We start from the raw sequence: 72,089 nt of genomic DNA, 5'->3' as shown, positions 1-72,089 counted from the left end.
GCTCTACAACAAGGTGGTACAGCTGTAAGATACTGGAGCGCTGACTGACACAGAACAACACTTCCCCTCTTTGCCTCTATATTAATGAGAAAACGGGAGATGGGATGCAGGAAGTGAAGAACAGTGTTGTGAAGACAAAGACATAGTGATGCATGCAATGCCTCCACCTCAGTCCTGCTGAGCCAACAATGTTTTACAATCATGGTGGTACATCAGAGGGAGACATCAAAGGTACAGTAGAACACCTCCAGACATGGAGAAGACACATCATTGACATGTTAGGCGCTACTGGTTTCATTTAGAATCACTTTCAAATTCAGACAGTGACAGACAGGCAGCTTCTGTACGCAGGCGGACAACAACAAAGCCTCCAGCCAGACGCACACAGAGAGCTCTGCCAGGCAGAGAGGAGATGAGGGGCATTACTCAGGTTTGCTTTTTGGGGAACCTGTGCGCTCCACTGCCTCTGTGCTCAGATGTCAACAGGCTACCTTCACATCAGACAGCAGTCACCTTCACATCAGACAGCAGTCACCTTCACATCAGACAGCAGTCACCTTCCAACATTTGATTTGATTTGATTTAACCTTCATTTAACTAAGCAAGTCAGTGAAGAACAAATTCTTATTTTACAATGACGGCGTTTGCAGAGTCATAATGACAATTAATAGAGGGAAGACTGAGGGGACAGAGTTCTTTCCTTTCACCATCAGCACAAACAGGAGTTGGACTTTGGCTCCCCTGTTTCAGTCTCCACTAACCCTTTACTCAATGGCTAAAGGACAACAGGGCTGTGTGAAGGTGTGGTTGTAAGCATCTTATTCTATAGCACAGTATAACATGTGTTAAGTAAAGTCCACCAGGTCCCACTCCTTCAGACAGTATAAATACATTTGATTGAGTAGACCTACTACTAGCTAGTTAGCCTACATTTTGTTCTGATGAGAGAGGTACGCTACTTGTTTCCTCCAGTGAAGTCAAAACAAAATATTTAGACTAAGTAATTGTAGGTTGATGTGACACGTTTATAGTGTAACTATAAACGGTTCAAATACATTAGCTGTCTCTGCTCTTTACAAACACCTGCTGTCATGAACCCCATCATCGGAGTGGTTTAAAAAGCCTAAACTGGTTTTCGGAGCCAATTACACTCCCTCTCTACAGCAGACACTCATGTTTCTGGATGGATCTCATTCGCAGGATCTCAGAGGAATAGACCTACTTTCTGTTATGAACCAATTCATTAACCACAGTAAAACTGGGTTGGGTGAACAACAGTTGTTACATGTGACCCACCCTCCTTCTCCATTGACTCCTCCTGTTCAGGAGGCTGCCCAGAGGAAACTTGACTCCCATTCGGAAGCACCCGAGCCACAGGTGTTTTAGTATAACACAGGTGGCAACTGTGCACTGTGGAGAGACGATGCTTGTCTTCTACAAGTGAATGTTGTTTTTACTCCCAGGGAAAACATTCAGTGGGAGGGAAATTTGAAATGCAATAATTTGGGGTGTGTGTTATATGTAGATAACAAAATAACATGGGTGGCAGTAAATAACTGATGACAGAGACTAGTTAGCTAGCTATATTTGTGCTAACCTTAGCAAGCTAGCTAGCTGGACAAATCATTATTTCATATGATAGCCCAGCGCTATAAAAAGGTATAAACTGAATACATTAACATTTCTTCCTATTAGACTTTGAGTTCCATCTCGTTAACATCAACAATTACTTGACAAGTCTACCTAGATCTATACAAAATCTGGTTAGCTCGCTGAGCTAGCAACTTCCAGCTAGCTCAGTCAGTGACAGCTAGGTCGTACCAGAGCCACTCGCATTATGTCAGCCTGTCTGTGTAACGTTACAGTAACTACAATGATTTGAACATTCTAGCTAATGTAGATAGTTAGCGATATATATGTATAGTTTTTAAAGAGTGATAGCTATCATTCCTTTGTTAGCTAAGTTTTTAAAGGGCTTGAAGTCATGTTATATATTAGTTATCTGTGAGAATAGTGCCCACTGAAGTTAACGCATGATGGGGCTTGTCTGAAGTCAAGAAGTTGTCATAAGTACCTCCGTACCATACTGGCTAGATACCTAGTTAGCTGTCATCGTAATGATTGTTTGTTTGACACTTGCAATAAAATACAATCAAAGTGTATATAGTACTAGTAGCTAGCTAGCTAGCCTGCAATTGCGGCTTATAAAAATGTATTTTAATATTATAACCCATGCTGATGCTGACATGGTTAACGTTTAATTTGACAGACAATGACACTAATTAGCTAGCTACACAGCAGCTAGTGTCAGCATGTTTACCTGTAATACGACAGAAGGCCATTGCTGAGGACGAACCATCGGCGTTGATACCCTTTCAAATAGTTAGTCCATTTAAAAAGCCAGCCTTTGTAAGTATCCGATCCCGGGCTGGGGCACCGGCAAGAGTGGAAACCGAGCTCTTCCCCTGGTCGCTCATCCTCCGCTCCGCCGCGGGTTGGGGTGTGCAGCCGGACAAACAATGTACCGCGGAAAGGAATGACACTATCCTCCCCGAGCGACCACAGAGAGCGATCGCTCTCCCCATACACACCGCCGATGAGTGAGCTAAACCGGGGAGGGTCCGGACCAGAGAAAGCAAGATTAACACTCCACGCCCTTTCACATGACCCTGGAAACCCGAGGAAGGATGAAAACTGATGCGAACTTTGCGAAGGAGGTACTGGCATGTGACGCTGGTGTCAGAAATTCCTGAAACATCAGGAGGCATGTGATTCACTACTTCTGCGATAGTTCATTTCGTATAGAAAATAAAACAATCAAAAAGCAAAGACTATCTCCTTGGATAAATAACAACTGGATTTTTTTGCTAAATAGCTGAGATATTGGAAACATTACAGACACTAAATATACCTGTGTGTACATGTTCAGTATCAGTAGTAATTGTGTTGTGTGAATTTTCTTAGAATTTCACTCCAGGGACCACTGTGGCTTATTTTTTACACTCAACATGCACAATTAGTCTCCACTGATGCTGACATTTAGCAGATGAAGAACAATGTGTTTAAATATTTTTGGTTTCTAAGTCAAGTTTAATCAATCGTTTTTGACCGTGGGAAATATTTGCATGATAAATCCTGTCCCCTGGCCTATGCATTTACCAAAATAGACGCACATTTCACAAAATATATTATAACACCTTTATTCCACACGGTGGCGACATTGCCACATTTATGTGACGTGTGGAATCACCTCCGGGAATGAGGAGTGGTATCACTAGTGGCAGTGTTCTGGGCAACAACTGAGTCATTGAGATGAGGGATAATCATAATGAACTATTATTAGTGTATGAATAATGAAGTGAATGAAAAAATACTGACTAAGAGACAAGAAGGCCGGTTATTGTGGGCAACACGTTTAATTTGACCATTGTCAAAAACAAAAACCGCTAACACCTACTATTGAAAAAAAAGTGATGTTTCTGTTAGAAAATTTAGCCCTTGATGTTGGAACATGACACACTCACACAAACAGTCTAATTTAAATGGATGGCCATTCATGTTACTCGATAAATTACCATTAATCTCAGATGCTACATAATCTTTCTCTTTAAGAAATCTGTCTAACTATCATTTCAGTAAAATGGAGCCTGTGCGCGCGCACACACACACACACCTCTCACCTGCTTTTGATAGTCTCCAATATTAACCATATACAGTACACACAGGTAAATAAATTACAGCTACACAATCACACCAGTGCAATTAACCCCTGACCTGCTGGCTTGGCAGCAACAACATGCAAATCAATGATGCACATACATACGTACAATACAGGTACTCATTTTCAGTGCAAACATTGTCACAGGGTGTCTGCAATCACATGTTTACCACATTCTCAAACAATATAAATATCTTGCACAATTCAGACACTGCTTTGATATTTCCAGAAAGTCTTCTGTTTGTTTGGTAGGATGCTAATATATTGGAATGCTCTGGGGGTGTATGCTCTCGTGTGTGTGGTGGTCTGGGTATATCCTAGAGCAGGGAGGTTTAATACATTCTATGTGAGGCATTCTAGACTTGTAGAGGGTGTCTGTGGTTGGATACAACTTGTCGTGCTGGTCAAGGTGCTCTGCAGCTTTATTGCCCATAATATAGTCTCTACTTCTTTCTATTCTCCTTCCATTGGCCTTCTGTTTCACTAACCCTGCCCATCAACCTGGGCTTAACCTTACAAGCATTTTAAAACCACACCCCCTGCATACTATCCCTGCATCACATTCAATATCTGTGCCAGACATCCCCTCTAGCTTCCTGCAGGCACCAGAGCACCATTGATATAATGTATTCATCAGAAGCACACAGACTGAGGAAGACGGGAGGATTAAAGTCTTCATCATGATAGCGACAGCAGTGTTTTTCTGATGCAAGATAACCTCACATCCCCCTCTAAACAATAGACTTTAACTGAGAAGAGAGGGAGTGACAGCACTATAATTTTGTACCAGCACCTCCAATCAGTGAATGTTTGTTTACCTGGAGTACAAGGACAATTCCTGAACAAGAAATGGATTGGTTTACTGTTTAGGGGGCATTTTGGAGAGCTGTGGTTTCTGGTGCTGCTACCCCTTAAAGAGGAAGTGGATGTACTAAACCAAGAGTAAGCCATCCATCTTGTTGACTCACCCACATTTACCACACAACCCCTGTAACATAGCCTTTCCTATGGTGCATCGATCTTAGAATAATGCAATTTCAAGTATGACAGCCAGGGCATTTATCTACCTCACATGACACTGCCTCAAGTTTTTTTTAAAGGAAAACTTTTAAAGAAGTTGCATTCTTTCCACTCACATGTATGAGACTAAGCTAATATGGAGAGAATACCTAGTCGTGTCAGTAATGATACTTATTCCCACTAGATGCACACAGTCCACAAGCTCTCAACCCAGCAGACAACCATCAGCATATGTATGAGCTGTTGCCTTGCAATCTGGGGAGCTCAGAGCCACAGCTGGTGGTGTGGTGCTAATTGATTGGGTGACCTGTGACCAGAGCTGTGGAAGTAGATGTTCTACTCCTCAAAATCCATTGACAAAACCTCTTCTTCATCCTCCTCCTCTTCCTCCTTCCTCTCAATGGGAACATTGTGATAGAACTGGCGTGTTGTGATAGGTGATAAAGATGCACGTCTAGTACAGGGACCAATGTCAGTCCTAGTAGCTACAGGATCCGAGTCAGATAAACCTCATATGAAAATGAGCTCAGTAAAGCAGGAGGCCTCGGGGTGTTTTCCAGCCATTTAGATCGAAGTCTTCTCTGTATAACCATTCCCCCTGAGGTGTGACTGAGGTTCCTACGGCTCTGACATAGGAGGGAAGGAAGTGCTCCGGGGTGAAGTTTCCCCTAGTTATAGATCTAGGATCAGCTTCCCCTCCCTCAATCCTAACTTTATCATTAGTGGGAAAACTGCAAAACTGGGGCAACTTCACCCTACACCGGAGGGAGTCCACTGGGTCACATGACAGTACAGCGGGTTCCTCTGCAGCGCCCCTTGTAGGCGGATCCCAGGGGGTGTGGTTCTGTTTCATGCCACGCCCTACAGCGATGCCCAGCAGCTCTTTGAAGAGCAGGACCACATGCCAGTTGAACTTGGCAGAGCACTCCACATAGCCACACTTCCAGGTCTTCTTGACCAGCACAGAGACGGCCCTGCGAGGCGTGAAGCGCTGGCGCTGCAGGTCTCTTTTACTGCCCACCACAAGGATGGGAACCTCACTGCTTGCTACCCTCCCTACAGGGACAGGGAGAGGGAGAGGGATGGAGGGAAGACAGAAGAGGGGGGAAGGAACAGAGAGAGAGAGAGAGCACAGGGAATAAAGGTGAAAAATAATTGCAATGTGATTAGCTAACAAACATGTGATCCAACAGCTACAAAGAAATCCCAGTCACATAATCCCTATTCTCCACACATCCTGTGTATAAATACAGATTTTAAAGGTGACTGCAATGATGAAGAGTCTCCTGGTCTGTGAGTAAGTGATCCTTTCTCCCCCTCCCCCTCCCCCCTCCCCCTCCCCCTCCCCCTCTTCTTCCAGAGAGGTCAATGGGTGTTTGTGTGTGAGGCTTCTACAGTATGAGTGTTTCTGTACATGTCGGGGCTTGTGTAGTGTCTACCCACAGCCACAGCGTGTGTGTGTGTGTGGTGTGTGTGTGGTGTGTGTAAATGCCACTATAAAACAATGTGATGTGTGTGTTCTGATTCCTCTGACTGTGTTGGAGGTGTGTGGGGGTGGATCAGAGCTTTGGGGCCCTAGGGGCCTCCCTCCACACCCTGTATTGACAGAGACTAAATGTGGAGGGAAATGTTTCTTACAGCACATTGGATTGTGAAGCTGTATGGCAGGCTGCGAGCTGGGCTAAAGCAGTGATGACTCAAGTGAGGCCGACTGTAACGCTATTGTATACAATAAGATCAGATTCGCTGCTAGCAGGTTGAGTTGCAAATGCAATGATTCAAGAAAGAACACAGACATACACACATACATATAAATACCCCCCTCCCCTAAACACAAACAGATTCATAAAAATACCATGTTTAAAACCAAATCAGAATACAAAGGGAAATGGACACTAGTGAAACACCTTGACCTACAAAAAATGCTCAATTTCACTTCAGGATGTATATATCCAAGATTAACCTGCATCTAATTGAGATGTGATTATATCTTCTGCTGGACATAACTTAACACTTCCATATAAACACAGTCCGAACTAGCTACTTGTACTGCTACTTGTACAAATTCAAATTTGTAATGAGGCTGTGGGGGTGACATAAAACCAACCCCATTAATCCCAACACCAAACAGGCATCTGCTACCCTCTGAAATACCCATCCAGGCCTGAAGGTCTCTGGAGCAGCGGTTTAGAAGAGTATGTGTGTGTGTTTGTATGAGCTGTCAGAGTCTTCATTACATCAAAGGAAGGCAGCTATGGGCTTTGGGCAGAAAGAAAAACACAGCCAAAAACTGACAGCGCAGGGATTCTGGGTGAGGGAGAATGTTTGCGGGTGTGAGAGAGTGTGCAGTATGTGCGTGTTTGTTTTGGAGTGGGTTGAGTAAGCAGCAGAAGAAAGACAGGGGCAATTCCTCCCAGGCATCTCCCATCCTTCTAGCCCACACAAATCCCAATAACCTGCACCTGGATGTCCCCTACTCCATTATTCCGATTTATTCACCAGGAAACTCATCCATCCATCTTCCCCATCTCTCTCACCATGTCCCTGTGTCAATCAACCAGACAGTCAGTCAGCCAGTCAGTCATCCAGTCACCCAGTCAACCAGCCAATCAGCAATACAAGCCAGTCAGCTAGCTAGCCAGTCAGACTATCCAGGACAGATCAGGACAGCCTGGCAGGTCATCCAGTCAGCCAGACAGACAGTCAGACAGCTTGCTAGCCAGTCAGACTATCCAGGACAGATCAGGACAGCCTGGCAGGTCATCCAGTCAGCCAGACAGACAGTCAGACTATCCAGGACAGATCAGGACAGCCAGTCAGACTATCCAGGACAGATCAGGACAGCCAGTCAGACTATCCAGGACAGATCAGGACAGCCAGTCAGACTATCCAGGACAGATCAGGACAGCCAGTCAGACTATCCAGGACAGATCAGGACAGCCAGTCAGACTATCCAGGACAGATCAGGACAGCCAGTCAGACTATCCAGGACAGATCAGGACAGCCAGTCAGACTATCCAGGACAGATCAGGACAGCCAGTCAGACTATCCAGGACATCAGGAGCCAGTCAGACTATCCAGGACAGGAATCAGGACAGCCAGTCAGACTATCCAGGACAGATCAGGACAGCCTGGCAGGTCATCTAGCTTTTCACACCTGCAGCTCAGGAGGGGAAAGACTAGTACATGTGAAAGTGATGGTGCACTGCGGTTTTAAGGCAGGTCACGTCACAGAGCTGCAAAGATGTGAACCTCTTTAGAGCTCAACAAATGAGGGCCATTCATTACCCTATCAATATGCAAATGAATGCAGGTGCAGAGACCTGCAGTCAGAATGACAGATGACTTTTGTCCTTTTTCTCTCTTACATACAGTACATGACTGCTGGTCTTCTGTGGCCATTTATGGGTCTCTCCACAGGTGTTTTACCTAATTGGTCCATATTTGTCACTGTGTTGTGGTTTTCCCTTACCTGTGCTCCATGATCTGCTGGCGGATCATCTTGACGTACTCAAAGCTCTCCACACAGCAGATGTCATAGACCAGGATGTACGCGTTGGCATTACGCACCCCTCTGCAGCGTAGGTCCAGCCACTCCTGACAGAGAGAGAGGACAGACATCACTCACCCACTACAGACGCACAAAGATCCAAAAATAAGAAGGATATCGAAGACATATTGTTTCACTTGTCCACTGACTTGACAAGTGAAACAGAATTTTTAAATTATTTATATTTCAAGACCCAATATATCTTCAAATGGCATGTATTCTGCTCCTATATCTCCCATAAAACAGTGAGGCTTGTGAGGACAGGAGTTCTTTTAGCAGGTTTCTGAAACAGAGGTAGCCACAGATCACATCCAATTATTCAAAAGCTGTCAGGAAGTTTTGTCCTCTTCATTTCGGTTGAAATTGAAATAGCGTAGAGTCAAATAGATTTTAAGACAACTTTGAGTCAGTCAGATTGATAGCCCAGGTGTAATTTGAATTTGAATTGAACCTTTATTTAACTAGGAAAGTCAGTTAAGAAGGAATTCGTTGTCTGACTCTACCTGGCGTGTGGATAATGCAGGTCCAGTACAGTTCTCTGGGCTACACATGGCTGAGGTCAGAAAACAGAGAAGAAACAGAGCACTGGCAGAGGGCCAGTCTCCTGTCAAGCGTAACACTTGGAACACATCAGTCCCACAGCGCTACACTGTTCAGCCCTGCTGTACGCAATGACGGGAGGGCAAACAGCTGACAGATGAATGGTAATGACTTGCTAACAATAATTAAAACACACAACACAATGGGAGTGATTTGCTACAGCCATTAGGGTAATTGCTTCAGCCATGACACAGTGACCCAATCTCCTCCCTCCCGCTCTCTGATTTTCTCTCACACACACTTTCCCTCGCTCACTCTCTCTCTCACTCTCTATGTCGTCAGCTCTACCTACGTGAGCTGAATCTATAAGGAGTTCTGTTAGCTGGGGGAGGGAGAGAAAAAGGGAAGAGGGTTATTGGGGAGGGAGGGAGGGAGGGAGGGAGGGAGGGAGAAAGCAGAGAGAGAAAAGCAGAGAGATTAAAGAGCAGCAGGTGGATGGACAGGAAGGAAGTGGGAGGGAAGGGTAGAGCGATGGAAGGACCAACAGGGTGTGAACATAAGCCCTGGCCTGAGCCCCACCAGGCTGACAGGCAGTGGGTGGAGGAGTGGGCGAGGTGGCAGAGGGCACAAACATTCTCCTTCACTCACCTCCAACACCAGCATTCTGAACAGAGTGAGAAATCAATACGGCAAGAAGAGCTGAATGTCATTGCAGTAATGAGAATCAACAGGACAACACTGGAGGAGTAATCTAAATGTATTTATTCTGTAGATAAGTCTAAACAGGGAACTTGTCAATAAGTCATTTTGGTGTGGAATCAGATGTAAACTGAAGAGACGACAGCGAGAGAGTGTGTGTGTGTGTTTTTAATTATTGTTAGCAAATCATTACCATTCATCTGTCAGCTGTTTGCCCTCCCGTCATTGCGTACAGCAGGGCTGAACAGTGTAGCGCTGTGGGACTGATGTGTTCCAAGTCTTACGCTTGACAGGAGACTGGCCCTCTGCCAGTGCTCTGTTTCTCTGTTTCTGACCTCAGCCTTGTGTTGCCCAGAGAACTGTACTGGACCTGCATTATGCACTAAACGTGAGTCAGACAACATGTTTTATGGCTTCAGTCTGACTGACTCAAAGTTGTCTTAAAGGCCAACACTACAGTTCAAAAGTTTGGGATCACTTAGAAATGTCCTTGTTTTCCATGAAAACATACATGAAATGAGTTGCAAAATGAATAGGAAATATAGTTAAGACGTTGAAAAGGTTGTAATAATGATGTTTGATTCAAAGAATAATTGTGTCCTTCAAACTTTGCTTTCTTCAAAGAATCCTCCATTTGTAGCAATTACAGTCTTGCAGACCTTTGTCATTCTAGCTGTCAATTTGTTGAGATAATCTGAAGAGATTTCACCCCATGCTTCCTGAAGCACCTCCCACAAGTTGGATTGGCTTGATGGGCACTTCTTACATACCATACGGTCAAGCTGCTCCCACAACAGCTCAATAAGGTTGAGATCCATTGAGAGTGCTGGCCACTTCTCTGTCCAGTGTCTGTGTTATTTTTCCCATCTTAATCTTTCATTTTTATTGGCCAGTCTGAGATATGGCTTTTCTTTGCAACTCTGCCTAGAAGGCCAGCATCCCGGAGTCGCCTCTTCACTGTTGAGGTTGAGACTGATGTTTTGTGAATACTATTTAATGAAGCTGCCAGTTGAGGACATGTGAGGCGTCTGTTTCTCAAACAACGCTGTGCACAACTCCCTTCACAGAACAGAGCAAACTGGCTCTAACCAGAATAGAAGAGGAGTGGAAGGTGTCAAAGCTGTCAAAGGACACCAGAAACAAAATTGTAGACATGCACCAGGCTGGGAAGACTGAATCTGCAATAGGTAAGCCGCTTGGTTTGAAGAAATCAACTGTGGGAGCAATTATTAGGAAATGGAAGACATACAAGACCACTGATAATCTCCCTCGATCTGGGGCTCCACGCAAGATCTCACCCCGTGGGGTCAAAATGATCACAAGAACGGTGAGCAAAAATCCCAGAACCACACGGGGGGACCTAGTGAATGACCTGCAGAGATCTGGGACCAAAGTAACAAAGCCTACCATCAGTAACACACTACGCCGCCAGGGATTCAAATCCTGCAGTGCCAGATGTGTCCCCCTGCTTAAGCCAGTACATGTCCAGGCCCGTCTGAAGTTTGCTAGAGGGCATTTGGATGATCCAGAAGAAGATTGGGAGAATGTCATATGGTCAGATGAAACCAAAAAGAGAACTTTTTGGTAAAAACTCAACTCGTCGTGTTTGGAGGACAAAGAATGCTGAATTACATCCAAAGAACACCATACCTACTGTGAAGCATGGGGGTGGAAACCTAATGCTTTGGGGCTGTTTTTCTGCAAAGGGACCAGGACGACTGATCCGTGTAAAGTAAAGAATGAATGGGGTCATGTATCGTGAGATTTTGATGAAAACCTCCTTCCATCAGCAAGGGCATTGAAGATGAAACGTGGCTGGGTCTTTCAGCATGACAATGATCCCAAACACACCACCAGGGCAACGAAGGAGTGGCTTCGTAAGAAGCATTTCAAGGTCCTGGAGTGGCCTAGCCAGTCTCCAGATCTCAACCCCATAGAAAATCTTTGGAGGGAGTTGAAAGTCCATGTTGCCCAGCAACAGCCCCAAAACATCACTGCTCTAGAGGAGATCTGAATGGAGGAATGGGCCAAAAATACTAGCAACAGTGTGTGAAAACCTTGTGAAGACTTACAGAAAACGTTTGACCTCTGTCATTGCCAACAAAGGGTATATAACAAAGTATTGAGATAAACTTTTGTTATTGACCAAATACTTATTTTCCACCATAATTTGCTAATAAATTCATTAAAAATCCTACAATGTGATTTTCTGGATTTTCTTTTTCATTTTCTCTGTCATAGTTGAAGTGTACCTATGATGAAAATTACAGGCCTCTCTCATCTTTTTAAGTGGGAGAACTTGCACAATTGGTGGCTGACTAAATACTTTTTTGCCCCACTGTACTTGTCCTCTTTCTCAGTTGTGCACCGGGGCCTCCCACTCCTCTTCTATTCGGGTTAGGGCCAGTTTGCTCTGTTCTGTGAAGGGAGTTGTACACAGCGTTGTATGAGATCTTCAGTTTCTTAGCAATTTCTCGCATGGAATAGCCTTGATTTGTCAGAACAAGAATAGAATGATGAGTGTCAGAAGAAAGTTCTTTGTTTCTGGCCATTTTGAGTCTGTAATCGAACCCACAAATGCTGATGCCCCAGATACTAAACCAGTGTAAAGGCCAGTTTAATTGCTTCTTTAACCCAATTGCAAAAGGGTTTTCTAATGATCAATTAGCCTTTTAAAATTATAAACTTAGCTAACACAACGTGCCATTTGAACACAGGAGTGATGGTTGCTGATAATGGGCCTCTGTTCGCCTATGTAGATATTCCATAAAAAATCATCTGTTTCCAGCAACAAAAGTAATTTACAACATTAACAATGTCTACATTATATTTCTGATCAATTTGATGTTATTTTAATGGACAAAAAAATTTGCTTTTCTTTCAAAAACAAGGACATTTCTAAGTGACCCCAAACTTTTGAACGGTAGTGTATTTCACTCTACGCAATTTCACTCTCTCTCTCTATGTCACCAGCTCTACCTGCTTGAGTTTAATCTAAAAGTGGTTCTGTTAGCTGGGGGAGGGAGAAGGAGAGATGGAGAAAGAGGGGGAGGGAGAGAGAAAGTCAAGAGAGTGATTGGGGAGGGATGGATGGAAGGAGAAAACCGAGAGAGAGAGAGAGAGAGAAGCGGAGAGATTAAAGAGCAGCAGGTGGATGGACAGGAAGGAAGTGGGAGGGAAGGGTAGAGCGATGGAAGGACCAACAGGGTGTGAACATAAGCCCTGGCCTGAGCCCCACCAGGCTGACAGGCAGTGGGTGGAAGAGTGGGCGAGGTGGCAGAGGGCACAAGCATTCTCCTTCACTCACCTCCAACACCAGCATTCTGAACAGAGTGAGAAATCAATACGGCAAGAAGAGCTGAATGTCATTGCAGTAATGAGAATCAACAGGACAACACTGGAGGAGTAATCTAAATGTATTTATTCTGTAGATAAGTCTAAACAGGGAGTTTGTTAATAAGTCATTTTGGTGGGGAGTCGGATGCTGTAATGGGGCAGAATCTGAGAGTAGATAGGGATCAACATGAGCTGTAATGATGACAATGGTAACATACCCATGTCGACAAGGAATAATAGCCTTTATTTAATTTGAGGGATTTTTGGCATCACTGCGTTTGTGTGTGTGAGAGAGAGAGAGAGGGAGGGAGGGAGAGTCTCACACATACAGTAGGTCTGAAACATAATGAGGGCGATCAGCCACGGAGGCAAGCAATGTGGCACCGAGATCATTACACACAAAGGTGGGAGAGAGTGAGAGAATGAGGAGGAAGAAGGGTTGACAGTGAAAAGAATGTACGTAGGGAGATTCAGTTCTATACATTGTTGCTGTTATTGCCTTTTCTCCCTGTGGGTTTATTCAATAGTTTTCCAGGGGAAGTTAGGGGGGGGGGGGGGTAGTGACCATAGAAGACAGATCATCAGCATTCCTCTACCATCTGTCCTCTTTCTGCCTCAGTTTTTTTCTGCCCCCCCCCCCCCCCCCATTTTCTATCCATCAATTCCTATTTCCAGATTATTAACTCTCTTTACTGTTTAAGCAGTACACATGATCACATCCCTCACTATCTACAGTAGGTGTGTTAAATGCACCCCCATCTCTCTGTGGGCTAAAAATAGAGGTTGCATCCTCGGCTCATATCTCTTTGTCATCCAAGTACTATTTTTTATGTGGAGGTGGAGCTCTGTACACAGAAACGATGGCAACACTGCGGCTTGTAAACTCACTATTCCACCTTCTCACACCTGTAGGACAGAGAAGAGAACAACAGAGAAAGAGAGAAAAGAGGACGTGGAAAGGAGCTATATAAAGTAACCACACATGGAAATTGTGCGTGCGAGTGTGCGTGTATGTGTGTGCGTGCACAGGTGTGTGTGTTTATGTGTTCTCCAGTTGGCTCTTTGAAAACTATTAAAACTCGCAGCTTAGCCTGCTCCCTTCAAGTGCCAAACAGAGCAGGTTTCCCTGACAACCCAGGTCCTTGGTCACTCTTGTACCAGGATGTGAGGGAGCTGGCATCCCATTGCACCCAAAGACAGTAATGGTGTCCAATCACAGTTCATCCAGAGAGAAGAGAGCATGGTCATGAAGGGTTATACCTGAAGACATACCTCAGACACTATTCTGTCCCTTTGGGATTGAGCTTCTCAGGACTCATTGAGGTACTGTTCACAAGGGAGACAGACCCACATTACATCTGTGAGTGTTTGCGGGGTTTATTAGGGTTTAAGATGGCATTGATCTGTTGTGTCCTCCAGCTGCCGTACTCTGATGATAGTGCAGGCCTTTTAATACACACACATCACCTGCTCTGCTAGTCTGTGTGACAGAGCCTATCTGCAGAGGCTGACAAAGGGCCAAGAGAGCATATCCAGAAGAAAGACAACATTTCTGATTCATCTGATGTAATGAACAGTAAAATAGATACATTGTACTCTATATACACTCAGTTGCCAGTTTATTAGGTACACGCATCTAGTACCGGGTCGGATAAGGCAATGTATTTCCACTCCTCAGTTTGTCCAGTATTGGTGATCGAGTTCCCACTGGAGCCGCTTCTTCTTGTTTTTAGCTGATAGGAGTTGAACCCGGGGGGTCATCTGCTGCAATAGCCCATCCGTGACCAGGATGGGTTGTGCATTTTGTAGAGGCCGTTCTGCACACCAGTTGTGCTCTGCTGTTATTTGCCATTCCGGGTTGCCATTTGATTAGCTGTTCAGGAGTCTTATGGCTTGGAGGTAGAAGCTGTTAAGATGCCTTTTGGACAAGGACTTGGTGCTCCGATACCCGCGCAGTAGCAGAGAGAACAGTCTATGGCTAGGGTGGCTGGAGTTTTTTGTTTGTCACACCTTTCTCTGTAAACCCTAGACACTGTCGTGCGTGAAAATCCCAGGAGGCTGGACGTTTCTGAGATACTGGAACCGACGCGCCTAGCAAAGACGATCATACCACACTCAAAGTTGCAAACAGTAATTTAATGCCTCGATGCCTGTCTGCCTGCTTTATATAGCAAACTCACTGTCTGTAGGAGCGAACGGGATGGTGTATCTAATAAAATTAGTATACATTATCATAGTAGGAGAGAGAGAAGCAAATAGAAACAGAGAGAGAGACACGAGAGCGAGACGAGAGAGAGAGTGATAGAGCATTATGTGTGGAAGTCATGGTGATATGATACAATATCAGAAGATGAATAAATCTGAATGGGATCCACTGTAAGGCTTAATTAAGTCCATCTGTCATCACATCCTATCGATAAACTGTGACAGATGCTCTGGGAATGCAAACAGCAACAAATTAAAACAGACAGCAGCCCCGCCAGAACATCAATGATTGTTACCATCCCCAAAGTTAAATAATGAAGTGTCGTCTGCCCTGCCTGCCTAAAGAGACCTAAACAGGTAAACATCCTGAGTCTAAATGATGGACCAGAGCCAAAGTACAAGTACTACGTCCTTTATTGCATGCACTTACCTAACAGAAACCTGGGCCCCTTCCATAAACATGGAGACATACTGACGCACATCACTTTATTCACCATCTTCCTCCCCAGGTACCATGTGGGGGAAGAGGAACCGCATTTAGTGAATCTGGATTTCTATGGTGGCCATTAGACTCTTTCTAACCTATCTAATAGGCTGCAGCAGCTCCACTCTCCTCTCTATTAGTCGCTCTATTCCCTCAAGGCCTTCAGCAGGGCACTGTGCTTTAATCCAATCAACTCCAAATAAAATGAGAGTAAATCTCAAATCGGGTCCCTGGGTCTGTTCTTGTTCCAGAGCGCTCTGTCCTGTGATGTTGGTCCAGACAGCCTCCCCTCTGCAGACCACCATGGGCCTCCTGGCTCATTAAATATGGAAGTAAAAGAGGAGAGCGCTCGCTCGGAGTGGAGAGCGGGAATGCCTCACCACCCCTGTCACAGCCAGTAAAGGAAGACCAGATAGCGTGGTTCAGAGGCTGGGCTACAGAACAGAACACAGAGGACAAGAGTAAGAGATACTAAGGCTTCTGCTCTCAGAGCCATTCCTGAGGAAATGAACCATGACAAATCTGCCTGATAGCAGTGCTCTTGTTGCACTCAACTAATGATTCCCTGGTCCTGTTTGGCTCAGTGGTAGAGCATGGTGCTTGCAACGCAAGGGTTGTGGGTTCGATTCCCACGGGTGGACCAGTATGAAAAATATGAAAATGTATGCACTCACTACTGTAAGTTGCTCTGGAACAGAGCATCTGCTAAATTACATAAATGTACCTAAGTAGAGGTGTTGGTTAGATACTGTATGCCGATATCTTAAACTGCTGTCTGAAGAGGTTGAGGCTGTTATGTACATATTCCTACCATTCAACCAAGGCCAGAAATTCTCCATTTAAATATTCAACTGTTGAAAGATATAACTAATCTATATGCAGACATAATGAATCATGGTGCTGTAATGTGTGAAAGGAAAGCACAATGCTCATGCAGCATTATATATGTAGGAATCAGAGAACAGATGTGCAATTTACACTTTATGTGACGAGGTGTCTGGGGATGTACTGTACTGTACACAGACACAAACACACCTTGCAGACTCTATAATGTGATCCATCCTGTCTTCTTCCTGCTGTTTGCACTTGCCAGACTGCTCTAATGATGGCTAAGAGGCATTTAGCTGAAGAAAAAGCAAAGAAAATCAGATTGATTGTGTTGAGGTGCTCCGCTCCACAGATTGGAGACAATGAAGCACACTGCAGACCTTTTAACACATACTAAGAGACAGTTGTCATATTCTCCTCTTTTCTTTCTCTCTCCTGTAAATGGCTAGAATCCTGAATTCTCCACTACATTCCTGCTGGCTCTGTCTGGCGGTGCATGGCTGGGTTGAGGCTGTCTACTCTTCAGTTGGATCTTCTGTTTACAGGAAGCACAGTGCATGCCCACTTTGAATTCAGAGGGCTTTCTGTTTGGCTGCATGGCCTGATCTCTCCTCCATGGCCTGATCTCAATTTCTCAGTGGCACCACACCTGTCCAAAAAACAGTTGCAATGGAGCCGAAAGGCCGCAACGCGTTCCCTCGGCCAATGACAAAAGCCTGGCAACTATCAGTAATATCTGTGTTTCAAGCCAGTCCCAGCCAGCTCTCCCAGCCAGCTCCATAGTAACCTTGGAGAACCCCATCTGGAGCCCCAGCAGCCAGGTCCAGGGAGGGAACAACAGACATGCTTCCTGTGGACCGGTGAGGAGGTCAAGATTGGTATGTGAGGGTGTCATTGGACATTCAGAAACACCCTTAAGCATGAATACAAGCATGTATGCACACACACACTAATATGTGCATGTGTGTCTGTCACTCACTTAAGGTGAGGACAAGGAGATACAGAGAGAGCAGGAGACTGGTGCAAGTGCTGTCTGAAAGTAGAACAGCTTTGAGAAAATAGATTGAATTGATCAAACCACTGGCTGTCAGTGGAAAAAGCTGCAACTACTGGATGGTGTTTCATCTGACATTAGCTGCTCTTGCCAGGGCATGTCTATGGAGATACAGCTTAATGTAGGTCACTAAGAGAATCTCCATTTTGGTTTTTACTCATTTAATGCATTGGTCATTATGTTGGAGCCTGCTGTGTTTTTAGCAGCAGTAAGTTCAACCATGACTTACTTATGGAGTCATAGAGGCAGAACATATGGATCAATTCAACATGACATAAACATCCCTCCTTTTGCCTGAGGGTGGCAATATAATGCAGTGAGGAGCCCAGAGAGAGAGAGAGATAGATAGTGTGTGTGTGCTTGCGTGCGTGTGTTTTAAAACACCAAATACATAAAGTAGCCTATATTCTAGGCTTACCACTGAAGTAATACATCAGGTCTCCATAGAAACTACTGCTCTAAGGGGCATCTGATTAAGAAAAAAATGCAACGGATGTCTTTTGAAGAAGCGCGCGATGGTAATTTTCCAGGGCTCTAACTATTAGCGAGAGGCCAAATAGGTTCTGATAACCTAAAGGTAAGTTAAAGACAATGAGGCAAACACTTACCACATCTCGAAATTATACCATTAAAGCCTAGGATATATTTTGAGCCCAATAAGAGAATGCTAGTATCTTTCTTATAAGTGAAAAACCCAAATAGAAAGTCACTTTCTATCTTACCTGGTTCGAGCTTGAGGGGAATGACGAAATTGGCGGGACATCCAAAATCTTCAGGTCGTACATGTTACCGTTCAAAATGACAGAGGGTCTGTACACATACCTGGTTCGGGTTGGAGTGTAAACCTCTGAGAAGTCATTATAAATAAATTGACGGATTATGGAAGTTTTCCCGACTCCGGGAGCTCCGATAACAGCGATACTTAGCGTCTCCACCATTCCTGGAACATCAGCACCATGGACAGCGACCAAACCAATTTGCAACTCAACAAAGATTATCCTAGCAGCGGTCTTGTTTCCAGGAAATATTGCTGCTGCTGCTGTTCCGACACAGATCAAAGCCAACAGTTATTTTTACGTTGAACACTTTTTGCTTGCTGCGGCCCAAAAATGTAGATTTTGCTAAACCTTATAATTAGGTAAAGAAAAGGTCGAAACAGTCATCTGTCGTCAATGTTTTTAAATTCATTGATGGTTATGTTTGCTGTTATCCAATCTCTCTCACATCGAAACACAAATAACGTCACTTGAGATTATTTCGTTTAATAGTCCTAAGAAAAATCAATCACTCCAAGATTCAATACCGGGGAGGGGGTTTTCGCAACGTCTCCGCATTCCATAGGGAGAAACGTATGCTAATCTTCTGGGGAACAACCCCCCGCGCCCTCGTCCCCTAGGAGGGAGCGCAAAGTCCGTCCTCGGAATTTCCACAGGGACATAATCTCACTCACTGTTTGAATTATGTCAACATTAACGAGCCCATTATTGCTTTTCTTACGGATCTTCAGGCTGTACAGTTATTCTATCCGCACCTCTTACTCGTCTCCAGCCGATGCACCAATACGACTGACTCCTTGCGCTCACCAAAGCCTTGGAGAGGCACGCTAACTCAGCAGCCCCGTATCTACAGATAGATTTCCACGTGCTCCAGAATGAGCATATTCTGCTCTTCACGACTTAAGAAGGCACAGCTGATAATTTAGATGAAACGATCCAAAAACAGAGACAAGCGACCAACTGCTGCATTGGCATCAAATGAATGTATCTCCCCTGTTCACTGGCGTGTCTGTCGATATGGTGCGCGTTCCTTGTGTGTGTGTGTGCGTGCGTGCGTACGTGCGTGATTGGATGTGTATGCTTTTGTCATCTTTTATCGTTAATGTGCGTGTTAATCATGACAGTCGTGCCCAGGTTTTGTGTAATGAGCTACTATTTAGAGGTCAAATACCTGAAATGGAACCACGAATGATGTAACCTATCACACAAAATGCACATTGACGTGTCGACCAAATTAATATTTCAATTTTTCCTCCTGGACACAGAATCCTCAAAGGAGGCTCCCATGGAGACAGAATGCTGCATTTACACTTCCTTAAAGCGCAAGGCTGACGCACAACTGATTGTGTTCCTAAAGCTAAGGGATTGATGAAGGATGGCTCCCTATCAATAGCAATACCTTGAGTGGCAATTAAGGTTTCACATATGATTAATTATACTACACCATCAATATGATGCAAAGCCTGTGTACTTACTTGCTCCTAAAACAATGGTCATACAATGAATGCTTCTCTTGCTCTTTCCTATTCAATTGCGACATCTAGACTACCTGTCTCAAGAGCTCTGTGTACTCATTAGCTCTGTGTACTCATTAGCTATAGTCAAGCAATATTGACATATTTAGCCTACATAACACCCTGCGTCATCACCATTTGTTTGTCTGTATGATTTCATCAAAACGAGCGGGGAGAGTGACGACAACCTGCTGCCATTCCAGTGATGGACGCAGTCAGAGTGAGACTGACTAAATGGGTGATATGAGCGCAGTGTGCTCTTGTCGCATTGACCAATTTTAACTCACCCTCACCTCACTGTTATAAGCAAACCGTTGAAAAATATATTTTGAGAGGTCGGTTGCAATCCAAACAATATAGAGAGGTTAATGTAAAGCCCCAATTATGTCAAGGTCATGCAATCAAAATCAGTCAAGGTATGTCGATCAACCTACACGCATTGGCATGCCAAAACAGTTCCTCACAATTACCACAAGACTATGAATGTGTCCAACAATCTGTGCAATCAATAGAAATTCATGCTGCAACACGTCTTTTAAAGTTCATGTGCATCAATGTTTTTATTATTCTGGAACTTTATTGTATTCGCAGAAGTCCTACCTGGTGACAGGTGTAACAGAATATTAACTTACCTCCTTATAAATAACGCAGTTCTCGATATGGTGAGTTGTTAGCACCCCCTGTTGGTTAAGGTTCATCCACCCTTCTGGCCATCAGTGTTCCTCAAGGGTGAGCTGGGTTTTATTTTGGATCCTTAGCAGAAACAATTATATTTTTGAGTCACAAGAACACCATCAAAGCATTAGTTAGGTCAAAGTAAAAAAAATTATAGGGACCACTGTTTCACATGTCCTCATTTATTGACACTGAGTGGTGTGTGGATGACAGTCATAGAGAAGATTGCTTGTTACTGCCAAAATCATCTAGAGCCTCTATTCAATACTTTGAGCTAAAGCCCAATTGAAATTTATAGACAATGTTCCCACGTTAGAGACTGCATTCACTTAAACCCTGCATATGTCCGCTAGATCGCATAATACCTTTACATTTCTATTACGCAATCTGTAACACTTCAGCGATACAGACTGAATGGAGCCATAGGTCTGGCACCACTCCAGAGGGCATACCTCATACTGATGATAAAATAACCACAATATTAGACAACCTGATAACATTGCAGTTTAGGAAACACACAAAGCAGCTATGATGTTAAGGGAGGTTTTATTCCATTATAAAAAAAAGCATTGAGTGATTTTTTTAGGCACTGAACTGCAACAATGTGTGTTTTATAAACCTTAAACGCACACACAGTGAGGATGAAGTCATTATCAGTGATCTAGTCCTCAGTAAGCTACACACGGTGTGGAGAGATAATGAAACAGTGATCAGCGCTGACTCCAGATCAGCTCATAATTGCCACTCCAGCTGCGCTGCGCCGATAACCAGTGGTGTAGTGCTGTTTTTGTAGGTGAGGGAGCGCAATTTATTTTTAAATTAACATCCTCAATCAAAAAGTTGTACCAACAGATGTAGCCTATTATTGAATAGCCTGTCATTATAGAATATGCATAAAATGCATCCTCCAGTTGAATACCCTCAAACACCAAGCTAAGCATACCTAATTTCAAAATAGGCCATCATCACTGTCAATTGTGAAGGAGGTAGTTTGGAACTCGGTAGTGAGTGTTGCAACCGAGGACAGATGATTTTTACGTGCTTCACGCTTCACACTTGGCGCTTACGTTCTGTGAGCTTGTGTGGCCTACCACTTCGAGGCTGAGCCAACGTTGCTCCTAGACAAACTAACTTGTTGAAAAGGTGGCACCCTATGACTGTGCAACATTGAAAGTCACTGAGCTCTTCAGTAAAGCCATTCTACTGCCAATGTTTGTCTATGGAGATTGCATTTTAGCATGTAAATCCCGGTGTGGCAAAATAAAATAAAATAAAAATGTAGATACATGCCAGCAAAGCCACTACACAAGAACACAATAATTGGACTATAACGGTGACCACAAACTGTTAGGGCCTACATAAAGCTGTCCCAACAGCAGAGTCCCAACACCTTACCACTGCTACACCTGGCTATCAGCAGAGCCGTGTCTGGCAGCGAAACAGTTAATTCAGCCTCATTTACTGCCTTTTTAACAAACATGGCTGACTTGCTTAAACAAATGTGACGATTGAGATGTACACACTATGGCATAAGGGGATGACGAGCAGATAAGAGGCAATCTGTAATTTTGAACTAGGCTGGACGTAGTCAATATAACTATTTGTTCAGCACTTTTAACATTTACAGCGACAGAACATGGCAATTCTTACTGGATTCTCCCTGTACACCAAGTCAGAACTGTGAGAAATAAAGGGGGCATATAAAACAAACAATGAAAGCTCTTACAATATTCAATGATGACATTTCTCTAAATCAGGCTATAGGCTACAAGTGCACCACCAAGTCAGAACAGTTCACTAAATTATGAGGGGAAAAGGGAACAAATTATTAGGGTGAGACACATGGGCTAGTAACTTACTACACAACATACACTTAATATTACATCATTTATGTAGCACAATACATTTTTGGACACACCTTATGGATTGCCTCTTATCCACTCGTCATCCCCTTATGCCATAGTTTGTACATCTCAATTGTCAGTAGAAACCGCATTTGTTTAAGCAAAACAGCCATGTTTGTTTAAAAGGCAGCAAATGAGGTAGAATTAAATGTTTTGCTGCCAGACAAGGCTCCGCTAATAGTCAGGTGTAACAGTGGTAAGGTGTTGGGACTCTGCTGTTGGGACAGCTTTATGTAGGCCCTAGCAGTTTGTGGGCACTGTTATAGTCCAATTAATGTATGGCTTAGTGTTTAGTGGCTTTGTCGGCATGCATCTAAAAAAAAATTGGGGGAGTTTGCCCCACCAAGATTTACATGCTCAAATTGCCACTGGAAAGGAGAACAGCACCCGGTTTGTTTGTGTAGCATCTGAATGCAAGAGCAAATTGTTTTTTTGCATCCTAGAGGACCGAAATTGTTTTAGGTTGTGGCACTCAAGTGAGAGTGTGACTCATTGCGGGAAAAAGGCACCAGGAAAGAAACTTCGATGTCGCTCAGGTGTTAAATTTTACCTCTGTTGCATGTTTCCATTTCCTGCAGGTACCCATTCTCCTGCATGCCAGCCTCCCTTTAATTATAAGGACTGTAAAATAATGTTGTGCTTTTGGAATTGTTCCCATTCTGACTCTGTTATAGACAATATGCTAGTTGAATGTAGAAATTGTAGTTGTAAAAGCTAACAATTGTTATATGCCTTGTTTCACATTTTGTAATTCCAGTTGGATTTTGATGAAAGTAGCCTTGAAATGAATATTGTATAATGTTATGGTTATGATAGAGATTTAAACGTGTCTTCATTTTCAGGTTTGAATGAGGAAATGTATTCCCCTATGATTATTCTTTCAATAAAGTTAGTTTTATTATTATATCACTTTTTGTCTTTCCTTATATGTAATAGTGAATGCTGTGTGCCTTTTGTTTTGGTGCAGATGTGTGTGTGATGACCCGAACATCCCATAGAATGAGAAAATTCCATCGGTCACTAAGAGGTCTGTAACCAATTCACAGTAAAAAGGTACTTATATTCTGATTTTAGATGATCAATCCTTACAAAACAAGGAAAAGTCAATATCCTCCAAGCTTTTGTCTATCATTCTTTAGAAAGTTTGGTTTGGGAGTAAAGCATTGATTTTCATATAAGACACATTTTCACGTTTTTCTTGACTGATTACAATTTGATTGATGTGTTGCTATTGTATGTCATATCAATTGAAAGAGCTGTTTTTCAGCTTTTAAAATATGTATCATGTTTTCATGATACATGTTTTCAGGGTTCAACACCAGCAAATTATTCAAATTTATGCACAGAGGTCATGATTCAGTAAAAAAATTTTTACAATTCCCACCAGGCAGGAAAGGGTTATTAATGACAGTTATGACAGGGTTATTTGTCATTATGAAGCATTTAACTTAACCCCTGCACGAATCATGGATCTTGGAGGTCTGGGAAAATGCGCTGCAAGTGTAACTATGCCTACATAACATTTTGCCTTGAAAACAGTTATCATGGGGAGACAAATCCACAATAATGTAGGCCTATGGCATTGCAAAATCGAATGCTTTTAACCGAACGTTAAAACCTCTTCTTACCGAAAGACTCACCTTATAGTAGTCCTACTGTCATTCATGTAGAGCCAGCCTACTTGTTGGATAGATTGTATGCGTATGGGTGTCTTGCTGTAGGGTAGTTGTCTACTGATATTGTTGACTATCATCATCTGATCCATGAAAGCAAACAAAAATTACAAGGCTAAATAAATGGTCTACTTTTTCTGGCCTAGGATGGCACGGAGAACACCAGTACCTGTGCGCACCTGAAAAACAACACAATGAGCGCTCTGAACAAATGATTAACTAAAGCAAACAATGATAAAATCAACAAATAAAATAAAATAAATTTGGAATGAAGGCTTAAAAAAAAAAAAATCAAGGACAAATTGCAAACAAATGGCAAAAATGAGCACGTACAAGTCTATACGTACAGGAGCTCAGCTGAGGCCGAAATTCAGCACTGCTGAGTGGACAGCACCGCCACATAGAAATAAATGGTTTAAACCACAATGTCAAACTCATTCCAAGGAGGGCTGAGTGTCTGCAGGTTGTCATTCCTACCTTGTACTTGATTGATGAATTAAGGTCACTAACTAGTAAGGAAATCTCCTCACATGGTTGTCTAGGTCTTAATTGAAAGGACAAACCAAAAACCAGCAGACAGTAGGCCGTCCATGGAATGAGTTTGACACCCCTATTTTAAACCATGACAGAGAGGTGGGGGCGTTTATTTAATTTGGATGCTTTAATTTTCATATTTACCACTACATTTCAAACAAATAGAGAACGGTTCAATTAGCATTATTTAGAAACCCTCCTAAAGTTAGCTCTCCTAAATGCAACAAAAAGCTAACGTCTCATTCAGGGGAGCCAAGCCCCCCCCCCCCCCCGTAATTCACACCTTGATCCACAGGCTGTTCCATGTACTGTAGTAGCATATACTGTGTATGGTGTTGAGGAATATTAATTCAACCCACTGCTGGTAACAAGATTTGGGTTCCAGTCAACAAACCAACCACAAAATTGAGCAGTTTAGCTCATCCACCCACCCCAGTCACTCTTGGCAGCTGCTAGATTGAGTGGGTACAGCTCAGAGAATGTAAACTTCGATCTACTATCACTTCAAAACCTCACCATCTTCTTGCTCCCAGTCTGTCATAGGGATAAATAAAGCCCTGAGCTCCAGATAAACCTTGGGTTTCACTCTGGACTCATGGAGAAAGAAGGGGTGAGGACAGAGAGAGAGGAGCAGGGATGAAAGGAGAGGAGAGCAGATGTGTGAAGGGATTAGGGTAGAGGAGAACAGGGATGAGGGGAGAGGGGGAAGGGAACATCAAATTAGTATGCAAAGCTGTTTTTTTTAAGGCTGCCCAACAATACTGAAAAAAAAAAAAAGACAGCTCACTCAACCGAGTGGACAGCCCTTCCGAAGGTCATTGTAAAGAGAACTGTAGATATGCCTATAATATACAACATGAACCCATTTGTTAATATGGAATCTGTATGTACATATTACACAAAAGGACAAAAAATGATTTAAAACAACTTCTGATCATCTTCCCTACTTCAGAGACTTATAAAGCAGACATGTTCTCCCTGTCCATCAAGCAGTGTCTGCATATGTGGAAGAAGAGTTACTCAATAGATTGTAAATTCTACTAGTACAATACTAACCAGTGTTGCGATTGGCTTAGTCCTTTATATTACTTTGTGTGTGTATATATATATATATATATATATATATATATATATATATATATATATATATATATATATATATATATATATATATATATATATATATATATATATATATATATATATATATTATAATGTAAGATCTCAGTGTACAAAACATTAGCAACACCTTCCTAATATTGAGTTGCACCCTCCTTTGCCCTCAGAACAGCCTCAATGCGTTGGGGCATGGACTCTACAAGGTGTGGAAAGCGTTCCACAGGGATTCTGGCCCACGTTGACTCTAACGCTTCCCACAAGTTGGCTGGATGTCCTTTGGGTGGTGGACCATTCTTGATAAACATGGGAAACTGTTGAGCGTGAAAAACCCAACAGCGTTGCAGTTCTTGACAAACTCAAACCAGTGCACCTGGCACCTACTACTATACTCCGTTCAAAGGCATTTAAACCTTTTGTCTTGCCCATTCACCCTCTTAGTTGCACACACACAATCCCATGTCTCAAGTATTAAAAATCCTTCTTTAACCCCTCAATCTATACTGATTGAAGTGGATTTAACAGGTGACATCAATAATGAATCATAGCTTTCACCTGGATTCCCTTGATCAGTCTCATGGCAAGAGCAGGTGTTCCTAATGTTTTGTACACTCAGTGTATATCTTATGGAATCCTTATTGGATGGATCTAAACGTGGTATACCATTCCTAATTGATGATTCAAGTCAATTCATAAAATGCACTTGTGGCATTTGTGAATATATCGGATTTTTAATAGTTCTGTTTCAAATGATGTACACACAAACGGTCAATCAAAAAAACATTAGATTTCTCCTTCACCAGCTATTTTACAGCTTCTCATCACATACACACTAGTCAGTTTTCACCACACGCAGACCAAGTAAATCCACTCATCTCCAAGTAGTGAAAGTGCTCACTGTGGAGCTGTTCCAGAGGGTTCTGATTCAATGACTCAAAAGTTTAAATAACCAATTCATTTTCCAAAGAGACTAGGTAAAACAGAATGGTGAAGTTGAGTTGGTCAGATTTTCTTCATACAAAAGACTTCATGATGTGTGCTACCTCTACAGTTAGTTTCCTATACAGATAAAGTATAGATCATACAGGTGGTTTGAAGCCTCTATGACAGGTGGCAGAGGTACTTGACCAACTAAGAGGGGAGGAGAATGCAACAACCTGGCAGGGAGCCCAAGCAGCCCTGATTAACAGAGCGCACACAGCAGAAACAACATCCAAACATCTGTGGCCCTCGCCCGCCTGCATGCCCAGAGTTAAAACTTAAATTACACTGCAAACACAAACCTGGGAATACAATGGAATTACTTTAAAGAAGAAAAGGGGCAAGAATTAGGGAAAGAAAAAGTATTGTATGTAGTAGTGAGGAGTATATTGCTGAGTTTACACAGGCAGCCCAATTCTGATCTATTTGGCAATAATTGGTCTTTTGACGAATCAGATCAGATCTTTCGCCAATAATTGGGCAAAATATCAGAATTGGGCTGCCTGTGTAAATGTAGCCTTAGATGTTGCTCCAACCATCTCTAATAACAAATAGCACACAGGCACCCCAACACACAAATACATGCACACACACACACAGGAGAGAGAGACCTGCTCCAAGAGACAGCAGAGATTGAGTACAACAACAATAAACAAGCCCAATGGGCACATCAAGAGCAAACAACAAACTAAACACATATGTGACATGGTGTGTTCCAAAACATTTAGTGTCTCTTACTAGCTGGGACATCACATCCCTTTAAAATAAAAAGGAGGAGAGTGTTTGTGAGAGAGAAGAAGTGAAGACATTGAGAGGGGCGGCAGGGGAGGGGCTGAGGGGTGAGTGAAGTGAGAACAGGAACACAGCAGGTGCTTCACAGCCCCAAGATATGGGGAAACAATGTGTCTGTACTGCCACATTTTAATGTGAAGCACCAAAAGGTATGCTGACAGTAGAGATTTAACTGCTGATTACACACACTAAATATAGGTACTAATTTGCAGAGACGCGAGGTGAGATAATCGTGAAAAGAGAAGACATCAGGGGGGGGTATGGAGAAACAGTCACAAGGAACAAGAGTCCATCGCATCAGTCTCCTCCAGCAGCACTAGCTGAAAATCCCTACCAGGTGTGTCCCAGATTAGAGGCTCATGGGAGGAGGGTGAACTGAATCAGATCAGCACGGGCTGGACTGGAGTTAGGCCATCATGCAAGGGAGATCTGACAGGGTAGTGAGCTCTCATTGAAGACCGACTAGACTTGGTGGGTTATGGGAAACACAACCCCAACCATGTTCAAGGTGAAGAAGACAGAGGTAATTCCAACTATTGACGTGAGTGACAGGATTGGTCTATAGAAAGCATTGGGACCATGAGGGCTAGAGACTTCAGACTTAAATCAGATAAGGACTTGTAGAGTGGAGGGTTAGTGCTTGACAGAAAGAACAGATAGAAACCAGCGTCCCCAGGGAGGCACAGACAGACAGACAGCAAAGTTGGAGATTTTACAAGGAAAGGGTCTTTCAAAAGCCTGTATGTCAGGAGAAGGGGGAGGAGAGGGTCAGGAGGGTTGGGGGTCCAGGAGGTCCCTCCAGTCAGGGCCAGTCTCCAGTCTCCATGTCTCAGGATTCCCCCCTACTTCAGCCCTGTCAGGGGTTCAGTTCTTCAGCACTGCCTCGTAGCACTGGAACACACACTGGGACACCTCTGGTGCTCTGCACTTCAGAGAGATCTGAGGAGAGAGAAGAGAGAGTTAGTTACTACATGGTCTGGCTGGGCAAGGAGATAGTAGTCCTTCTGTTAGCAGGTGTTAGGTGTTGAGAGCACCTGGTCAATAAGCACACTAGTTCAGATGTTCAGCAAAAGCAAAACAGTTTCAAAAGTCAGCGTGACATGGAGAACAAACGTCAGGTAGAAGCTATTGTTTTAGGAAGACATGGACAAGCTAGCGAAGCAGTCAACAATATACAGTACATTTCTATTTAATAACTAAAATCAACAAAACAGCTCAGTGTCATTTCTTCATAAACAACAAATATAATCTCTCATGTGGAGCACCTGCTGCCCTCGTCTTTATCTCAGGAGTCAAGTGCTATGAGAGATGAACTATAGTTCAGTGATCTAAAACAGAATCACACCTTTCCTGGTCATCATTTGACCGAACATCCTTAAGAGAGAGAGAGCCTTTTCAGGGATGAGGAAGCTGTATGGACGGGATGAAGGCTAATTCGCCGGGCCACTTTTTCATACCTTCAAGAAAAGCTCCTTTCGATATGCTAGTCTAGTCAGTTAGTGCAATGCAACTGTAATGGCAGGACTTTAAGCACCGTCTGTTTATTAAGCATGGTAATTATTTCAGCAGCTTCACTGACTCATGACTGAAGAGTGAATAGCTCCCAACCTCCTCTATTCCCACCATTTCAGCAGAGGCATTTTGTTTCATTTTATTTGCGGGGGAGAATTTATTAGCATTATAAATGCTGCCTTTTATTCAATCTTATCAGCTTGGAGCAGAAAAAAAAATGTCTCATTCCTTCTCTCCTTGTGAAGTTGAGAATGTTGCTGCAGGAACTAATAGAGCTCTTAGAGGCGGTTTCCTTTTCATTAGAGCTCATGCAGGAAAAACTCAAAATTGTGTGTAGCCGTGCGTTTGCAGCAGTACTACTGTAGCCGTGCGTTTGCAGCAGTACTACTGTAGCCGTGCGTTTGCAGCAGTACTACTGTAGCCGTGCGTTTGCAGCAGTACTACTGTAGCCGTGCGTTTGCAGCAGTACTACTGTAGCCGTGCGTTTGCAGCAGTACAACTGTAGCCATGTGTTTGAGGTGCCAGGGTGATTGTGTGGTGTTTGACAGTTCTGACTGGCTCGTGCTTAGCAGTTCTAACAGCAATTGTCATTAACTGTCCAGAAGCATTTGAAGTCCCATTAGACAGAGGTTCACACCAGGTCCCTCTCTGACCCATGGGACAGGAGATCACACTGCTGTACCATGGTGACAGAGTGTCCCCCAGCACTGCATTGGTACATTCCACAATGCTGCGCTAGACGAGTGGGAACACTACACAACTCCTCCCTCCAGGGCTGCCGCTGCTCTGTGTACTGCTGGCTCTTTACTAATGCATAATGGTGCTGGCATGATTAGTCAGAAACACACAACCTAGGCCAAGTTGGAGAAAACTAGGCCTAGCTGGCTGTCATAAGGATCAGCTTATTAAACCAGGTTGTAGAAAAGCTCTGATCAACTAGGTTTACATGGTGTGTGGGCATTTTGCTTAAGGCTTTGTAAAATGCTGCTGAATAATCTGCCTGTGAGTCAATATGAGGGTGGCGTGTGAAGGAGAGAGTGAGAGAATAAAGGACAGAGAAGAAAAATAACTAGCTGTAGAGAACAGTGACTGGTAGAAACAGTGCAGGTGGGTGGTGGTAGTGTTTTAGGAGAATGGAAGAAGATGTAGGAAGATGTAAAGATGCTGTGATTTCTGCACCATATAAGGATATCCAAGATTGAACGATGAGTGGGGGAAAAAGGAGAGCTGAAAGTTGAGTAAATAGAAGTTGTGTATGGTGGCACGGTCATGGCGCTGGCTGTACCAGAGCACCATTCTCCCACAAACCCCTGCAATTAGCCACTCTTGGGGAGGGGGGAGTGAACCAGCCCTTGCCATTGGTCATGCTGTTGCCATGGGGACGAGAGGTGAGGGCCCGGTGCTCCACTTTAAAAGACAGAGCTAAGAAGCTGAGCATCATGGGATAACTGGGACCAAATAGGTGGGGTGATGGAGGAGCATTGGGGTTAGCAACGTTACGTTAGAGTAGACCCAGTTAGTATAGAAGGTTTGGTTGTTTAGCAACCAAACCGACATGTGCTCAACTATGAGGCAAAACAGACAAGATTGGCTTAGATTGTTGACATGTAAACTACATTAGTTAGTCTCCAACGTTTATTGAAAACAAATACATTTGCACAATGAGCACTTCTCTCAAATACATTATTACAGTTGTTGGTTACCTAGCAAATTTTTGCCATATTAGCAGACATGACATCAGTCAAGACACCTCAAAATGGTATCAAGAACAAGACACAACTAGCTGAAACGAGCCACTTACGACTCCCCACATGGCAGCTTCTTGGCATTATTGTTAGCTATCTGGCCATCCAGAATCACAACAGACTTTTGCCCCACTGAATCACACGCATCGCTTGTGACGTTGTCAGTTAGCCAATATATAGAGTTAGGATGGCATCATTTCTTAACTGATGTCAGCTTTACTGCCTTTCTACAGGGAGCTGTGGAATCTTCCCACAGGCTGAGTACGATCCACAGTGTTCTTTTCTCATGCTAAAAATAACTGCTCAACACAAGCATGTGTCAGGTTGACTTTCACGTGTTGTACTGAGAGAGCATCAGATCCATGCAGCAGCACAGAGATGTGAGAGTGCATGCTGCACATGTGAAAAATGTTAGCATCTTCTGTGAAGATCCAGATCTTCTGATGGTAGTCATCTGTAGGGAGGAAGAGAGCCTTAAGGGGTAGTAGGAATAGGAGAAAGCAACAGAAAGAGGGCATATCCTGACAGGTGTTCAGGCTGAGAGATATATATGAAAAGAAGAAAAAAAACTCTAAATCCTAGACAAATTAAGAACAGCACAAGTGGAGACAAAAACACAACTACAGACATACTAACAGAACAAGACAAACAGTCAAGGGCTGATCAAACACCTCAGTTGAGTCATTTCACAGACTGAAAACTCATTCATCTCCTGAACGAAAATACCAACAAATACAGAGGCTTCAACCACTGACAGATGAGTCAAGCTGAATGCACAATGAACTGTGAAGGAATTACATTTAAAATGCTACATTTGAGCGAGATGGATAAAACTGATTGACTGACTGAAATGGACTCATCTAGGCTGGGGAAAGAAGACAGTAAATGCCTGTATAATGAATAAAAACATGATCCTAAAGCACATTGACAAACGAGATGGGCTGAGGAGTCATGTCAAGGTCACTGTTCTGAAATACTCATGCACAATGTCCTGGGCTACTGCTAATAACCAAGTAAGCAGACAACAGTACACTGACACACAATGCATCACAAATGAAACAATACCCACAGACACCCCCCCCCTCAGGTGAAATACTCTTAGCCAGCAGGGTTGGTGGTGATGACTCACTCACCCATACACACTCCAGATCATGCCCATCTCTATTCATCCTTACACTCCAGATCATGCCCATCTCTATTCATCCTTATACTCCAGATCATGCCCATCTCTATTCATCCCTACACTCCAGATCATGCCCATCTCTATTCATCCCTACACTCCAGATCATGCCCATCTCTATTCATCCCCACACTCCAGATCATGCCCATCTCTATTCATCCCCACTCCATCCCTACACTCCGCTCTGCTGTCACTGAAGTGATTCTTATCCACCCGTCTTTCCTAGATTTCTCGCCTTTAATAAAAAGTTGTTCTCAGTCCCTCCCCTGTCCCTGTGCTCACCGTGTAGTTGGAGTTTCCAGCCTGCACCCTCAGTTCAGCCAGCACCCAGATGCCATTGGACAGTTTGATGGACATGTAAAGCATGTCCTGGCCCTCCACTGTGCGCTTGGCTATGGTGAAGATGTTACTGCCCTGCAGCTTGCTGCTGGCTGCATCTGTTTTGGGGGATAAGAGAATAACCCTCAAACACAATCTGTGGCACTTCTTAAACTTGAAATACACAGTTCACATTTTAAAATGTTATTTTGTCAGTGACTTCAGAAAGTTCAAACCCCTAGACCTTTTCCACATTTTGTTACTATACAGCCTTATTCTAAAATGGATTAAATATATATTTTTTGCAATCTACACAAAATACCTATAATGACAAAGAAAAACACAGGTTTAGAAATATGTGCACATTTATTAAAAATAAAAACAGAAATACCTTATTTACATAAGTATTCAGACCCTTTGCTATGAGACTCGAAATTGAGCTTAGGCGCATCTGTTTCCATTGATCATCCTTGAGATGTATCTACAACCTGGGAGTTCGTTCACCTGTGGTAAATTCAATTGACTGGACATTTTATTTATTTATTTAACCAGGTAGGCCAGTTGATAACAAGTTCTCATTTACAACTGCGACCTGGCCAAGATACAGCAACGCAGTGTGACACAGAGTTACACATGGGATAAACAAACGTACAGTCAATAACACAATAGAAAAATCTATATACAGTGTGTGCAAATGTAGCAATATTAGGGAGGTAAGGCAATAAATATTCCATAGTGGCGAAATAATTACAATTTAGCAATTAAACACTGGAGTAATAGATGTGCAGAAGATAAATGTGCAAGTAGAAATACTGGGGTGCAAAGGAGCAACAACAAAAAAATAACATGGGGATGAGGTAGTTGGGTGGGCTATTTACAGATGGGCTATATACAGGTGCAATGATCGGTATGCTGCTCTGACAGCTGATGCATAAAGTTAGTGAGGGAGATGCGTCTCCAGCTTCAGTGATTTCTGCAATTCGTTCCCGTCATTGGCAGCAAAGAACTGGAAGGAAAGGCGGCCAAAGGAAGAGTTGCATTTAGTTTTACTTGCATTTAAGAGCAGTTGGAGGCCACGGAAGGAGTGTTGCATGGCATTGAAGCTCATCTGGAGGTTAGTTAACACAGCATCCAATGAAGGGCCAGATGTATACAAAACGGTTTCGTCTGTGTAGAGGTGGATCAGAGAATCACCAGCAGCAAAAGCGACATCATTTATGTGTACAGAGAAAAGAGTTGGCCCGAGAATTGAACCCTGTGGCACTCCCATAGAGACTGCCAGAGGTCCGGACCACAGGCCCTCCGATTTGACACACTGAACTCTGTCAGAGAATTAGTTGGTGAACCAGGCAAGGCAGTCATTTGAGAAACCAAGGCTGTTGAGTCTGTCGATAAGAATGGGGTGATTGACAATCGAAATCCTTGGCCAGGTCGATGAAGACAGCTGCACAGTACTGTCTTTTATCGATGGCGGTTATGATATCGTTTAGGACCTTGAGCGTGACTGAGGTGCACCAGCTCGGAAACCAGCTTGCATAGCGGAGAAGGTACAGTGAGATTTGAAATGGTCGGTGATCTGTTCAACTTGGCTTTCGAAGACCTTACAAAAGGCGGGGTAGGATAGATATAGGTCTGTAACAGTTTGGGTCTAGTGTGTCTCCGATGACGGCGGAAGCTTTCCCATATTTGGGGATATCAGACAATACGAGAGAGAGGTTGAACAGGCTAGTAATAGGGGTTGCAACAATTGTGGCGGATCATTTGAGAAAAGATATAGGGGTCCAGATTGTCTAACCCTGCTGATTTGTAGGGGTCTAGATTTTGCAGCTCTTTCAGAACATCAGCTATCTGGATTTGGGTGAAGGAGAAATGGGGGAGGCTTGGGCAAGTTGCTGTGGGGGGTGCAGAGCTGTTGACCGGGGTAGGGGTAGCCAGGTGGAAAGCATGGCCAGCCGTAGAAAAATGCTTATTGCAATTCTTGATTATCGTAGATTTATCAGTGGTGACAGTGTTTCCTAGCCTCAGTGCAGTGGGCAGCTGGGAGGAGGTGCTCTTATTCTCCATGGACTTTACAGTGTCCCAGAACATTTGAGTTTGTGCTACAGGATGGACATTTCTGTTTGAAAAAGCTAGTCTTTGCTTTCCTAACTGCCTGTGTATATTGGTTCCTAACTTCCCTGAAAAGTTGCATATCGTGGGGGCTATTCTATTCTAATGTAGTACGCCACAGGATGTTTTTGTGCTGGTCAAGGGCAGTCCGGTCTGGAGTGAACCAAGGGCTATATCTGTTGATAGTTCTACATTTTTTTGAACGGGGCATGCTTATTTAAGATGGTGAGGAAAGCACTTTTAAAGAATAACCAGGCATCCTCTACTGATGGAATAAGATCAATATCCTTCCAGGATACCCGATTAGAAAGGCCTGCTCGCTGAAGTGTTTTATGGAGCGATTGACAGTGATGAGGGTTGGTCGTTTGACCGCGGACCCATTACAATGAGGCAATGAGGCAGTGATTGTTGAGATCCTGGTTGAAGACAGCAGAGGTGTATTTATAGGGCAGGTTGGTCAGGATGATATCTAAGAGGGTGCCCATGGTTACATATTTAGGGTTGGTAGGTTCCGTGATAATTTGTGTGAGATTGAGGGCATCCAGTTTAGATTGTAGGACGGATGGCCGGGGTGTTAAGCATGTTCCAGTTTAGGTCACCTAACAGTACAAACTCTCAACATATGGTGTCCAGGGCACGGCGAGGGGGGAGTCTATAACAAGTGGCAGCCGTGAGAGACTTGTTTCTGGAAAAGTGTATTTTTAAAAGTAGTGGATCAAACCTTTTGGGCACAGACCTGAATAGCATGACAGAACTCTACAGGCTAACCACCCCCTTTGGCAGTTTTAACTTGGCGGAAAATGTTCTAGTTAGGGATGGAAACTTCTGAGTTTTTGGCCTTCCTAAGCCAGGATTCAGACACGGCTAGGACATCAGGGTTGGCGGTGTGCTAAAGCAGTGAATAAAACAAACATAGGGAGGAGGCTTCTGATGGTAAGATGCATGAAACCAAGGCATTTACGGTTACAGAAGTCAACAAATGATAGCGCCTGGGGAATAGGAGTGGAACTGGGGGCTACAGAGCCTGGGTTAACCTCTACATCACCAGAGGAACAGGGGAGGAGTAGGATAAGGGTATGGCTAAAGGATATAAGAACTGGTCATCTAGTGCGTTGGGGAAAGAGAAAAAGGAACAGATTTCTGGGAGTGGTAGAATAGATTCAAGGCCTAATGTACAGAGAAGGGAATGGTAGGATGTGAGTACAGTGGAGGTAAACCTAGGCGTTGAGTGACGATGAGACACGTAAGCCAGATGAGGTCTCCGCATGTGTGGGGTGGGACAAAAGAGCTATCTAAGGCATTTTGAGCTAGACTGAGGGCTCTACAGTGAAATACAACATTAAGAACTAGCCAAGACAGCAGTAGACATGGCATATTGACAGAGAGAGGCATAAAGCAAATCAGGGGTGTTGATCATGAGAGCTAAGACAACAACGAGTAAATGGCGATGAATGGGCAGAGCGGGTCAGTTAGGTACATAGAGGACCCGGAGTTGAGGCTTGGGCCGACAGGTAAACAAAATGAGGTACAGTGTTATTGAAAAGTCCAGTTGGCATCAGCTGTGTAGCCGAGTGATCATTGGGTCAAAAGAGAAGCAATAATTTGTAAAGTCACACACCTATCATCAAAAAAAGGTCCAACAGTTGACTGTGCATGTCAGAGCAAAAACCAAGCCCTGAGGTCGAAGGAATTGTCCGTAGAGCTCCGAGGCAGGATTGTGTCAAGGCACAGATCTGGGGAAGGGTAACAATTTCTGCAGCACTGAAGGTCCCCAAGAACAGTGGCATCCACCATTCTTAAATGGAGGAAGAATGGAACCACCAACACTTTTCAGAGAGCTGGCCACCCGGCCAAACTGAGCAATTGGGGGGAGATGGGCCTTTGTCAGAGTGACCATCAGGTTCTTGGTCACCTCCCTGACCGCTCCAGAGTTCTTCTGTGGAGACGGGAGAACCTTCCAGAAATACAACCATCTCTGCAGCACTCCATCAATCAGTCATTTATGGTAGAGTGGCCAGATGGAAGCCATGCCTCAGTAAAAGGTATGACAGCCTGCTTGGAGTTTGCCAAAAGGCACCTAAAGACTCAGACCATGAGAAACAAGATTCTCTGGTCTGATGAAACCAAGATTGAACTCTTTGGCCTGAATGCCAACCGTCACGCCTGGAGGAAACCTGGCACCATCCCTACAGTGAAGCACAGTGGTGTCATCATCATGCTTTGGGGATGTTTTACAGTGACTGGAAGACTAGTCAGGAAAAGATTAATGGAGCAAAGTACAGAGAGATCCTTGATGAAACCTGCTCCAGAGTGCTCAGGACCTCAGACTGGGGCGAATGTTCACCTTCCAACAGGACAATGACCCTAAGCACACAGCCAAGACAACGCAGGAGTGGCTTCGGGACAAGTCTGAATGTCCTTGAGTGGCCCAGCCAGTGCCTGGACTTGAACCTGATCGAACGTCTCTGGAGAGACCTGAAAATAGCTGTGCAGCAACGCTCCCCATCCAAACTGAAAGAGCTTAAGAGGATCTGCAGAGAAGAATGTGAGAAACCCCCCAAATACAGGTGTGCCAAGCTTGTAGAGTCCTACCCATGAAGACTATGCTAAAATCGCTGCCAAAGGTGCTTCAAGAAAGTACTGAGTAAAGGGTCTGAATACTTGTCAAATTTAATTGTAACATTTTTAATACATTTGTACAATTTATAAAAACGTGTTTTTGCTTTGTCATTATGGGGTATTGGGTGTAGATTGATGAGGAAAAAGCTTATTTCTCTCAAATGTTGTGCACAAATTACATCCCTGTTAGTGAGCATTTCTCCTTTGCCAAGATAATCCATCCACCTGACAGGTCTGGCATATCAAGAAGCTGATTAAACAGCATGATCATTAAAACAGGTGAACCTTCTTCTGGGGGCAGTTGTCACACAGCACAATGCCACAGATGTCTCAAGTTGAGGGAGTGTGCAATTCTCATGCTGACTGCAGGAATGTCCACCAGAGCGGTTGCCAGATAATTTAATGTTAATTTCTCTACCATAAGCCGCCTGTAAAATCATTTTAGAGAATTTGGCAGTACGTCCAACCGTGTGGGAGAGCAGTTTGCTATTATCAACGTTGTGAGGGTTTCTTTATTTTCACTATTTTCTATGGTGTAGAATAATAATGAAGACATCAAAACTATGGACATATCACATGTAGTCACCAAAAGTGTTAAACACTTATTTATATTTGAGAATCTTTAAAAAGCCACCCTTTGCCTTGACAGCCTTGCACACTCTTGGCATTCTCTCAACCAGCTACACCTGGAATAGTTTTCCAACAGTCTTGAAAGAGTTCCCACATATGCAGAGCCCTTGTTGGCTGCTTTTCTTTCACTCTGTGGTCCAACTCATCCCAAACCATCTCAATTGGTTTGAGGTCAGGGATTGTGGCACCAGGTCATCTGACGCAGCACTCCATCACGCTCCTTTGTCAAATAGCCCTTACACAGCATGGAGGTGTGTTTTGGGTCATTGTCCTGTTGAAAAACAAATGATAGTGGGACTAAGCGCAAACCAGATGGGATGCCGTATTGCTGCAGAATGCTGTGGTAGCCATGCTGGTTAAGTGTGTCTAGAATTCTAAATAAATCAGACAGTGTCACCAGCAAAACACCCCGACACCATCACACCTCCTCCATGCTTTACTGTGAGAAATACACATGCGTTCCGTTCACCCACACCGCATCTCACAAAGACACGGCGGTTGGAACCCAAAATCTCAAATTTCCACCGGTCTAATGTCCATTTTTCGTGTTTCTTGGCCCAAGCAAGTCTCTTCTTGTTGGTGTCCTTTAGTAGTGGTTTCTTTGCAGCAACTCAACCATCAAGGACTGATTCACACAGTCTCCTCTGAACAGTTAATGTTGAGATGTGTCTGTTACTTGAACTCTGAAGCATTTATTTGGGCTGCAATTTCTGAGGCTGGTAACTAATGAACTTATCCTCTGCAGCAGAGGTAGCTCTGGGTCTTCCTTTCCTGTGGCGGTCCTCATGAGAGCCAGTTTCATCATAGCGCTTGATGGTTTTTGCGACTGCATTTGAAGAAACTTTCAAAGTCCTTTACATTTTCCGGATTGACTGACCTTCATGTCTTAAAGTAATGATGGACTGTCATTTCTCTTTGCTTATTTGAGCTGTTCTTGGCATAATATGGACTTGGTCTTTTACCAAATAGGGCTATCTCCTGTATACCCCCCTACCTTGTCACAACACAACTGATTGGCTCAAACACATTAAGAAATTCCACAAATTAACTTTTAACAAGGCACACATGTTAATTGAAATGCATCCCAGGTGACTACCTCATGAAGCTGGTTGAGAGAAGGAAAGAGTGTGCAAAGTTGTAATCAAGGCAAAGGGTGGCTACTTGAAGAAACTGAAATACAATATATTTTGATTTGTTTAACACTTTTCTGGTTACTACATGATTCCATGCGAGTTATTTCATAGTTTAGATGGCATCATTATTATTCTATAATGTAGAAAATAGTAAAAATAAAGAAAAACCTTTTAACAAGTAGGTGTTCTAAAACTTTAGACCGGTAGTGTATATATTTATTTTTTTCAATCATTTTCTCCCAGGCAAACACTGGTTCATTGCCACATGTTCACTAAATAAAACATTGATAAGTAGCCCCTGGGTGTTGTTAGGCTTGTGTTACAGGTTGTCTACTATAAACTATCAAAATAAAGAAAAATCGCACACTCCATGTACAGTCTCCCAGCAATGTAATGTGTATTTACCAACGTTTTGGCATCACTGTGCCTTCCTCAGGGTATTGTCATGAATACTTGAACCAGGTTATGTATGCACACAGTGCAATTAGTGCAACCAATGACAGTAGTGGGGGGGGGGGGGGGGTGTCATAATGATTCAATTAAAATGAATTAGTGAAACTTAAAAAAATATAGTGTATAGCATATTAAATACATTATGCTATTGTTACCATATAGAAACAATGGAATATTGTACATCATATTAGCATCAACATACATTGTTGTTTCATTGAATTTCACAAAATAATTTCATATTTCATTTTTGTTACATGTAATCCTTTGGTTCAACCTTAATATATAATGTACATAATCAACAGGTCGCAATATAGGAGATAGTTTGGTGAGATCTGACATGCCCCCTGAGCCCACTCAAAAACTCTTGACACCTATCCCAAATGGGAACTACAAATGTGACTCATGCACACAGTGCAATAGCTCCATAAAAACATATTTCTTCAGACACCCACATACAGGTCGAAAGATCCCTTTTAGGAGTATCATCTCATGCAAGACAAAGGGAGTAATGTATCTCATCACCTGTTCATGTGGAAAAGCCATTGTAGGACAAACAAAAAGACAATTAAAACAACGCATAGCTGAACACCGCAGCTCAATCAGGTGTAAGAACATTGACTATTCAGTAGCAGCTCACTTTGTTGAATCTAACCATCCCATCTCCTCCCTCAAATACACAGGCATTGAGCATGTTGCTCTACCAAGGAGAGGTGGTAACATCGAGATCCTACTACCTCAAAAGGGAGGCTTACTGGATATCCCATCTAAAAAAATTTACCCCTAGTGGTCTGAATATTGACTTTGATCTCAGACCCATCATAAACAAGTCTTGTAAATTGAAAAATTATTTTACAGCTTATTAGCGTACACCTAATATGTTCCCCCTGTTGATGATGTACATTATATATATTAAGGTTGAACCAAAAGATTACATGTAACAAAAATGAAATACAAAATCATGTAATTTAATGAAACAATAATGTAGGTTGATGCTAATATGATGGACAATATTCCATTATGTTTCTGTATGATAACAGCATAATATTTAATATGCCATATACTATTTTTTAACAGTTTCACTAATTCATTTTAATTAACTTAATCATTATGACACACCCCTCACTACTGTCATTGGTTACACTAATTGCACTGTGCATACATAACATTAACCTGAGGAAGGCACAGTGATGCCGAAACGGTAAATACCCATTACATTTCTGGGAGACAATACATGGAGTGTGCGACATTATTTTGATAGTTTATTTGCCGTCAGTCAGCACCTCCACACAAACTATTATTCTGGGCGTGCGCCAGCTCCTGTATTTAAAACAATCTACTATAACTGAGGGAATCAGAATGCAGCAATATGATGGCTATCTAATAGGCCTCCATGCAGAGGCCTGGACCTTCAGCTATTTTACTGTTCAACTTTAAAATGTGAAGGGGTTTGGGGACAGCATTGCAATCACAACCATAATGGAACCAGGCGGTTGTCCATCATCTGCTCTGGGTCCTAGTGGAGCTTTTCCTTCCATAAACCATACTCTTTCAGTTCTTTGGCTAATACACACACGACCACATGACCAACTGCTCGTCAAACATTTCATTCCAAAATCACGGGCATTAATAGGGAGTTGGTCCCCCTTTTGAGGATATAACAGCATCCACTTTTCTGGGAGCTTTCCACTAGATGTTGGAAAATTCAGCCACACGAGCATTAGTGAGGTCGGGCACTGATGTTGAGCAATTAGGTCTGGCTTGCAGTCGGCGTTCCAATTCATCCCAAAAAGGTGTTGGATGGTGTTGAGGTCAGGGCTCTGTGCAGGCCAGTTAAGTTCTTCCACACCGATCTTGACAAACCATTTCTGTATTGACCTCGCGTTTCTTTTCCACAGGGGCATTATCATGCTGAAATAGGAAAGGGCCTTCCCCAAACAGTTGTCACAAAGTTGGAAGCACAGAATAGTCTAGTATGTCATTGTATGCTGTAGCGTTAAGATCTCCCCTCACTGGAACTAAGGGGCCTAGCCCGAACCACGAAAAACTGACTTGATGGAAAGGTGGCATCCCTGAGCTCTTCAGTAAGGCCATTCTACTGCCAATGTTTGTCTATGGCGATTGCATGGCTGTGCGCTCAATTTTATACACCTGTCAGCAACGGGTGTGGCTGAAACAGCCAAATCCACTCATTTCAAGGGGTGTCCACATACTTTTGTATATATAGTGTATAACAGGCATAGAAAGAATTCAGAGAAATGGAGCTTTCTGAAACACAAGTCTCTTTTCATGTCTGTGGCTTTATTCCTCTGCAGAGCACTGATAACTCTGCCATAGTCTAACTAAGCTCTTGCCTTTTCATTCAAAAGCTAAACTCTTAATTTTCAATTACAGTCACTGTTTAAACTACCTTGCATAGCAAAGATATACTCCTTAATTAACTTGCCCTTGTCTCTCTGTCACACTACAGGAAGGTCTAAACCATCAATTTTCACTCTACAGGAAATTAAATCTATTTAGGAAAATATACTATAAGCTGGCATTAGTCATTTAGCTCAGACCCAACTGTTTTCATGCTTGTGTAAAATCTAATTATCACATGTAAATAAGGTCAGCAGGTTACCTAACAAAAAAAGTGCATTGAGGAAGTATTCAGACCTCTAGACTTTTACTTTTTGTTACGTTACAGCCTTATTCTAAAATGGATTGAATTGTTTTTTCCCCCTCAATCTACACACACACTACCCCATAATGACAAAGCAAAAAACAGGTGTAGAAATTGTATTACAAATAAAAAAACTGAAATATCACATTTACATAAGTATTCAGACTCTTTACTCAATACTTTGTTGAACCACCTTTGGCAGCGATTAACCTAAGGTCTTCTTGGGTATGACGCTACAAGCTTGACACACCTGTATTTGGGGAGTTTGTCCCATTCTTCTTTGCGGATCTTCTCAAGTTCTGTCAGGTAGGATGGGGAGCGTTGCTGCACAGCTATTTTCAGGTCTCTCCAGAGATGTTCGATCAGGTTCAAGTGCAGGCTCTGGCTGGGCCACTCAAGGACATTCAGAGACATGGCTTGGCTGTGTGCTTAGGGTCGTTGTCCTGTTGGAAGGTGAACATTCACCCCAGTCTGAGGTCCTGAGCACTCTGGAGCAGGTTTCATCAAGGATCTCTCTGTACTTTGCTCCCTTCATCTTTCCCTGAATCCTGAAAAGTCTCCCATGTCCCTGCTGCTGAAAAATATCCCCAAAGCATGATGCTGCTGCCACCACCATGCTTCACCGTAGGCATGGTGCCAGGTTTCTTTCAGATGTGACGCTTGGCATTCAGGCCAAAGAGTTCAATCTTGGTTTCTTCAGACCAAAGAATCTTGTTTCTCATGACCCAAGTGTCTTTAGGTGCCTTTTGGCAGGATGAATACTGCAGAGATGGTTGTCCTTCTGGAAGGTTCTCCCATGTCCACAGAGGAACTCCGGAGCTCTGTCAGAGTGACCATCAGGTTCTTTGTCACCTCCCTGACCAAGACCCTTGCTCCGGTTGACCGGAAGGCCAGCTCTAGAAAGAGTCTTGATGGTTTCAAACTGCTTCCATTTAAGAATGATGGATAGCACTGTGTTCTTGGGGACCTTCAATACTGCAGAAATTTTTTGGTACTCTTCTCCAGATCTGTACCACGACACAATCCTGTCTCGGAGCTCCAAGGACAATTCCTTTGACCTCAAGGCTTGGTTTTTGCACTGACATGCACTGTCAACTGTGAGATCTTAAATAGACAGGTGTGTGCCTTCCCAAATAAAGTACAATCAATTGAATTTACCACAGGTGGACTCTAATCAAGTTGTAGAAACATCAAGGATGATCAATGGAAACAGGATGCACCGGAGATCAATTTTGAGACTCATAGCAAAGGGTCTGAATACTTATGTAGATAAGTTATTTCTGTTTTTCATTTTGAACAAATTTGCCAACATTTCTAAAAACATGTTTTCACCTTCTCATTATCAGGTATTGAGTGTAGATCGATGAGGGAAAAAAAACAATTGAATACATTTTAGACAAACGCTGTAACAAAATGTGGAAAAATTCAAGGGGCCTTAATATTTTCGAAATGCACTGTGTATCCATTAAATAGATAGACTGGAGCTCTGACCGGACATGGTTCTGTTTCCACAGCCCACATCCCAGGTTACATGTCAAGCTGTCTTAACACATATAGCATGTAGAGGTACACATTCTCCTCCTCTCCCCTCTCCTTTTATCCCTCCGTGTTTGTCTGTCTCACCTGAGTTGAGATGACAGTCTTTGATCTGGAACTGAGACTCGTTGTCATTAGGAATGTCTTTCCATGTGGCCAGGAACACCTGACGCTCTGGGGAGAGATAAAGAGTTAAGGTGGTGGGAAAAATAGAGAAAGGGTGAAAGAAAGAAAGCAAAATACGAGGGAGACCGAGGACGAGAAAGCAAATGGAAATAAAAAACAAATGAAAGGTAAACAATTTGTTGCGGGGCTGAACAGTGCGGTCCCTGCTGCGCTTTTAGGATCCCGGAACATTAGCTCCCAGCAGCGTTCCTACTGCTCCCCCATCTGCAGTCTCCACAGGGGGACAGACACCCCCACATTCCACCAGAACCAATCAACCAGAGCGGGAAAAGAACAGGGCAAATTGGACACAACGTCAGAATTGTGTGATCTGAGAGCAAATGCATGACAAGATACTTGTGTGCACACAAACACAGCTTCTAGGAGAACCTTATCCTGGTTTGAGGCTATTGACAGGTGACACAATATGTTCATGTTTTTAAATGCATGTCAATTGTAAAGTCCTGTCTGTAATGTATTTTTTGATTTGTGTCGGTCCCCAGTAAGGCTAGCTGTGGCTATTGGCGTTGGCAAATGGGGATCCTAATAAATCAAAACTCTAAAATCAACAGTGACGCACTGATTCACGAAGTAGTTTATTCAGACACTCACCCATCTTTCCATCTTCAACAAACAGCATGCTGATGGGGTATTGGCAGCTGAAGTAGAAGACGTCAATGTTGTTCTTCACAGCCACCTGTGAGAGTGATCATACAGAGGGGAGGGGGAGAGAGAGGAGGGAAAGGACGGAGATGAAGAGGGCAATCCATGACTCATTGTTTTCAAGTGGTCTGAAAGGACAGACACTGCAGGGCATGTGTGGGGTTATTGAACAAGAGGTTACTGTCCTGTGGAGACGACAACACACACGATAGCATCCACTGCACTCTGTAATCTACTACACAATGTGATCTCTCGATCCCTTTCTCTGTATTTGTGAGGCCCATTTGCTAAGGCAACATCTTTTATTCCTCCCTCAACGTTGATCCATTCTGTTCTTCCTCTGACAACTTGAGAATAAAGAAAGCATGCTATAGAAAATTATAAATATTTGTCCATAGACCACATGATGCATAAAAGGCCATTTGACTACATCTTCATTGAAGCTTGATGTAGGATGCATCCCAAATGGCACCCTATTCCCTTTATAGTACACTACTTTTGACCAGGGCCCACACAATATAGGGAACAGTTGGGATTAAACCACAGTCTACTCTCTAAGAACTTTGTGGAGCCTGGAGCAGTCACCGTATTGATCAGCCTGCTCTATAGAAGAGTGATGAGGACCATGAGGTTGAGTTGAGCCTGTGGCAGGAAGGGCATGACGGGAGAAACTCATGCATAATCCATAAGGGAGTATTTGTGCTGTGTGGACAGAGTGCCTCTCTGCCTGCCAGGCTGTTTATACTGCAGTTGGGCTATTCTGTATCCCTCGGTCGCCCTACGTCTCTCTCGGACCTTCACACAACTGACTGGATAATAATGGAAACAGTTTTATTATCACTATGCTAAAGTATGTTTTTATAGCCTACAGTACCATCATACAAGTCCTGGGCCTGTATGGATCAAATAGTTTAGCAGTGATGAGTAAAGCATTTCCATCAGCTGATACGAGAACGTGACTGTTGGCTAAATAACTGTCAGCAGGTACAGTACAGAGGCCACAGCTTTTCCTCCTCCTGTAGGAATACAGCCGGCTGTGAGGAGCAGTGTTGGCGCCAAGGGAAACAGAGCAGAGCCGTGGTGTAGACTAATACCACAGAGTGGGGTGACCTCTAATGACTATCCCCCACCTCTCTCTCATTTCTCCTGGACTCTCATCTCCTCTCACCAGGTGCACAACGTTGCATCCTTCCACCCTCGTTTCAGCCTCTCGTCTCTAAGCCTCTAAGTCGTCGGTGGACTGCTCTAATCCAAAAGAGGCCCAGTCTCAGTTATGGTTCTGAACTAAAAACTAGTTCCAGAGACTTTCTTAGGTCATATTTCATCCTTAGTTTCTGTAGCACAGGAATTTAAATAACCTGACATTATTTGAGCATGGTTTGAGGTGAAGCTATGACACAGCTAAGACTAGGGCTGGGCGATATAATATTTTGGACACATCACAGTATTTAAAAAAAAAAATGGACAGGAAGACTGACGGCATTTTTAGTTGTTGACTAACAAGTTGTACATTTGCTTTATGAGTAGTGAGTGATCCTAGGGTGCTTTATGAGTAGTGAGTGATCCTAGGGTGGCAACACAGACTCTGAAATCACTTAGAATGTTTCTCCATTCTGATTGTTTTATACTGTTCAATTTAACCAAAATAAATTTCTGAGCTTTTATAATTTCTGCATTTCCTGCACTCAATTGCAGTGGTGGAAAAAGTACCCAATTGTCATACTTGAGTAAAGGATACATTCATAGAAAATTACTCAAAAGTGAAAGTCACCCAGTAAAATACTACTGGAGTTAAAGTCTAAAGTATTTGGTTTTAAATATACTTAAGTAAATGTCACCATTTTATTTTTTTTACAGATAGCCAGAGGCACACTCCAACAGTCAGACATAATTTACAAACAAAACATGTGTTTAGTGAATCCTCCAGATCAGAGGCAGCAGATGACCAGGGATGTTCTCTTGACATGTGCGTGAATTGGACCATTTTCCTGTCCTGCTCAGCATTCAAAATGTAATGAGTACTTTTGGGAGTTAGGGAAAATGTATGGAGTAAAAAGTACAGTATTTTATTTAGGAATGTAATAATCTAGGACTTATATTTAACCAAATGTTGCAATTGCGATTTGACTTGCGAATTGAGCAAAACTGTTGGAATCGTGGAAATGGAATGACTATTCTAATATATAGTTAGAATAGAATAGTGGGCACTTTGAATACAGTGTTGTTTGAGATGACAACGAATTAAAATGCCAGGGAGGATTTATTGTGACAGGGTAGGAACTAAAGAGTTGATACGTGTTTCCTAGGGGACCCTATAAGCTTTGGCTACATTGCATGTTCTCTCTTAGCTACTTCATGTAGCTAACATATTCTTGCTTAGCATATTCCTCTTTGATTTAAAAGATACTGTTGCAGAAACAACATGCCAATCAGGTCTACACCATCACTGGCATTATCAGGCTGTATTAGCTAGCTACGTTTGCTCTTACTCTGTACATTTATTAGCGGCTAACAATTCGCGTCACAAGATTTAGGGCAACTTGCCAAGAAAAGAAATTAGCTGTTTGCTGATGTAAGAAACACAAACTAATAGTGTCATTATTGAACGCTAGTGGATTTATATTAAGAAGCAAAGTGAAAACAGTATTGTTGCATTGACCATGCAGACTGAACACAAGTGTCTCGTGGTTGAGTAACATCAAATGCGCGCCTTGAGTGACAGGGGGCGTGGCTAGGTCTGTGTGGAAAGTGGCACCGGGAGAAAGAGCTGAGAGAGATGACTCAAGTAACAAACTATACAAATTGACATTACCCATGGCGTATCACATTTAACAAACCTAAGCATTCAAATACCGGTATAGAAGGTAAAGTAAAAACCCAAACCAGTCCCTGCATCAATACAATACGGTATACTGCCCAGCCCTAGCTAAGACAATGTGAAGCGAATAACATCAACTGGGGGCTGTACTGTATAATTTAACAAGGCATACAGTTCCTTCAAAGTATTCATACACCTTGACTTAATCAACTTTTTTTTGTTGCAGCATGAATTCAAAATGGATTCATTAGATTTCTCACCCATCTACACAACACCCCATAATGACGAGTAAAAACATGTTTTTAGAAATGTTTGCTAATTTATTGAAAATTAAATACAGAAATGTAATTTACATAAGTAGAATGAGCTTTGGCAGCTGTAAGTCTTTCTGGGTAAGTCTCTAAGAGTGTTTACACACCTGGATTGTACAATATTTGCACACTTTTTCAAATTCTTCAAGCTCTGTCAAGTTGGTTGTTGATCATTGCTAGACAACCATTTTCAATTCTTGCCATTGATTTTCAAGACAATTTAAGTCCAAACAGTAACTACTCCAGAACATTAAATGTAGTCTTGGTAAGCAACTCCAGTGTATATTTGGCCTTGTGTTTTTGGTTATTGTACTGCTGAAAGGTGAATTGATCTCCCCATGTCTGTTGGAAAGCAGGTTTTCTAGGATTTTGCCTGTGCTTAACGCGATTACATTTAGTTTTATCCTAAAAATATTCCCTAGTCCTTGCCGATGACAAGCAGTCCCATAACATGATGCAGCCACCACCATGCTTAAAGATATTAAGAGAGTGGTACTCCAAGTTAATTTCGTTGCCACATTTTTGCTGTTTTACTTTAGTGCATTATTGCAAACTGGATGCATGTTTTGAGAATATGTTTTATTCTGTACAGGCTCTCTTCTTTTCACCCTGTCATTTAGGTTAGTATTGTGGAGTAACTACAATTTTGTTGATCCACCCTTCGTTCTCCTATCACAGCCATTAAACTCTATAACTGTTTTAAAAAGTCACCATTGGCCTCAGTGAAATCCCTGAGCGGTTTCCTTCCTCTACAGCAACTAAATTAGGAAGGACACCTGTATCTTGTAGGGACTGAGTGTATTAAAACACCATTTAAAGTGTTATTAATAACTTCACAATGCTCAAAATCATTTAGAATGTATTGTTTTTTGTACCAATAGATGGCCTTCTTTGTGAGACATTCGAAAACATCCCTGGTCTTTGTGGTTGAATTTCACTGCTCAACTGAGGGACCTTACAGATAAATGTATGTGTGGGGTACAGAGATGAGGTAGTCATTCAAAAATCATGTTAAACACTACTTTGCACACAGAGTGAGTTCATGCAACTTATGTGGCTTGCCATAACAAAATGATTGAATTTGTATTGACTCAAGACGTAAGCATTTCATTTAATTAATTTGTAAACATTACTAAAAACATATCTCCACTTTGACATTATGGGGTATTGCGTGTAGGCCAGTGACAAAATCTCAATGTAATCCATTTAAATTCAGGCTGTAACAACAAAATGTGGAAAAAGTAAAGGGGTGTGAATACTTTCTGAAGGAACTGTATGTCAAGGCCAAAGCTGACATCACATGTGGTAACAATATGTCAAGCTGACATTTAAAACAATAACTCTTCACACAGCCTAGTTTTCTGAAACATCCTGTACAACTAATGTTGTGGGAAGGTTACCTGCAGGTTGTTGAGAGGATCCATCTTCATGACTGGCCCGACAGTGCTGAGGGGGAGGCTGACTTCAATTGTCTGGTTTGGGCCGAGAGGGGTGAGGACCTGGAGAGGGCCGGCAGGGGCCAGTCCAAAACTAGAGAAAGATGAGTCCAAGTCAGAACCAGAAACCACCCAAGAGGAAATCACATTCAGACCAGAGATGGATGGGTTCAATGACAGTCATTCAGAATGTGAGCTCACATCAGTCACAGTGTGGTCCTCTCACCTGTTCCTGTTGAACTGGATGGCAAAGTCGGTCATGACGCTCATGGCCTTGTTGGTGAGGATCAGCTCCATCTGGATGACTCCAGCACGCCGAGCGAAGGTCCCAGAAATCTCCAGACCTTTAGCCTTCATGGCCGGGAGCCACACCTGAAGACACAGGACGCCATCAGAACGCCTCTACAGCACTGCAGCATTATCATATAGCAGATATATCCATCTAACTGCTTGTTGCAGAGGACAAGGCCATCATATAAATACAAAACACTTATTCTATTCTGCATACTAATCTGACACTGCAATAATATACTATCATACTAATACTGTACAGAGAGAGACTTACTATTTTGGGAGGAATATATGCTCCCATCGGCATGCCAACCCCACCCAGGTCAAACAGGTCTCCTAGGCCACCCCCCACTGGGGCGTTGAGGGAGGCTGGCATCACAGCAGGAGCCGCCCCAAAACCTGCCCCCATCTGTGGATGAGAGATCATGTTTAACATGTAAGACATGAGCATCAAAAAACTGCATTGAAATATCAACCTTCAAAATGTATATGTTTAAACAACCAGGCAAGTAGACTTACCGCAGGACTCCCACCAATATCTCCTCCAAGCTGAGGAGAGAGAGAGAGAGGTTCAGGTTTTACATTACTAGAATGGTACACCTAATTCCCAGCAGGTTGAGAGGGAGATGCTAGAGGAAGACTGAAGGAGGGGGGGGGGGGGGGGGGGGTGATGAGGGGTTGAGAGCAGAGACAATAATAACAGTGTTCTATAACTGTGGATGAAAGGAGGGCGATTGAAGAGCGCAGAACGAGCATCATGTATTCAGGTTCATTCTGACATCCCTCTGAAACTAAACGCCAACTGTTTGCCAGCACAGTGGTCCGTTAGGTGGTTTCACAGAGAATTCAGTATTGAAATACATATTACTCCCAAACATTTCATGAAGAGAGCAGAGCAAAAGTCTTAGAGTAGCATGTAAAAATCATCAAATTATAAAAATATAGCTAGCTAGAGTAAGTAAGGGCTTTTGGAACAACAAACAAGAAGAACAGGACCTACAAGAGTTTAAGAGCCCTGAAAGAAACATGTTGAGACAAGAGGAAATAGACCGTGACACTGCTGCTAAAGACGGTGAGAGGTCACAGGTCACAGTGAAGCACAGGGTACCAGAGGGGGACTCTAGTCTAGACTGTTTAGCAGCCTCTACTGATGCCCCTCAACCAACCTCTGCAGGGGGGCTGTGCTCAGTAGGGCTGTGGTCAGGAGGGCTGTCAGTGTGACTGTAGTCAGTGTAGGTGTAGTCAGTGTGGGTGTACACTGGCGACGGGGGCTGAGGTGACGGAGAGCGAGGAGTGTCCATCCGCGGGGGAACGTGGGGCTGATGGCAGGACAATGTAGGGTTGTCAGATGTATTCATTGACATGTAACAATCAGGATGCATGAAGCACAGAGAAAGAATATTGAAGAGGTGAATACAGCACACAGTATGATACATATAGTATATACTTGTAGACACAGAAATAAAAGTGAGCTACTACATCTAACTAATGATGATACAATGTGATGTGTGACTATAGAGCTATGCCCTCTCCCTCCATGTAGTTACCGGTTCAGACTCATCCCCCATCTGCAGGTGTGGCATCAAATAAATAGAGGAAAACACTCAGTCAAAAAAAGAAAAGAGAAGAATTTGGGGGGAAAAAGGAGGGGGAGGTATAATAACCGTAACCTCTGGCTACAATGACAGTTTGCAGAGACCATTTGACCCAGAAAGGGTTCACTAGTTGACCAGGAGTAGCAGCATAGGGGTCTACACTATGTGAAATACCTACCAGGCTGTCCAGACCTCCACCCAGGAGGTCCATGCCCCCCATCTGCATGCCGGTGGTGGGGGGTGGGGGGCCACTGGTGGTGGGGGGTGCCATGTCCAGGTTGAGAAGGTCCCCCAAGAGGTCTCCCTGGGAGGGGATGATAGAGGGAGCAGCCTCAGGGGCAGAGCCCCCAGCAGCAGTGCCCACGTCTGGGCTCTCCGTACTCTCTCCTCTGGGGGATGGAGAGACAAGGACAGAGGGAATTAGATAGAACTAAGATTCACACAATAAAAAGGGGCATTTAAGAAGTTTTTTAACTTGTTTAAATTCATAAATGCAGTGTTTTGTGCCAAAATACATATTGGCCTAGTCCAAGCCAAGCTAAATTATCTGGAACTCTATTCAATAAACCAAACCTGCTTAAAATGGATCCTAAAGTAATTTTAGGGAACACCACTGGCACATCTTAAATGCAATGAAAATAACAATTAAATAGCAGTAAACTTAATCTGCTCTGTGCAGTGGGCTGCACTTGATGTCTGCTTGGAACACAGCCTCATATAAGATCGTTCTGACTGCTCTGGGTCACATCAAGTGGGCCCTAAGTGATCCTTGTGTATGAGACTCACGACCCAGTGCGGGCAGGGAGCCTCTTGTGCATCACACCGCGGCTGCCCTCCACGAAGGCGCTGGGGGGTTTATGGTAGACGGAAGCCAGCGTGCCGATGTGGCAGATGAGCTCCTCCAGCAGGGTGGGCTCAATCAGGTCAGTCTCCTCTGAGATCAGGGGCTTCTCGGCCAGTACCACCTCCTTGGCAGCCACGGGGTCAGTGGAGAGCAGGCGCCAGTAGATGTAGCCACGGTCTCGCAGGTCCGGGTTGTCAGAGTCCTGCAGACAACAGATGGACAAGATGACTGATGTGGTGCATAATAAATACTAACTGCTGCTTCAGACTCTTCTCTCTGCTACTCAGTCTGTTCTTCTCACTCATGTCAAGTCAGATACTAAGCAAATAATCTAAGGGTCAGTTTAGGTTCGGTTCCCTGAGGGGTAGAGCTAGAATAATTTACCCAGTCTGTAAGTCAGTCAATAACAATAAGACAATCCTAGGGAACAGCATAAGAAAGTCTTAGAAGTAAGACATGAGGAACAAAGGCATAAAACTAGAACGTGGGGAAAATATTAAATATTTCTGGTCCTGGTAGCTTCCTGGCAGTGTTGAAACTAAACTCCAAAGTTAGACAGTGTGAGGAGCCTGTGGAGGGAGATTAACTACTCATAAAACACTCTGCAAAACAGAAAAACTAATAAACACCCAAACTAATAACACCCATATATAATAACTCATGTGCCCTCGTTGTCATGTTTAGTCAAGCACATCCCACAGTAACTAGACCAATGAAAGGCTACAAGTATTTAGATCACAGTCCACTTTTAAACTGGCTTGTTCCCAATGACTTTGAGCAGAATACAAATCAAACTCTTAATCTTTCTTATTTTTGACCTTCCCTTCTTCCTGTTGTGTTGCTTGGCTTAGGATAACACTTGGGGGTGTTCCACGCTTTCTGGGAATTGGGTACCCTAGTTGTTGCAAGATTGGACAATAAACGTCCCACCTCTCCAACTTAATTTGAGCAATTCGAAGACAAGACAATAATAACATGCTGGTTTCTGTTCTTCTATTGGGCAGTTGGAGTGACATCTGACATGGCCTGAAGGCCCTGGCATAAGGAGTGCTGTTGTGAGACTTGTTAATTAGATCCAAGTTGTTCACTGTGTATGTATGTGTCCCGGGGCACTCACCTGTGTGGCCAGGCTGAGCACCTGCTGCACCAGCTCCTGGGTCTCAGTGGGTTTCTTGAGGAACAGCTTCACTATGGCTGTCAGCAGCTGCAGCTGCACCTGGGAACCAAGAGTAGACGAGACCAGGTTAAACTCACTCGTACTATTCACATCAACTCAGCTCACAGCTACATCCTTACAGTACAGAAAAGCCTTATGGACAAAACATTTGCACACCTAACAAAGACTACTCTGGACTGAAGACTACTCTGTATACACAGAGCCACTGAGGAAAATGTGTAAATGAATACCAACCGCTCCATACTTCAATTGTTACTGAAGTGCTCCAATTAAAGTGGTTTTTTACATCATCATCTGGACTCTGACGTTTTAAGGAAACAAAAACTAGGCATTTAAGTGTCTCTCCAGAATTTTTCTGTTTGATTTTTTATCTTCATCACAAACAGGTTGAATTCCTAAAGTAAATCAAATCAATGCTCTTTCACAAGCAGTGCCTTTCAGCGTTCCATAAACAGCCAGTCAGCATTTGCACAGACCTGCTGCTGTCTCTCGAGAGCCAAAACAGTTATCATATGAAAGAACAGAGTGGCCAGTCAAGTATAGGACTACTCTCTCTGCGTATAGGCTGCTAAATGCAGCCCCCCACCCCCCCAAATCTCTTCCAGTGTACACAGAATGGTTCCATTGAATCCCTGTTTAGACAGTGAGAGGTAAATGGAATCTTGTCTGTGTCCCAAATTTCACCCTATTCCCCATGTAGTGCACTACGTTTGACTAGGGCCCATACAGGGAATAGGGTGCCATTTGGGACAAAAGCCATGTGTGAGAGTCAGACCTGGGTGCTCTCGTCGTGGAAGCCCTCCAGGAAGCTCTCCAGCAGCTCATCAGCGTTGTCAATCCTCTCCGCGTACTCTCCTACGATCCAGATCATGGCCGCCCGCGCCTCCGGCTCATCCAGAGAGTCCAGGTTCTCACACAGCGTGGCGATCACACTCTCATACCTGGGAACAGATACCACAGTCAGGAACTAACAGACAGAAAAACATTTTCAAAAGGAGACTACAAATAGTTGAAGTACTTCATTAGTCCCAAATGGGAAATTGGGACACAGGATGTGCTGGAGCAGTAATGCGAGGGCAAGGAGGCGGCAGGTAGCCTAGCGCTTAAGAGCATTGGGCCAGTAAAAAAAGAAAAAAGGCACTGTTTCGCTGTTGCGAAACAGCTGCACAGTAACTTGAGCACAGGGCAACGTGGACTGGGCTGCCTGAGGGTATAGGTTACTGTCGGTCTGTGCAGCATATGGATCCAGTCTCCTGGGCCTAAATAGAGCCAGAGTCAAGCTGTGGCTGCCTCAGCCTGTCCTCTTTTCTGACTGGTACTGCTTGAGAGTTATCTGGGGAAGGGTTTCAGTGCTACGCCATTCTCAAGGACCGACACCCTGCATGTGTGGGGGAGAGGTTAGAGGAGCGTTCACTCGCCTCAAAAGCTTATCTTCATACCTTTCACGATGAAAGACAAGCAGAAAACCCTCTGTGTCATGGTAATGAGCTTTCTCCCTGCCTCTTCCTGACAATAAAATGTGATCTGGGGGCAGTGAGATGGAACAGACAGGGCTCCAGGGTGTGGGTGCGAATTTGTGCAAGTTCGAATGCATTTGCTTGCATTAACACAAACAGAGCATACTAAGTGACAACGGGAGAGCATAGGCCATTTTAACAAGCATAGCAAGCTCTGCTGATGTGCAATACAGCCACTATGACAAATTGAATATCAATCTCCATCACAATCATCCATGGTTGGTTTACTACTGCACTATATACCTGGTTGCATTGATCACTACGGATACGGCTGTGAAAATTTGACAGACAATCCATTTTGATGGATGGAATGGTTTACCAGTAAACACCTCACCCACAGAAAAATAACAAGCCTATTTAGAACTATACTGGCTTCCTGAGTAGACTCATTCACCGATTCATTAAAATTGTGATATATGCAGTGCCTCTTCCATCAAAGTCATTCACTTCTAAACCATTTGAAAATCCATTTATAGGAAAACAAAACACTAAACTGGATTACTAGGATTGCGCCACATGTTCATCCCACATTTTGTTACGTTACAGCCTCATTCTAAAATGGATTAAATAAAAATCCTCAGTCTACACACAATACACCATAATAACAAAAACAAATGTTAGCAAATATATAAAAAAACGTATTTACATAACTATTCAGACCCTTTGATATGAGACTTGAAATTGAGCTCAGGTGCATCCCGTTTCCATTGATCATCCTTGAGATGTTTCTACAAATTTATTTGTATTTATTAAGGATCCCCATTAGCTGCTGCCAAGACAGCAGATACTCTTCCTGGGTCCAGAAAAATTAAAGGTAGCTATGCAATTTTAAAAACATTAGAATACATTCACAACACATTAAGTTTGTGCCCTCAGGCCCCTACTCTACAACACAAAATGTGTACAGTGGGGCAAAAAAGTATTTAGTCAGAAACCAATTGTGCAGGTTCTCCCACTTAAAAAGATGAGGCCTGTAATTTTCATAATAGGTACACTTCAACTATGACAGACAAAATGAGAAAAATCCAGAAAATCACACTGTAGGATTTTTAATGAATTTATTTGCAAATTATGGTGGAAAATAAGTATTTGGTCAATAACAAAAAAGTTTCTCAATACTTTATTAGATACCCTTTGTTGGCAATGACAGAGGTCAAACGTTTTCTGTAAGTCTTCAAGGTTTTCACACACAGTTGCTGGTATTTTGACCCATTCCTCCATGCAGAACTCCTCTAGAGCAGTGATGTTTTGGGGCTGTTGCTGGGCAACAGACTTTCAACTCCCTCCAAAGATTTTCTATAGGGTTGTGATCTGGAGACTGGCTAGGCCACTCCAGGACCTTGAAATGCTTCTTACGAAGCCACTCCTTCGTTGCCCGGGCGGTGTGTTTGGGATCATTGTCATGCTGAAAGACCCAGCCACGTTTCATCTTCAATGCCCTTGCTGATGGAAGGAGGTTTTCACTCAAAATCTCACGATACATGGCCCCATTCATTCTTTCCTTTACACTTATCAGTCGTCCTGGTCCCTTTGCAGAAAAACAGCCCCAAAGCATGATGTTTCCACCCCCATGCTTCACAGTAGGTATGGTGTTCTTTGGATGCAACTCAGCATTCTTTGTCCTCCAAACACGACAAATTGAGTTTAAAAAATATATATATTTTGGTTTCATCTGACCATATGACATTCTCCCAATCTTCTTCTGGATCATCCAAAAGCACTCTAGCAAACTTCAGACGGGCCTGGACATCTACTGGCTTAAGCAGGGGGACACGTCTGGCACTGCAGGATTTGAGTCCCTGGCGGTGTAGTGTGTTACTGATGGTAGGCTTTGTTACTTTGATCCCAGCTCTCTGCAGGTCATTCACTAGGTCCACCTGTGCGGTTCTGGGATTTTTGCTCACCGTTCTTGTGATCATTTTGACCCCACAGGGTGAGCTCTTGCGTGGAGCCCCAGATCGAGGGAGATTATCAGTGGTCTTGTATGTCTTCCATTTCCTAATAATTGCTCCCACAGTTGATTTATTCAAACCAAGCTGCTGACCTATTGCAGATTCAGTCTTCCCAGCCTGGTGCAGGTCTACAATTTTGCTTCTGGTGTCCTTTGACAGCTCTTTGGTCTTGGCCATAGTGGAGTTTGGAGTGTGACTGTTTGAGGTTGTGGACAGGTGCCATTAATACAGGTAACGAGTAGAGGACAGAGGAGCCTCTTAAAGAAGTTACAGGTCTGTGAGAGCCAGAAATCTTGCTTGTTTGTAGGTCACCAAATACTTATTTTCCACCATAATTTGTAAATAAATTCATGAAAAATTCTACAATGTGATTTTCTGGATTTTTTCCCCTAATTTTGTCTGCCATAGATTGAGTGTACCTATGAAAATTACAGGCCTCTCATCTTTTTAAGTGGGAGAACTTGCACAATTGGTGGCTGACTAAATACTTTTTTGCCCCACTGTATGTGTGTGTGTGTTTGTATGCATGTGTCTGTCCCCTTTGAATTACCTGGATTTCTGCATAAATTGGTCACCAAATTTGATCTGATCTTCATCTAGATCACAACAATAGACAAACAGTCTGCTTAAAACTAATAACAAACAATTATACATTTTCATGTCTTTATTGAACACTGTAGACATTCACAGTGCAGGGTGGGAAAAGTATGTGAACTCTTGGATTTAATAACTGGTTGACCCTCCTTTGGCAACAATAACCTCAACCAAACGTTTTCTGTAGTTGCGGATCAGACCTTCACCACGGTCAGGAGGATTTTTGGACCATTCCTCTTCAAACCGGTTTCAGTTCAGCAATATTCTTGGGATGTCTGGTGTGAACTGCTCGAGGCCATGCCACAGCATCTCAATCGGGATGAGGTCAGGACTCTGACTGGGCCACTCCAGAAGGTGTATTTTCTTCTGTTGTTGATTTACTTCTGTGTTTTGGGTCGTTGTCCTGTTGAGTCACCCAACTTCGGTTGATCTTCAATTAGCGGATAGATAGCCTACCATTCTCCTGAAAAATGTCTTGTTCAACGGAAAAATGCATTCCTAAGTTTATGATAGCAAGCTGTCCAGGCCCTGAGGTATCCCCAAACCATGATGCTCCCTCCACCATACTTTACAGTTGGGATGAGGTTTTGATGTTGGTGTACTGTGCCTTTTTTTCCTCCACACAGTGTTGTGTGTTCCTTTCAAACAACTCAACTTCAGTTTCATCTGTCCACAGAATATTTGTCCAATAGCGCTGTGGAACATCCAGGTGCACTTTTGCAAACTTCAGACACGCAGCAATGTTTTTTTTGGACAGCAGTGGCTTCTTCCGTGGTGTCCTCCCATGAACACCATTCTTGTTTAGTGTTTTACGTATTGTAGACTCGTCAACTGAGATGTTAGCATGTTCCAGAGATTTCTGTAAGTCTTTAGCTGACACCTTAGGATTCTTCTTAACCTCATTGAGCATTCTGCGCTGTGCTCTTGCAGTCATCTTTGCAGGACGGACACTTCTAGGGAAAGTAGCAACAGTGCTGAACTTCCCATTTATAAACTATTTGTCTTACCGTGGACCGATGAACATCAAGGCTTTTAGAGACAATTGTGTAACCATCTCCAGCTCTATGCAAGTCAACCATTCTTAATCTTGGGTCTTCCGAGATGAATTTTGTTCAAGGCATGGTTCATGTCGGGCAACGTTTTGTGAATAGCAAACTAAAATGTTTTTTTAAATAGGGCAGGGCAGCTCTAACCATCTCCAATCTCATCTCAGTGATTGGACTCCAGGTTAGCTGACTCCTGACTCCAATTAGCTTTTGGAGAAATCATTAGCCTAGGGGTTCACATAATTTTCCCAACCTACACTGTGAATGTTTAAATAATGTATTCAATATAGACAAGAAATACAATAATTTGTGTGTTATTAGTTTAAGCACACCGTCTGTTGTGACTTAGATGATCAGATCAAATTTGATGCCCAATTTATGCAGAAATCCAGGTAATTCCAAAGGGGTTTACATACCTTGTCACTGCATGTTTGTGTTGCTTTTCAGTCGCCGCTGTTCCATAAGGTGTATTATCATCTTTTTAACTTGATGTTACTTGATGTGGAATAGAGTTACATGTAGTCATGGCTCTACAGTATGTAGTCTGTTCTGGACTTGGGGACTGTGAAGAGACCTCTGGTGGAATGTCTTGTGGGGAGATTATGGGTGTTTGAGCTGTGTGCCAGTAGTTCAAACAAACAGCTTGGTGCATTCAACATGTCAATACTTCTCACACATACAAGTAGTGATGAAGTTAATATGTCCTCCACTTTTGAGTCCACATGTGGTAAATTCAATTGATTGGAAATCATTTGAAAAGGCATGTACCTGTCTATAAGGTCCCACAGTTGACAGTACTGTACATGTCAGAGCAAAAACAAAGCCAGGAAGTCAAATTAATTGTCTGTAGAGCTCAGAGACAGGATTGTGTTGAAACACAGATCTGGGGAAGGGTACCAAGAAACTTCTGCAGCATTGAAGGTCCCACAGTGGCCTCCATCATTCTTAAATTAAAGACGTCTGGAACCACCAAGACTCTACCTAGAGTCCTGATGAAACCAAGATTGAACTATATGGCCTGAATGCCAAGCGTCACGTCTGGAAGAAACCTGGCACCATACCTACAGTGAAGCATGGTGGTGGCAGCATCATGCTGTGGGGATGTTTTTCAGCGGCAGGGACTAGTCAGGACCGAGGAAAAGATGAATAGAGCAAAGTACAGAGAGATCCTTGATGAGACTGGGGCGCAGGTTCACCTTCCAACAGGACAACGACCCTAAGCGACAGCCAAGCCATGTCGCGGCATGTCCTTGAGTGGCCCAGTCAGGGCCCGGACTTGAACCCGATCTAACATCTCTGGAGAGACCTGAAAATAGTTGTGCAGCGACGCTCCCCATCCAACCTGACAGAACTTGAGAGAATCTGCAGAGAAGGGGAGAAACTCCCCAAATACAGGTGTGCCAAGCTTGTAGTGTCATACCCAAGAAGACTCAAGGCTGTAATCACTGCCAAAGGTGCTTCAACAAAGTGCTGAGTAAAGGGTCTGAATACTTCTGTAAATTTGACAGTTAATTTTTTTAAATACATTTGCAAAACATTCTACTACCCGTTTTTGCTTTGTCATTATGGGGTATTTTAGAATAATGTTGTAACGTAACAATGTGGAAAAAGTCTGAATACTTTCCGAATGCACTGTAGTGCGCTACTTTTGACCAGAGCCCTATGCCACTGTGTTATAACCAGGCCTAGACCTGACATGGGGCCATCAACAGGTGACCTACTTGTTGGGGTACTTGCGGAAAATGTCCTTGATGACCACGATGGCCTCCTGCACCACATAGTTGACCTTGGTCTGGATTAAGTCCAGCAGGGTGCTCACACAGCGCTCCGCTGATTGCTGACAGACAGAGACAGAAGAGACTGTCAACCAAACACAGAGCAGTCAAGGGAGACACTACAGTAACAATTGGCATTATTCAGGATTTTGTTATTAGATGCATGAAAAAGCTCCAACCTTTCATAGACATTTATACTACACATACTGCAGTAAACACATGACACACAGTCATAAGGCTAGCAGTAAAAACACTACAGTTAGCTTGACTTGAAACATTATACTAGTGTATGACCCGTGTACAGTATATCATGACAGCGTTCCATCATCTCCTCGCTCTCACCTCCACTTTGATGGCACAGCGGCCGATGGCTCGGACTGCCTTCCGCACAAAGTCCACATCCACCTCAGTGGCATACTCCTTCAGCTCTGCCAGCACCTATGAAACCCCCAGCCTGAGGTCATTGATACTGGCTTTTATGTTGTCTAGGAATCACACATTACTGCTTGTCCATGTTACTTACCAAATGTTACTTACAATCAAACATCATGGCTTCCATTGGAAGTAAATGTTCTAACTGGAATGAGATTGTGGTGTGTGTGGGTCACCTGGGCGATGTTGGCTTGAGACGCCAGGCGGATCATGATGTCCAGTTTCTCCAGCTTGACATAGATGGGGTCGTTGTACTTCACAAAGAACACCTTCATCTCATGCTTCAGGATCTCTGGGCTGCACAGAGAAACCGGTACAATCGATATCAAAAGAAAAGTAACTAGCACTTTCAATAAATTTGTGGAATACAGCCAACACATTAAATACTTTGAATGTGCTGAGGAAGCATGGGTAGAGTCCCAAATGGCACCCTAATCCCTATAGAGTGCACTACTTTTGACCAGGGCCCAGGTAGCACACTATATAGGGAATAGAGTGCCATTTGTACTGCACACACTGAACAGCTGTAATTATCTGTGACTAATTTCTGTTGGTAGGCCCCCTATTCATCTCCAGGCCTTCCTACCGTTTCTGTACGATGAGGTTGATGTTCCTCAGGGCCACGTACTGCAGCTCAGGCTCTGCAGACAGCAGGGTGACCAGGGGCGGGGCCAGCTTCTTCAGCAGGGTGCTATAGTAGTCCAGGTCCTTAGGAAGCATCTCCATGAACTTCATCAGCACCTTGACCGCCGACAGCACCACCGCAGAGTTGGCATGGGACAGACGGGGGGTCACCCGCTCACAGATACTACAGCGGGAGGGAGGGAGAAAAGGGCAGAAGTGATACAAGGGACGAGTACAGATTATGGGGAAATTGATATACATTCCACTTCATATACAGCAGATGATGTGGAAACTGACAGGGAGAATCAGTGCGTCATAGACAATGAATGAATGTGATGAATGAGGTGGCATCCTGTGCTTTCTGACCTCTGGGACTCGCGGTCGTCACGGGGGGTGTAGTTGGCCAGGCAGTCCAGGATGAAGATCTGACCCCACTCTGTGCACTCGTTGAGGGCCGTCAGCAGTTTGTTGATGGACTGGGGGTTCAGGTCCAGCAGGTTGCTGTTGGGGTGGGACTCTGCAATCTCAGACAGGGCTGCCACGGCATTCGCTACCACCTGACAGAAGGAGAGGGTAAGTTCGACTGCAAGAACACATAACCTAGTAGGCGGCAATGAGATGACGGAAGGAATTCATTTCCAAACAGCTATACAAATCTGATACCGCAAGTGCCCTTTTTCCTATACTGGGATAAACCTCCCATTCATGAAAAGTAGTACTACAGCCCAAGAGCCAGTAGTCTCGCCCAGGGGGAGGTAGTCTAGCTTTCTGGTCAGCCTGCCTTGGGAGCCTCACCATGGGGTTGGAGTCAGAGATGAGGTCCTTGAGGGTATCCAGGAAGCCCTGGTCCTCCACCAGCTGGGCGTTTATGTCATGGAGCTTGGCCACGCACACGGCTGCAGTCTTCCTCACGTAGGGGTCCTCGTCCTTCAAACACTTCCTCAGAGGCTCACACAGGTACTCAGTGATTTTGTCCACGCGGATGCAGCCCATAGTACGCACAGCCAGGGCCCGGATCAGGGGGTTAGCGTCCTCACAGTCCTGAAAGTGGAGGAGAGTCTCTCTATGTTAGTTTTACACACTGAAGAGTATTGAGATGTAGCTACCCCAGTTCTCTCACTTGTCAGTGAGGCAATATTTTGTATAGGTCAGTGCCGTCTGTCTGACCTGCCCTGGTGTTGTGCTTTACCTTGACGAAGGTGTTGACAGCCATGATGGCCATGTCAGGCTGGCTCTTGGCATAGTTCATCAGGTACAGGTAGACCAGCTTCTTCAGCTCCAGGTTGTCAGTCTGCATGCAGTTCACCACATCTGGAAACAGGGCACTGGGGGAGGGGTGCCAGATAATTACATATAGAATCATGAAGGTATGACAGCAGCCACTCGTGAAATATAGGTTCCCTATGGAGGGAGCAGAGTCAGTATGGGCCATGACTATCCACCGCATTGTCACATGTTCAGAGGTGACACCAGAGCGCGGGTCTAACACGACTCACCTGACATCCTTCCCAACGGTCATGGAGGCAATGACCTTCTTCACAGCCTCCTTCTTCTTCTCCTTCTTATCGCTGTTCAGCTCAGCTTTCAGCTCAAAGATCTCTCCTGCACAGATGGAAACAGAACATACCATTAAAACAGATAGCAAAAGTGTGTGTATGTGGAGTAGTCATGTTTAATTCTTTAGATCAAGACCGGAGCGTGTATTATAAGCAGTCAGTGAAGGGTGCACTGCACACACTACTGTTACTTTGATTACAATTAATTTCATGACAGGAACACATGTATTGTTATAGAGATACGGTTGACCTAGAATTGCTTAAACACTGGACGAAGCTTGGTTAAACAACACTCCATAGAGGCTGGTCTATATTGATAGGTGGGATGGACAGAGTGGTTGAGGGGTGGGATTAAAGAGCTCATGTTCAGAAATGTATTATTGCATATAAAAGTACCATGTATGTCAAATGTATGTATATGTAGCAGAAAAGCTGAAAAACCAAAAAAAGATGTCCTCCGAAGAGGGGGGTGGTGGTGGATGGGTTAATAAAAAAATATATTTATATATTTTTTAAAGTTAAACAAACCATGCACATATCCAAGATACATCTGCAGACTTGTTATATTTGAAGGGCCTACTGTACATGTAGGCAGTGGTGTAAAGTACTTAAGTAGTACTTTAAAATATTTTTACTTAAGCCGTTTTTTGGGGGGGTATCTGTACTTGACAACTTTCACTTTACTACATTACTAAAGAAAATGATGTACTTTTTACTAGATTTTTCCTGACACCCAAAAGTACTCATTAAATGTTGAATGCTTATCAGGACAGGAAAATGGTCCAATTCATGTACTTATCAAGAGAACACATGGTGATCCCTACTGCCTCTGGCCTAGCAGACTCACTAAACACAAATGCATCTTTTGTAAATTATGTCTGAGTGTTGGAGTGTGCCCCTGGCTGTCCGTAAATTTAAAAAAACAAGAAAATGGTGCCGTTTGCTTAATATAAGGAATTTGAAATGATTTATACTTTACATACTTAAGTATATTTGCACACAAATACTTTAACATTTACTCAAGTAGTATTTTACTGGGTGACTTTTACTTGAGTAACTTTCATTAAGGTATCTATACTTTTACTCAAGTATGACAATTGGGTACTTTTTCCACCACTGCATGTGCAATAGGTGCAAAGACAAACACAGACAGAGCAGAGGCTGGACTTCAACCTCTCTGCAGTACAGCCTGTCCTCAGGTAACACTACAGATCAGTTCAGCATCTCTCTGGGCTTGGATAGGAGTGCTTACTCTCAAACACCACTGTCTGTGGGCTTAACCTTGAGCACAACTTCCCCCTGGTTCCAAGGGTAGAAAACCCATTAATGAGCCTCCCTCACACCTACACACAGAGAGTAGTGATGATCTGCCTGAAGGACAATAAATCAAAGCGAAGGGTTGCTTATGCAGCACTTCTGACTCCAATGTCTCATACAAGGCAAACAGACATTTAGAGACAAGTCTCCTTCATAAGCACTATATCAGTTTGAATGGTAGTGATTGGCTGGCTGTTTGGGGGCTGTTTTTGAAGAGGTGAGAGGGGATGCAGAGCGAGACAGAGAGCCAGGGAAAGCCAGAGGGACAGCAGGAGGGCTAACTTAAGGAGTGCTAACGCCTGAGGCCCTAATCTTATTTAGAGGACAACCTCAGCTGTTCTATTCCTGCTTTCATCAGCCAAACACACAAAACACACATAGCCAGGCTGCTGCTGAGCCCGGTTTTCTACTCCTTTTGTTGATGTTGCTTTCTCTTGGCTGTAAATACCCTGAACTTGACATGTATTTTTTGTGACAGTATGTGGTTGGGAGCAATTCATTTCTAGAACATTCCCTAAGTCAACCATTGTTACACATGGTGGCTCTTTCCATCAGCGGGATCATGAAGCCTGTTTCCATATTTTGATTAAGCCTACACACCATTTAGATTAGGGCCTAAAATCATGACTAATATGATAAGAGTAGCCTAAAAACAGCAGCTCTGAATGAATTTTGATACTGTAATTTTTTCATTTATATATTTAAAATTCACTTTGAAAGTCAGTGGGCCAGACCTTTCTTGGTAGTTGTGAAATACTTAGAGTCCGTCATCTTGGATCCAAATTGCCGGTTCTCCTGCAAGAGAGAGAGCGCGAAATAATTAATGAAAAACAGGCACCAAGGTATATTTTTCCTAGAAGGAGAGGGATCTGCAAAGAAGACAGGAAATTGTAGAAGTGCAAGTGCAGGCAAAATAGGAGGAAGTCGTCATCACTTGGACACTTAGCTTTGATGTTTTTTTACTCGATTACACATTGTCCATTGTGTTAAAACACATTGGCTGACAACCCCTAAAAAAAGTTAAAACCCTCCTAGTCAGCACATAGGCCTACTTAATCAGCCGGCCTCTGACTGGACCTGTCGTTTGGGGTCCACGGAATCTCAGTCTGTAGCACACAGCATTATTCCTTTCCTGCTGTTGAATACCACACTCGATCCACCACCTTCATGTGATGGATCTTCCCACTAAGAAAAAAACTGACTGTCCTCTGCACTAAAAAAAACAACACTGCAAAGTAGCAGGCCTTGAAAGTAACAAAGCTCCTGCGAAATTAAAAACATTTGTCTCTTATGTCACTGGATTAACACCCCCCCCTTCCACACCCAACTTTAGCACTTCAGGATGAGATTGGGCCTCATATGTTGATATAATGCAATATAAATGATGCTGCGAGTAGTCAGTGTATTGACTCTTGAGTATTTCAGCCATCAACATTAACCCAATTCTAGTACTTACTTTTTTTCTGCATGAGGTAGTCTTATAGATATCAAAAGTATTGACAGTATATGAAAAATAATTTAGACATACAAAACAACCAGAGTACTAGAAAAATGGTACAAATGACTACCATGTTATCACACCCTGCTCCCAAAGTGATAGTGCAGAAAGCACAATGCCTGTTGAGAGGCTGTCTGGTCAGGCATTGATAACAATGTTGCTGCGCACCACACTGGTTGGACAAGTTAGTAAATTACAGTGCTGTGGTGGTTCAATAGACAGGAGCCTCATCAAATTCCCTGGGACTAAACTTGATACTCTCTTCTTTTTTCCCCCCACTACTCTCTTCCCAATCTCATGCTCTCACCAGAACAAAAAAATGCACAATGTTAGACTCCTTGCTAATGGGAAGCTGTCATTGCTGACTACCTAGTCACTAGCTTGGCTACAACGCAGGCAAGAGCAGTGGTCAGTCAATCTGATTCAGAAGCTGGAGAAATATATTTAGATTAAGCCTAAATAGTTATGCAAGTTAACATTTTATTGACTTGAGGTGCATGAATAAAATGTGTTGCCTACATCCAAAGTGTAGGTATAAACTAACGATATCATGGCAATCAGATCTGTAGCCCTTTGTGAAGAATTATCAACTAACAGTAAGCCTACATTAATTTCTGTGTTATGGCAATAACTGGCAGGCAACGGCCAGCTGTCATAACGCAAATGTAGCCTAAAACTCTGACTGCATCTAGCATGAAGTAAATAACGTTACTTCCCCAAAGACAATTTTCTGTAAATGAATCAATATTTTCAACAGCTCCCTAGTTAGCAAATTTGTCAAGGTCTAGTAAATGAGCTGAAATTGACAAACTGAGTGGTATCTCTGACAGCAGTCAAAAGCTATTGACAGATTTTTATTAGTTAGCAAACAGCTAGGTTACTAAGTGTTAACTACTTGGCTGGCAACTTAGTTAAAACAGTTTCAAGTTTCAATGTCACGTGCAAATACAGTGAAATGCCTTTCTTGCCAGCTCTAGTTAAACCCAACAATGTACAGTAGCTAACCTAGTACTAATCAATATCCAATGCTAGTTTAACGCGGGGCCCCACTAAACTATTTGAATACCCTGTAACTTAGCTAGCTACTTAGCTATGACCTATGTGGTTACGGTAGTGTTAAAAACCCTGGCAAACTATTGTTATCATAACTAACTAGCTACACATGTTCACACTTCCTCGTCATTCCTAGCATCGCTAGCAAACAGTAATAGCCAACAACTGCTAGCTAACGTTAGTTAGCCAGAATGGTTAGCACTTCATCGGCTTTCCTCTCGTTCATTTTTAAAGCTAAAATTATATCAAGCCAAATCGAATGGCACAAATCAGATTTAAAACGGCTCTTTCTAACTTCGACTGATTACTCACGCATAATTGATTAGCCCACTCCATATTTGCTTGATGAATGAACCTGCTGCTCCGCTAGGTACTGTAGCTGATGCTATGCTGCTGTCTAAAGAAATTACCTTCTAAAGTAGAGGCTTAGGGAGCCTTTGCCTGGATAGTAAAGCTCTTAATCTATCGACCTATTTTCAAATCCAACCCCACAGAATGAACGTGCCTACTGAAGTTAAAATTAGACACGACACAGAATAAAACAGCAGAGAAAATCAAAAGCAGCTTACCGTTGCGAAGTGTGTGTTTTACTTGGCCTTCGTTCCCTCCCACTTGAATAGCTATCATCGATCATGGTGTTTTTTTACTTCCGACTTCCGCAATAAGGTAATTTTAGGTGGATAATAATTATGAAAATGACTAATTTGGTGAGAAGATTATCATTAAGTGGGTATCAGATCACATTTTTTTTCACATCGTAAATAGACCAATCAAGCCTTTTTCGTGAATGTTCAGACAAAAATGTCAACTAGCTATATTATGCCAAAACTGAGATGGAGCTTGATCACAGTCTTATTTAAAAAGATGAAAACATTTATCTGAATACCAAAATCTCTCTCTCTCTCTCTCTGTGTCACACACAAACACGCAGGCACCTGTATAAAACTAAAGAAATGTGTATGCTAAATAGAAACATAATGTGCCATGTCAATAAGGTCAGAAATGTGAGATATAAGAATGCTTCCGCTTCATCCTCTTCATCTTCCCTGGATTTTATGATGGTTAGCACTGGGAAAATGGTTTTTAATGACTTTTGGTTATAGGGCCTATGGACTTTCTAGTCTCATTTAAAAAGTTGCTTCAAAACCTAGTGCATAGACTAACCTCAGTCACCATTGGCATGATTAGAGGTCCTCTCATCATCATCTCACTAAAAGTTTCAACCATAAAAACACAGTTGATAAGAGACAAATCAGAGGAACATATTTTATTACAAGAACAGCTTGACAGCAATTGATTTTTCAAGGAAGAGTGAGGTCTTGGTATTGCAGTATTGCTATTTAATACAGACAAATTCCACAAATGTTAAGTACTCATTTTCAGTACATTTAATTGTCATTATTTGATAGAAAATAACATCAGCAAATGACGCTTTAACACAAAAATAAATTCAAATGGACATTCAAAATTGATGTGACGATCCGTTTCATTTCATTACTTTTTATTATACCATTTAGACAGAGATATCAGAGATAAAAGGGAGAACGAGCGAGAGAGAGAGATAATTAGTTATTTTAAACGCAGTGTTTGACAATCAAAAGAAATGTTGCACCCTAAGGAGAAAGTTCAACTGGAAAATCATTTTGCAATTACAGTTGAATTGCCAAACTCAATCATTAGACCATGGTTTTCAACATGTTTACCGGAAAACATCTGTCACTTGCTTACCCATCATGAATGTTTTAATATTTCAAACCCATTTGATGATTGAAAATTTTAATTGAAAATGTATCAAAAACAAATATATAAAGAGTACCTTTTTAAAAAGACAGCTACATGTAAAAGCAATACAATGAAATGGACCCAACTTTTCATTGGGTCAGTGAAGAGAGAAAATGTATTTTGGCTAATAATGCAAACAGAGCCTACTTATGCCAGTGGGGGGTCAAATAAAAATGCAACGGTATCTTTGAGCAGTTAATAGGCAGTGTGTAGGTTGGCTCCTCCCTGTGTAGTTATCAACAAAACCAGTGACCCTCTTGGATTGGCTATATTCATTGCTGGAGTGTTCCCTTAATACAGCAAAAGCATAACAGCATCTGCTGTACTGTGACTATTTGGTTGATGTGTGGACATGAATTGGCATGATAAAACATGTTAAAAGCAAACATTTTAACAACCAAAATCCTCAAGTCAAAGACACAAAAATACATGAAAACATTCTCAGAAATAGTAGAACACCGCCTATGGCCTCAAGTAGAGGATAGAAACCAATATACACAGGTAGTTAGAAAAGCCAAGGCTAGCTTTTTCAAGCAGAAATTTGCTTCCTGCAACACAAAGTCAAAATAGTTCTGGAACACTGTAAAGTCCATGGACAATAAGAACACCTCCTCCCAGCTGCCCACTGCACTGAGGATAGGAAACACTGTCACCACCGATAAATCCACTATAATTGATAATTTCAATGAGCATTTTTCTACGGCTGGCCATGCTTTCCACCTGGCTACCCCTACCCCGGTCAACAGCTCTGCACCCCCCACAGCAACTCGCCCAAGCCGTCCCCATTTCTTCTTCTCCCAAATCCAGTCAGCTGATGTTCTGAAAGAGCTGCAAAATCTGGACACCTACAAATCAGCCGGGCTAGACAATCTGGACCCTCTCTTTCTAAAATTATCTGCCTAAATTGTTGCCACCCCTATTACTAGCCTGTTCAACCTCTTTCGTGTCGTCTGAGATTCCCAAAGATTGGAAAGCAGCTGCGGTCATCCCCCTCTTCAAAGGGGGGGACACTCTTGACCCAAACTGCTACAGACCTATATCTATCCTACCCTGCCTTTCTAAGGTCTTCGAATGCCAAGTCAACAAACAGATTACCGACCATTTCGAATCCCACCATACCTTCTCCGCTATGCAATCTGGTTTCCGAGCTGGTCATGGGTGCACGTCAGCCACGCTCAAGGTCCTAAACGATATCTTAACTGCCATCGATAAGAAATAATACTGTGCAGCCGTATTCATTGACCTGGCCAAGGCCTTCGACTCTGTCAATCACCACATCCTCATCGGCAGACTCGATAGCCTTGGTTTCTCAAATGATTGCCTCACTTGGTTCACCAACTACTTCTCTGATAGAGTTCAGTGTGTCAAATCGGAGGGTCTGTTGTCCGGGCCTCTGTCAGTCTCTATGGGGGTGCCACAGGGTTCAATTCTTGGACCGACTCTCTTCTCTGTATAAATCAATGATGTCGCTCTTGCTGCTGGTGAGTCTCTGATCCACCTCTACTCAGACGATACCATTCTGTATACCTCTGGCCCTTCTTTGGACCCTTCTTTGTGTTAACAACCCTCCAGGCGAGCTTCAATGCCATACAACTCTCCTTCCGTGGCCTCCAATTGCTCTTAAATACAAGTCAAACTAAATGCATGCTCTTCAAACGATCGCTGCCTGCCCCTGCCCGCCTGTCCAACATCACTACTCCGGACGGCTGTGACTTAGAATATGTGGACATCTACAAATACCTAGGTGTCTGGTTAGACTGTAAACTCTCCTTCCAGACTCACATCAAACATATCCAATCCAAAATTAAATCTAGAATCAGCTTCCTATTTCGCAACAAAGCATCCTTCACTCATGCTGCCAAACATACCCTCGTAAAACTGACCATCCTACCAATCCTCGACTTCGGCGATGTCATTTACAAAATTGCCTACAATACCCTACTCAATAAATTGGATGCAGTCTATCACAGTGCATTCCGTTATGTCACCAAAGCCCCATATACTACCCACCACTGCAACCTGTACGCTCTCGTTGGCTGGCCCTCGCTTCATACTCATCGCCATACCCACTGGCTCCAGGTCATCTACAAGACCCTGTTAGGTAAAGTCCCCCCTTATCAGCTCGCTGGTCACCATAGCAGCACCCACCTGTAGCACGCGCTCCAGCAGGTATATCGCTCTGGTCACCCCCAAAACCAATTCTTCCTTTGGCCACCTCTCCTTCCAGTTCTCTGCTGCCAATGAGTGGAATGAACTACAAAAATCTCTGAAACTGGAAACACTTATCTCCCTCACTAGCTTTAAGCACCAGCTTTAACTACCTCTTTCCCTACTTTATTTATTTTGCTTCTTTGCATCCCATTATTTCTTTCTCTACTTTTCACATTATTCCACTGCAAATCAACCATTCCAGTGTTTTACTTGCTATATTGTATTTACTTTGCCGCCATGGCCTTTTTTTTGCCTTTACCTCCCTTATCTCACCTCACTTGCTCACATTGTATATAGACTTATTTTTCTACTGTATTATTGACTGTATGTTTGTTTTACTCCATGTGTAACTCTGTGTTGTTGCATGTGTCGAACTGCTTTGCTTTATCTTGGCCAGGTCACAATTGTAAATGGGAACTTCTTCTCAACTTGCCTACCTGGTTAAATAAAGGTGAAATAAAAAAAATTAAATTAAAAAGTGTCTGCAGAGAATTGATAAGGTCCCTGGAACCCTGTGCATTACTGAACTATGGGCTCTGGCTAAAGCCATTAGGATAATGGAGAGCCACAGTTGATAAGGTCCCTGGAACCCTGTGCATTACTGAACTATGGGCTCTGGCTAAAGCCATTAGGATAATGGAGAGCCACAGTTGATAAGGTCCCTGGAACCCTGTGCATTACTGAACTATGGGCTCTGGCTAAAGCCATTAGGATAATGGAGAGCCACAGTTGATAAGGTCCCTGGAACCCTGTGCATTACTGAACTATGGGCTCTGGCTAAAGCCATTAGGATAATGGAGAGCCACAGTTGATAAGGTCCCTGGAACCCTGTGCATTACTGAACTATGGGCTCTGGCTAAAGCCATTAGGATAATGGAGAGCCACAGTTCTAACAGCATTTTTTATTTTCCTTTTATGACTTATTCTGGGCCCTCACCTTCAGACTTGACATACATCATTGTTTTTCACTTCGAGCCATACCTGTAACTCGAGACCAATTCATAAATAAATAAATAAGACCAACTACATCCCTCCCTTCTTTTCATCAGCAATGCTACCTACGTTCCCATTGACACCAGAACACCTGGTACATATTCCTATACAGTACGTACTCAGATTCAGATTGCTGACAGATGTGCACAGCCCCCCTCTGCTTGTGCAATCCGCTTACTGAAAACCCACTGCAGCAAAGGTCCTTGTCATTCCACTGTAAAACCATTCATAGTAGTTTTACAGGCTCTAAAGCCTTATTAAAGTGTCAACCCCACAGTCAGATCCCTGGCCTGCTCTGTTATTGATATTGCCAATAAGGCAGAGTCCATAACAGGGGAGAGACATAACCATTACACTATCAATTATTCATGTCCATTCTCCACATAAAAGCACTCAAGAAAAACCTACACATATTCTTAAGCCATTTCAATACACCACAGAATACATCACGATAAACAATCATCTTCTCCAAACCAATCCAGCAAAGCATGCACATGATTCAAAACTCAATATGTGAAGGAATTTCATCCAAATATGACACTATTTACAACCACTAGATGTCACTGAAGACACTTTCACGAGAGATTGGTTTGTCTATGTATCTATTATACAAATAGATTATAATCCATCAAAAAAAAAGTGGTTCTTTTAATTTAGTGTCGTTGAACAATTCTACACTGAGAAACAAACTGATGGTGATGGCAATGACACTCAGGTTGGATGGGTGTTGTTGTTGGGCACTAACATTCTCAAACCACACTCAAACACACATTTTAAGGCAAAGGGAATTGTCAAGGCATTTCCAACAGCAAAATTGCATAGCTAAGGCAGCATATAACCCCATACAGCAAATATTTACACATTTCATAATTATGTCTTGTTATATACACTATAACTACATCTTTATGCAAGTACAGTGCCTTGCGAAAGTATTCGGCCCCCTTGAACTTTGCGACCTTTTGCCACATTTCAGGCTTCAAACATAAAGATATAAAAATGTATTTTTTTGTGAAGAATCAACAACAAGTAGGACACAATCATGAAGTGGAACGACATTTATTGGATATTTCAAACTTTTTTAACAAATCAAAAACTGAAAAATTGGGCGTGCAAAATTATTCAGCCCCTTTACTTTCAGTGCAG

At 43.1% G+C, this 72,089-nt stretch overlaps 1 protein-coding gene and 1 pseudogene across 5 annotated transcripts; both read right to left on the bottom strand.

Annotated features, from left to right (window-relative positions):
- Window positions 1-5,517: 5,517 nt before the first annotated feature.
- On the bottom strand, window positions 5,518-19,227 carry LOC116374824 (ras-like protein family member 10B; annotated as a pseudogene).
- A 7,105-nt stretch (window positions 19,228-26,332) lies between these two features.
- ap1b1 (adaptor related protein complex 1 subunit beta 1) lies at window positions 26,333-66,606 on the bottom strand. Of its 5 annotated transcripts, none has more exons than XM_031830012.1 (24): window positions 66,273-66,352; window positions 64,144-64,204; window positions 62,033-62,138; window positions 61,726-61,861; window positions 61,332-61,577; window positions 60,903-61,093; window positions 60,499-60,720; window positions 60,089-60,209; window positions 59,823-59,918; window positions 59,427-59,542; window positions 53,372-53,537; window positions 52,537-52,635; window positions 51,362-51,621; window positions 50,754-50,964; window positions 50,528-50,548; window positions 50,147-50,299; window positions 49,500-49,529; window positions 49,255-49,389; window positions 48,916-49,061; window positions 48,654-48,783; window positions 44,074-44,158; window positions 43,384-43,470; window positions 32,119-32,273; window positions 26,333-28,338 (listed from the first exon to the last, which is right to left on the bottom strand). In XM_031830012.1, exons 1-24 carry the CDS (start codon window positions 66,294-66,296, stop codon window positions 28,264-28,266), a joined length of 3,072 nt encoding a protein of 1,023 aa, XP_031685872.1. In that variant the 5' UTR covers window positions 66,297-66,352; the 3' UTR covers window positions 26,333-28,263. The 5 variants fall into 5 exon arrangements, with proteins under 5 accessions (XP_031685872.1, XP_020345661.1, XP_031685873.1 ...); XM_031830013.1 differs by lacking the exons at window positions 26,333-28,338; window positions 66,273-66,352 and adding exons at window positions 29,132-31,110; window positions 66,530-66,606; XM_031830011.1 differs by lacking the exon at window positions 26,333-28,338 and adding an exon at window positions 29,132-31,110 and having other exon boundaries at window positions 66,273-66,355.
- Between the last annotated feature and the right edge of the window lie 5,483 nt (window positions 66,607-72,089).

The sequence above is a fragment of the Oncorhynchus kisutch genome, linkage group LG8, assembly GCF_002021735.2.
Source record: "Oncorhynchus kisutch isolate 150728-3 linkage group LG8, Okis_V2, whole genome shotgun sequence".
In the NCBI taxonomy this organism is placed as follows: domain Eukaryota; kingdom Metazoa; phylum Chordata; class Actinopteri; order Salmoniformes; family Salmonidae; genus Oncorhynchus; species Oncorhynchus kisutch.
This window is presented reverse-complemented; position numbering and strand designations above follow the sequence as displayed.

What these genes read in the sequence shown, in the direction of transcription:
- ap1b1 (XM_031830011.1), bottom strand. Translation starts at nt 66,296, where the DNA reads ATGGAGTGGGCTAATCAATTATGC. An exon ending in TCCACGACGAGAGCACCCAG is followed by an intron (nt 52,636 to 53,371) that starts GTCTGACTCTCA and finishes CTTGGTTCCCAG; the next exon opens with GTGCAGCTGCAGCTGCTGAC. An exon ending in GTGGAGGTCTGGACAGCCTG is followed by an intron (nt 50,549 to 50,753) that starts GTAGGTATTTCA and finishes CCACACCTGCAG; the next exon opens with ATGGGGGATGAGTCTGAACC.